At 47.5% G+C, this 60,948-nt stretch overlaps 2 protein-coding genes across 2 annotated transcripts; one reads left to right on the top strand and one right to left on the bottom strand.

The window, feature by feature from the left end:
* Positions 1-531: 531 nt before the first annotated feature.
* On the bottom strand, positions 532-9,033 carry MCM7 (minichromosome maintenance complex component 7). The gene is made up of 16 exons (XM_073654446.1): positions 8,880-9,033; positions 4,528-4,607; positions 4,274-4,438; positions 4,073-4,197; positions 3,632-3,812; positions 3,416-3,553; positions 3,146-3,295; positions 2,946-3,060; positions 2,727-2,858; positions 2,569-2,652; positions 2,271-2,482; positions 1,997-2,178; positions 1,839-1,922; positions 1,574-1,742; positions 1,051-1,160; positions 532-962 (listed from the first exon to the last, which is right to left on the bottom strand). Exons 1-16 carry the CDS (start codon positions 8,905-8,907, stop codon positions 755-757), a joined length of 2,163 nt encoding a protein of 720 aa, XP_073510547.1. The 5' UTR covers positions 8,908-9,033; the 3' UTR covers positions 532-754.
* Positions 8,504-55,477, top strand: AP4M1 (adaptor related protein complex 4 subunit mu 1). Its single transcript, XM_073654447.1, has 16 exons — positions 8,504-8,644; positions 10,770-10,842; positions 13,585-13,673; positions 13,788-13,894; positions 15,078-15,174; positions 24,087-24,197; positions 24,336-24,416; positions 24,495-24,557; positions 26,083-26,149; positions 26,223-26,276; positions 26,530-26,636; positions 51,496-51,587; positions 54,319-54,366; positions 54,632-54,682; positions 54,758-54,875; positions 54,979-55,477. The coding sequence occupies exons 2-16, from the start codon at positions 10,785-10,787 to the stop codon at positions 55,174-55,176; spliced, it is 1,341 nt and encodes a 446-aa protein (XP_073510548.1). The 5' UTR covers positions 8,504-8,644; positions 10,770-10,784; the 3' UTR covers positions 55,177-55,477.
* Positions 55,478-60,948: the final 5,471 nt, after the last annotated feature.

The raw sequence follows: 60,948 nt of genomic DNA, 5'->3' as shown, positions 1-60,948 counted from the left end.
GATTATTTCCAGAATCTGCTGCCAGAGCTGGGCAGATCTTTGACTTTTCTCTTCACCACATTAAAAAGGAAGAAAGGATATTGATTTGTTTGAGAAGAGGCATCTTTCCCTTGACTGAGCAACAGTTTGTTCGGTACTTGTCGATTCAAAAACAGAATATCTGTGTTAGTGGCCGGAACCGAGAATGAGAGGACTGGTTCTTTACAAAGGATGACACCCTAGGATATCTGATAATCTGGATAAATAGGTTGGTACACAGAGGAGGCATCCTTTCAATTAATATTTGTTCCCCCCCAAGTCGGACCAGTCCATTTTGTACGTGGCAAGTACTGAATAGTCTTACAATTAGGCTTAGAGCCGCAGATCTCGATGGAGACCCTCTCCTAGCCATGACCCGTGACACTGGAACTGTGGACCGCCATTTCCTTGTGTTAGTGTCCTTCCAGTAGACGACAAAAAAAAAAAAAAGTTGCATGATTCAGGGTGTTGGGCTCGTTACATTGTTTACTACAAAAGAGAATGAAAAGCCACTTTACTAGTAAAAGTCTTTATTGTACTTCCTGCGGAGACCTTGATTCCCATCAGATACGGCCTCCCCACTACAGAACAGAAATGGCGCCTACATGAGAAGCAATTCTGTAACATACAAAGCTCACTCACTCCTGGAAACGTGAGGGATAAAAACATGCACCAGATAATATACCAGTCAGTCGTGGACTCTCATTAAACACAGTCTGTTGTAGGCAGAGTCAGATCACACAAAGGTGATTTTGGTCCGGGCCTGGTTGACCAGCCAGACGTTCAGCTCCTCGTACTCCTCCAGAGCTGCCTCGATCTGTGCGGGGGTGAAGCCTTTAGATACGCAGCGCTGCTCGGCCTCGGAGAACTTGACACTACGCGACCCCTTCTCAGGAACCATCTCACGAATGGTGGCAAAGATGACATCAGCAGGTCTCTGGGTCCTGGAGAAGATACAGAGAACGGATTACTGACCGTAGCCACAAACCGGGCTCTGGCGTCTCATGGGACCAGAGGATCGCAGCCTCTTACCTTGCTGTCTGCCCCTTGTCTCCGAGCAGGGAATCTTTAGACATTTCCATTAACCTCATGGCTTCATTCACGTCCTCCTTCTCAACAACATCCTCCAGACGTAGGCGAGCCTATGGGGGTGGTGTAGGGAGGAAGGTCACGACCAGGAAATAAAGATCAATACATATGCCATAAACCAAAGCGACAGTGATAATTAAACTAAGAGTCTCCTTAAAGGGATGGCGTCGGGCCACTTGACATACCGGAGTGTTTCGCCAACACTGTCAGACCGAGACAAGTGCAATGCTCCCAGGATTCACCAGCAGTTGCTCCTGTCTCTGCCTGTCAACATCGGCCTGACTGGGGGAGCAGAACGGCAGTGTAGAGCAGTGTCACAGCGAGCGGCGGAAGTGCTGTCCCTACAGTAGGTCTGTACGCAGCTACCTGCACGAACAGCACTTTGGAGCTCAGTGGACAGAAGAAATGCTAGAAAAGAGGAAAAAAAAAATCCAAACAGCAAAATCCCCTGAGGAGACCCCCTTACCAGAGCAGTGGAGAGACGCAGGATGGAGAGCAGGGTCCGTGCGGAGGTGAACGTGGTGTCCTTGTTGGTCCGCGCCTCTTTCCTCATCTCGACGTAGGCTGCGGTCAGGTAGTCAGCAAGGGATTCTGGGATTGCAGGCTGCTTGCGTTTGCACATTGTAATATAACGTCTACGAGGGGGAAGAAAAAAATAAAAATAAATAAATGGAAAAGACAAGAATCCCGACAACAGGGTTGAGACGCAAGGACTTGGGTGCAGGACCAACCTCATTAACTTCATATCCAGGGCCTGGAACTGCGAGGGCGGCTGCTTGCTGTGCTGATGGACGTAGGTGATGTGCTGGGCGAGCCTGGTGGGAGATGGCAGAGGTGAGGGCACAGCAGGGGCATCGGGAGGCACAAGGAAGCTAAATGCGACTGATACCTGAGATCGTTGTCTCGGTCAGGCTTGTCCTGAATCAGCCAGAGCAGATCGAATCTGGACAGGAGGGCGGCCGGCAGCTGGATGTTCTGCTCCACCGTCTTCTTGGGGTTGTATCTTCCGTATGCCGGGTTGGCAGCAGCGAGGATCGAGCAGCGGGCGTTCAGGGTGGTCATTATACCCGCCTAGTAAATAAAACAATGTATGGGGTTACTGTAAGTCACATGATTTGGCGCAATGACTTCCTACACAATCTGGATTAGTTCACGTGTATTACTTTGGCGATGGAGATGGTTTGCTGCTCCATGACCTCATGAATGGCAGTGCGGTCAGTATCCATCATCTTGTCGAACTCGTCAATACAACAGACCCCCTGATCTGCCAGCACCAGGGCGCCCCCTTCCAAGGTCATCTCTCCGGTCACCGAATCCTTCATGACGGCAGCCGTGAGACCAACCCCCGACGAGCCTCTTCCTGTGGTGTACTGACCTAGGAGACGACAGGAGGAGCGGTCACAGGACATCCCACCAGCCAGGAGGACGGACTTACAACAACCCATCCAGAGCTGTACTCACTGCGAGGGGCCAGGCGGTCAATGTAGGACAGGAGCTGAGACTTGGCCACTCCAGGATCTCCCATCAGGCAGATGTTAATATTCCCTGCAGAAAGAGCAACAGTCAGTGAAATGCAAGACAACTCAGGACCACGACAAGGACACTAGGCAAACAGAGACCTCTAATCTTCATGCCACGGGGCGAGTGGTCCACGCCGCCCACCAGGAGCAGCAGCAGGGCCTTCTTCACATCCTCATGTCCATAGATTTCAGGGGCAATGGAGGCAGCAAGTTTCTCATAAAAGTCGTCCTCTAGAAATAAGCAGATCTGACGTCAGCAGAAGCTTCGGACGCTCTGCCCCAGTAGTAGCCGCGTAGACCAGTGACCTCCCACCTCACCCGTTATCTGCCGCAGCTCCTCCTCACTCAGCTCCTCCGTTCCCAGCTCGTCGTCCTCGGTCTTATTCATCTTCACCATCCGATGAGCCTCCAGGTAAGTCTCCGACAGCAGCCCCTGCAGGGAAAGGGAGAGGGGAGCATTAGAGGCTGGGTTCCCCAAACACACAGGAGGCAGAGCGATGGGCCACCAGCATCCGTACCTGGACTACTTGCCGGAAGCCAGTTCTCAGCATGGGCAGAAACACTCCGGTGATACCGACGTGGTCACCGGGCTGGACCAGCCGCGTGTTCTCCCCTCGGACGTAGACCGTCATGCAGCGAGGGATGTTACCGACGGGGACTTGGTCGCTCTAAAATAACAGAATGGATGAGACTGTTGTAATACAGGCACCTACCAGCATCCGTATCATGGTTGCAAGCCCTGAACCGAATATCTGCAACGCCGAGGCCTGGACGCCCTCCGCACTCACATGCTCCTGGATCTTCAGCTCCTGGAACTTGATGAACTTAGACCCCCTGGTCTGCAGGTAGAGCCGTCCGCCGGAGCGGTTGGTCTGGCACTCCTTACTCGGGCACATTATCAGGGGCATGAAGGTCGGCGACTGGATCTGTAATGGGAGGATAAGATGGTTACATGGTATAAAGGAGGAAGGGATGGAGACATCTCCATACAGATGACCACTTACAGGCTGGTAGGTCTCTGCCCCGCACTGGTCACAGGTGTAAGTGGCCACCACCATCATAGGTTTCACCTCGGTCACTCTGGTGACAATTCCTCGCACGGTCACCAGTTTTCCTATGGAGTCGGCCTTCACATCGCGGACCACTTGGGCTTTGGAAGTGGAGGGAGCCTTGAAGTACAACTCGCTGGAAGAGAAGTCAGAGTAAAGCCACCAGTGCCATCAAGACATTACCCGCATGAATTGTTCCATAGAGAGCTATGATCCAGTCTGCACTAAAGGAGGTGGTGGAGCTTTTGTGGCTGGGAGTTAGAGAATTTATTTTTTTACAAAAATTGGCTCCGTAAGGAAGGAGTTCAGCTCCTGTGACATCTAGGAACTCCTCCTGCTTTTCCCTATCAGACATCCAGGGACAGCAGAGAAGTTTCTCTCAGTTTCAGGACTTACAATCTGCGCATGAGATCTGCAGGATACTGGTTGTGGGCATCCCTGATCTCTGTGGGGTCCCGGCCCCTCTGTTCCATCATCAGACGGTGCTCGATGTAGACATCCAGAGAGTCCTTGTTCACCACCTGGAGGAGACAGATCCGGATGAGCGAGCGGTCCTGCCCCAGACACTGCTTGCTACTTGTAAGGAGCAGCACTCACCTCCTTCTCCTTGTACTGGGGCAGCAGCTCCTGCACCGCGTCTGCAAACAGGTTGGTGTATCTGCGGGTGTTCTCACAGATGGCATCCACCAGCTCGGGGTCTTCTTCTGCCAGGTCATCGAGGTCAATGTATAGACTCACTTGTTCTCTGTGGGCGATGTTAGCCTGAGGAAGGAGATAGGGTCATCAATGACAGCAGGCGAGAGCGACAGGGGAGCTGTATACCGAGCCGCACATGGGTCTATAGCACTCACCAACTGGGTGCCGTACTTAAAGTGCTTCTTCCCCAACTCATCGTCCTTGTAGAATTCCTGCAGGAAAGTCTTGAATTTTTCTGAAAAGAATCAGGACACAATTAGTAATGTATGTACACAGTGACTGCAGCTCTGGAGTATAATACAGGATGTAACTCAGGATCAGTAATATAATGTATGTACACTGACTGCAGCTCTGGAGTATAATACAGGATGTAACTCAGGATCAGTAATGTAATGTATGTACACAGTGACTGCACCAGCAGAATAGAGAGTGCAGCTCTGGAGTATAATACAGGATGTAACTCAGGATCAGTAATGTAATGTATGTACACAGTGACTGCACCAGCAGAATAGTGAGTGCAGCTCTGGGGTATAATACAGGATGTAACTCCGGATCAGTAATGTAATGTATGTACACAGTGACTACACCAGCAGAATAGTGAGTGCAGCTCTGGGGTATAATACAGGATGTAACTCAGGATCAGTAATGTATGTACACAGTGACTGCACCAGCAGAATAGTGAGTGCAGCTCTGGGTTATAATACAGGATGTAACTCCGGATCAGTAATGTAATGTATGTACACAGTGACTGCACCAGCAGAATAGAGAGTGCAGCTCTGGGGTATAATAAAGGAAGTGCAGTACTAAGCAAATGTTTGTCAGGTGTGAAAAATATGCTACATATCGTAGCATGATTTCAGAAAGCAAAGTGATTTGAGTTTACATCTATCAATAACAAAACGCAAAGGGAACAAGAGAGAAATTGTAATCCCATCAGTATCTGGTGACCACCCGTCACCTCCATCACTTGTACAGTTTATGAAGGATCTCGACAGTAGAGTGTTCCAAACATCTTGTAGCACTGACCCCAGATCTTCGGTGTATGAGGCTTGAGCGGATACTTCTGTCTTCATAAAACCCCAGACAGACTGGATGATGAGAGATCAGGGCTCTTTGGAGCTGGATCACCACATCCAGGACTCCTCATTATTAATGACATTGGCTGGATGTTTGGGGGTCATTGTCCTGATGCAGAATAAATGAGGAGCCAAACACCTCTCTGATTGGATCACATGATGGATAAGTATCTGCCTGTATTCCTCAGCACTGAGGACACTATTAATCCTGACCAGATCCACAACGGCATTTACCAGAATAGAGACCCAAATGCGCTCCATCGTTCCTGCTGACCCACCGTCTTCACATTGTGGCTAGTCTGTACAAATCACCTGCCGATGTTTTTCTGTCACTTATCCTTGTTTCTGTTTAGAACTTAGAAGAGGAGAAGTTTTCCATGAAAATCACCTCTGACCAGACAGTAGATGACTGTAGCTGGGTCCCTTTGGTCGCTGCCAGTTCTGGGCTGATGGCACTGCTGGACATTTTATTTTGCAGGGAAGTAAGCCTGATGTGTATCATCAGCTGCACTAAGTTTCCTTGGCCGAGCACTGCACCTACGGTCCTCAACGTCGCGCATTTTTTATTTTTTCAAAAGCTCGCATAGAACATCTTAAAACTTCAGTCTGTTTTGAAATCTTTACCCGGGAGATGAGGTACAACGACCTTGTGTCTTGCTGCTGGGCTCAGCTTTGCCATGGTGAGTAACTGGTGATATGTAACCATCTTCCACAACCTCACCTTTGCAGCAGAATTTGGCTGATCCTCACACAGTTGTAAGCCTACCACACAGCTGTTTGTGGTAATGATCATTTTCATACACAGCTTAAAATAGTTATCAATTGTTTAGTATAATTGGTCACTTGCACACCTGAAAAGCCTACTTTTTTTTTTTTTAAAAGAAAAAAAAAAAACAAAAAAAACAAACATCTCATTGCGCTAAAATGCAAAAAGGTTATTACATCGGACCCTAAAAGTGGAGTAAATTGCAGATATGTTCACCAATCCAGGCGTGATCTCATTTGCTGCTTTGATGGTATGAATTATGACATTAGTTAGCGCGGGTGGTTTATTACATATTTAATCCTACAAAATGCCAGACTTTGTACAAGTTTAACCTAGGAGAAAATAAAGGGTAGTCACCCCAAGTATTGATGGGATTTAGACTTTTGTCCACTCTTAGGCTGCGTGCCCACTATGCGTTTTTCAAGAGTTGAATTTCCGTAGCGAAAACGCTTAAAAAAAAAAAAAACGCTTGGTAATACGTTCCCCTATGATCCCCAATGATAATCCGCATGTGCTGTGCACATGCTGTGGAAATTTCTGCTGCAGATTATCATTGCGGAAAAATCCACAGCATGTCCATTAATTTTGCGGACACGCAGCGTAATTGCTGCCATTGAATCACAATATCCGCATGACTACATGTGCACACGCGGATATTAAGCGATTCAATGTGCGGATGGTACCCGGGTCTGGAGAAGAGGAGACTCATTCAGACCTGGGTACCATAGTACCTGGCCCCCGATGTCCTGTAAGACGAGTCCTGGCTTCCCGGCAGCTCGCGATGGTGTAAAAGGACCTTCCATGACGTCATTTAGTCATGTGCCAGGTCACGCCGACATCAGCAGTCACGTGACCTGTCACATGACTAAATGACATCATGGAAGGTCCTTTTACACCACCGCGAGCTGCCGGGAAGCCAGGACGCACCGTACAGGAGATCGGGGGCCATCAGAAGGTGAGTATAACGTTTTTTTTTTACAGTTTCTATTCTTTTTTTAAACTATTAACTTGGTAAAACTATAAATCCATGCCGGTTGCATGGATTTATATAGTGTGACCAAGTTGTCAAGCACTTTCCAAGTGATGCTCAAAATCGCCTGGAAAGCTCTTGATAACCCGCATGCAGAAAAGCACTTCACAAACACTTCTACCTGGCAGGAAAACCGCATGTACAACCCGCATGCGTTTTTTTCCTGCCAGGGAGATGAAGGAAAAATAAGCATCATTTCTGCATGGTGGGCACTTAGCCTTAAAAGGGGATTTGTTCAGTTCTTGAGCTTTTGCTCCCTTTCAAATAAACAAGTTTTTTATTCTTCCTCTGACATAACCGTACAAGGGCTCGTTTTTTGTAAGACATCCTGTACTTTTGAATGACCTTCACTTTATCATGTGATGTGCAAAACAGTGCTTTCCCACAATGGAGGTTTTACCATGTACACCACATGGTAAAACTGACCTGCCATTATGATTCTCCAGGACAGTATGCGTACGGCACTACCAAGCATGTATAGGGGGGGGGGGGATTTCTCTCAAGTGGTTGAAAAAAAAAAAAAAAAGTTTATTTTTTTTTGCTTATGTCACCATTTTACGAGACCTGTAGTGTCTCCCTCTTTCAGGATCTGGGTGAGGGCTTCTGACATTTGTATTGGTACAATTTTCAGACAGATGCTATGTTTGGATCGCCCATTACTGCAACAACCCAAAAAAAAAAAATACTTGACGCTGCAGTGCTGCAGCACTGGCCATGACTCTGGAGGCGCTTCGGGACAGGCGCATGTGAAACGCTGCTGTCAGTGATTGACAGCAGCATCTACTTCTAACAGTCGCAGGCGGATCGCGATTCCACCTGCAGCTGTTAGAGGCACATGACAGCTGATCAGATATCATGTGCGGGGAACGGTGCAGGCTCAGCACCAGAGCCAGCGATGGCAGGACCTATAGGGCCAAGGTGTTTATGGGGATCCATTAGGGGACTTGAAGCGGTTATCCGATTGCTTGTAGTGTACAGATCATTGCTTCAGCAGGAATCACCATCTATGAACGCTGACCACAGGAGAATCGTAATGACAGACATGGGGGTCTTCAGCAGACCCTTGGCAGTCATGACATCCCATCGCTCCCCACGATCGTGTTAGCAGGAGACCGATGGGCTCCCGGACACCAGCGCTCCCTCCTTGCATTTGTCCTTTGCCAGGAAAGGGTTAATTGACTATTCACACCCCCTACATCAGACGGCTGCACAGCGCTGTGTATGCAGTGAGTGCAGCTCTGGGAGCAGACTGCGGCGCTGTAACCACGCAAGTGGCCGCCATGTCTCCTCCTTAGGAGCGTCCTCTCCCGTCACATGACCCGGATACGGAAGCCCCGCGCACCAGCCGCCCTCATCTCCGTGCCCCGCAGGCCACCGACAGGACCAAGATTCCCGGACGGGTGAGTAGCAGGAGCCGCCGCCGCCGCCTCCACCGTACGCTCTGGATCAGGAGAGCGCCGCCTGCAGAGCAGACACAGACGCGCGCCCTCTGGTGGTGGAGGACTGTAACAGCAGGCGCGTGTATCATCAGCAGAAAGGAGATTCTACACCGAGCACAGCGCCGCTCCCTCGTCCTGATCCCGGCTACACCGCAGCTCCGGCCCGCGGTCACAAACTCATCCGCTCGCTCCTCACCTTTGTCGGCCTGGTAATCCCGCGGCATGATGTCGGTGCTGCTACGCTAGGCTCCGCTGTTGTGACTGACTCGCTCTCTTTTTCGCGGGCTTTCTTTTCGCGGGCTTTCTCTCCTAGCAGCGTCCTGATTGGCTGTAAGACTTAGCACCGCCCGCTTACCAACAAAGCGGCCTAGCGCTCAGCCAATGAACTCTGAGAAGTAAGCCTTGACAGGAGCGATATCGTCCCGCCTCCTTCAGATGAGTGACAGCGGGCTGCGCCAATGACGTTGCGAGCGACTCTGGGATAAAAGCAGGGACATGTTCCCGCGCTTTTGTGACTTTTTTTTTTTTTTTCATGAGGTGATGAGGCAGCTACTGCTGCTGTGTCGCCTTATATCGCGATTATATCGGCTGCTGGGCAATAGCAACACGATATTACACTCATTGTAACCGTTTAGTCACTTCTACAATAATCTAACAATGTATGTAAAAAAAAAAATTACCTCATAAAAATCGCGTCCCATTGTGTTTAGTGGCGGAGCGCCGTCTGGTTTGTGCGGCTGCATTATTTTTTCCCGGCACTATGAGTCTTTTTTTGTTGGGGACAAGTTGTGCTTTTCTGTCGTCACCGTTCACTTTCCCGTATAATATTCCAAAAAAATGGGGAAGAAAAAACAAATTCTGCCACTGATTTATTATTTTTTTTTTTCTGTATGACGGATCATTTTGAGGTAAAAAATAATCCGATTCTACAGATCGGTCTGATTATGGCGATGCCAAACGGGGAGTTTTTTTTTTTTTCCTTTCATATTTTACTAATTAAGAAAAATTAAAAAAAAATATTTTTTTCTTTAATGAAATTTGTATCTTCATTTTCCCAGATCTGTGTCATTTTTATTTTTCCATCCTGCGGCTAACAGATGTTTTTATTTCAACAGTTTTGGGGGTTAAATACAACATTTTGGTCGCTTTTTATTGCACAAAATTTTAAAAAAATGTTAATTTTGGCGATTTCATTAGTTTTTGTCTTGACTCTGGTTACCATATGGTTAAATAAAGTTACCGTATATTTCCAGAGATCTGACTTTTTACTGATGCGACGGCAACAAATATTTTTATATATATATTTATATATATATAAAAATATTTGTTGCCGTCGCATCAGTAAAAAGTCAGATCTATATTTATATATATTTTTATATTTATATATATATTTATATATATATATATATATATATCATTTTTTTTTTCTACAAGTATAGTTCCCAAATCAGTATCCTAATAAATCTATTTCTCCCTCGCCCTGCAATATATGTAATTTACATTAAATCTTCTTTCCACTATGGCAGCTATAAATATAGTCCCCAGTAAGTCTACTTCCCCCTCTGGCAGATGTCAAAGTATACTTCCCAGTCAGTGTCCTAGTAAATTCCAAATAATTCTATTTCTCCGTCATAAAGAAATAAATATGGTTCCTAGTAAGTCTCCTTCCTCTTCTGGCAGCAATAAATATAATCCCCAGTGAATAACCAGTCAGTCTACTTCCCCCTCTGGCAGATGTAAGTATAGTTCCCAGGTAGTGACCTAGTAAGTTCCAAGTAATTCTATTTCTTATACAGAAATAAATATACTTCCCTGCAATTTTACCCATTTAGGGAGGTAAGACAACCCCCCGTTAAGCTTCCATTCCAGTCTCCCTCCCCCTTCTGGCACTTGCAATTATAGTCCCCAGTTCCATTACTTCTTCTGCAGTTTGAAGTATAATCCCTAGTTGGTTTCTAGTCTCTTTGCCCCTCAATAAATATAGTCCCCAATATTGGCAGCATTTCTATGAAAGTGTTTTCCTTTGAAAAGGATGCGGTGTCCACCGAGCTTCTTCTCCTATAATTCTTAATTGTTTTTTTTTTAGGGTTCAGGTGGAATCATGATCTCCCAGCTCTTCATTCTTTCCTCCAAAGGCGACCTCCTCATCTACAAGGATTGTATCCTGTGTTCCTCGCAAATTAAAGGGGTTGTCCTATTCATTTCAGATAAAAGGGTCCAAATAAGTTATTATTCACCTATGTGTACACTGGGAGAGACCTGTCAATCAGAAGTATCGTGGTGGGGAGAAGTCGGGTCAGGAACCTGCCTCGGATTAGTCAGTCAAGACACCTAGTCCCCAGAAGGCCCTGTAAAGTATGTTTCCTCTGAGATGCTGTAGCTTTCAGAGTTTAACATATCTGGTATCAATCGTGCAGCCAGTGTCTTATTCATGCTGTTCCTGGTTCAGGCAGCACGAATCTGATCACGGGTTTCCTTTAAGTTCCTTGTCAATTTTATTTCCCCTCTGGAAGCTGTAAGTATAACCTCTAGTGATTTCCAAGTTAGTCTTCATTCCCTTCTGGGTGTAATAAATATAGTTCCCCCGTAAATTTTCAGTAAGACAATTAATAAGTATCGTTCTTAGTAATACTTAAATCAATGTCCTTCCCCTTCTAGCAGCAAGAAATGTAATTTCTATATACTTCTCAGTCAATCTACTTTCCCCACTGGTAGCTATCATTGTAGTATCCAGATCTATAATCGGTATGATTCCCAGTCAGGCAGCTATAAGTAAGCTCCCAGTCAGTCTACTTTCCCATAGGGCAGTTGCAAATATAGTTGCCAGGCAGTATCCTAGTAAATCTATTTCTTCCTCACGCAGCTATATGTATAGTTTCCAGTAAATCTCATTTCTACTTTGGCAGCTATAAATATAGTCCTCAATAAGTCTACTTCCCCCTCTGGCATATGTTAAAGTATAGATCCCTGTCAGTGTCCTAGTAAGTTTCAAATAATTCTACTCCCTCATAGAGAAATAAATATGGTTCACAGTAAGTCTCCTTCTGGCAGCAATACATATATTCCCAGTCAGTCTACTTCCCCCTCTACAGATGTAAGTATAGTTCTCAGGCAGTGATCTATTAAATCTATTTCTCCCTCCTGCAGCAATATACCGTATATAATTTCTAGTAAATCTTCTTTCCACTCTGGCATATATAACTATAATCTTAAGTCAGTCTACTTCCCCCTCTGGCAGATGTAAATCTAGTTCCCAGTCAGTATCCTAATAAATGTATTTCTCCTTCAAACAGTAATATATATGATTTCCAGTAAATCTCCTCTCCACTCTGGCAGCTATAACTATAGTCCCCAGCAGTCTACTTCCAATTCTGGTAGATGTAAATGTATACTTCCTAGTCAGTGTCCTAGTATGTTCCAAATCATGCTTATTAAGCCTTCTGTCAATGTCCTTCCCACTCTGGAAGCCAGAAATGCACTTCTCAGTCAGTCTACTTTCCCCACGGGTAGCTATAAGTGTAGTATACAGATCCAAAGTCTGTGTCCTTCCCAGTCTGGCAGCTATAAATATAGTTACCAGTAAGTTTCCAGTCAGTCTTCTTTCCCCAAGGGCAGTGGTAAATATAGTTCCCAGTCAGTATCCTAGTAAATCTGTTTCTCCCTTACGCAGCAATATATGTAATTTACGTTAAATCTTCTTTCCACTCTGACAGCTATAAATATAGTCCCCAGTAAGTCTACTTCCGCCTCTGGCAAATGTCAAAGTATACTTCCCAGTCAGTGTCCTAGTAAGTTCTAAATAATTTTATTTCTTCCTCATAGAGAAATAAATATGGTTCCCAGTAAGTCTCCTTACTCTTCTGGCAGCAATAAATATAATCCCCAGTAAATATCCAGTCAATCTACTTCCCTCTCTGGCAGACGTAAGTATAGTTCTCACAGTGTCCTGGTAAATCTATTGCTTCCTCACTCAGCAATATATCATATATAATTTCCAGTAAATCTCCATTCTATTCTGGCAACTATAACTATAGTCCCAAGTCAGTCTACTTCCCCCTCTGGCACATGTAAATATAGTTCCCAGGCAGTATCCTAGTAAATCTATTTTTACTTCATGCAGCAATATATATATATCATTTCCAGTAAATCTCTTTTGTACCCTGGCAGCTATAAATATAGTCCCTAGTAAGTCTACTTCCTCCTCTAATAGATGTAAATGTATAGTTCCCAGTCAGTGTCCTGCAAAGTTCCAAATAATTCTATTTCTCCCTTATATAGAAAGAAATGTGATTCCCACTAAATCTTTCTTCTTCGGGCAGCAATAAGTATAATCCTAGTAAATTCCCAGTCAGTCTACTTCCCCCTCTTGACAGTTGAAAGTGTAGTTCTCAGGCAATGTCCTGGTAAATCTATCCCTCTCTCACGAAGCAATATACCATATATAATTTCCAGTAAATCTCCTTTCCACCCTGGCAGCTATAAATATAGTCTTCAGTCAGTCTACTTCACCTTCTGGAAGCTGTCAGTATACTTCCCAGGCCTAGTAAGTTCCAAGTAATTCTACTTATCTCTCTCATATAAAAATATAGTTCCCAGTTAGGTAAAATTGTAATTTTACACATTTAGGGAGATAAGACAATCCCTTTAAGCTTCCATTTCAGTCTCCTTCCCCCTCATGCAGTTGCAAGTGTAGTCCCCAGCCCCCTTACCTCTCTAGCAGCTGTAAGCATAATCCCTAGTAAATTTTAGTCTCTTTGCCAGGTCATATAAGGAAATATGTGATAATTAGGGATGAGCTCATCTATTCGGACATTCCTGGCCCAGCAGCCACATCAGTAGCCTGTGGCTCAGCAGCTCAGATGTCTCCATTTTTCTTGTTATTTTCCTTACAGTCGTCTCAGATCACGGTCTCTCTACAAACTCTGCTGCCACTGACGGCCTGTACCTGAAGCTGTCGTCTCTTCCATCAGACCAAGCCCCTGTGGTCATGGTGAGAAGCCTTGTCCTCCATCTGCATCTGGGAACTATGGGTGAAAACTAATATGGCCGATGTTACCAGAGTTACTGTCCCTGTCACTTACCACCGTGTGGCGCTGTCTTCCAGGAACACGAGGGCGGTCACTTCCTCCATACCCGGCACCGGGGTCTGTATTTTGTCATCAGCATTCGCCCGGATGATTCTCCGTTCATGTATCTGGATCTTCTGAACCGGTGAGTGTCAGTGCAGGATCACACGGCGGCTTCTCGTATAAAAGAAATCCCCAAAAAATGGAGAATTCTGCAACTTTTAATTACGTGAATGAACCTTGGCTTGCTGTCAGTAAATAAGGATATTTCAACTTCATTTTTCAAGCTCTGCTTGCTTTTAGCAATTATAAACATAAAAAATTACCTTTACAGCCTGGAGGCCGAAAACCCATCGAAGCTGTGTGAGGCAAGAGAGGGCGGGATGGTTCTGCCACAATCAGAGACAACTAGAGATGGGTGGACTGATTCGTGAAACTCTGGTCCATGTCAGTAGTCTCTGGACGGGAGTCTCGCCAATCTCTTACCTTCTGGGATCCATGCACGGCTTTTGATTAGCCGGGGCAGGCGCGACGTCATCATTGCAGAGTGGCACGACGTCATCATAGCGGCATGGCGCGACATTGCGGCATGGCGCGACGTCATCATAGCGGCATGGCGCGATGTCATCTTAGCGGCATGGCGCGACATCAGCATTGCAGCATGACTTGACGTCATCATAGCGGCATGGCGCGACGTCATCATAGCGGCATGGCGCGACGTCAGCATTGCAGCATGGCTTGACGTCATCATAGTGGCATGGCGCGACGTCATCATAGCGGCGTGGCGCGACATCATTGCAGCGTGGCACAACGTCATCATAGTGGCATGGCGCGACGTCATCATTGCGGCATGGCGCGACGTCATCATAACGGCATGGCGCGACGTCATCATAGCGGCATGGCGCGACGTCATCATAGCGGCATGGCGCGACGTCATCATTGCGACATGGCGCGACGTCATCATAGCGGCATGGCGCGATGTCATCTTAGCGGCATGGCGCGACGTCAGCATTGCAGCATGGCTTGACGTCATCATAGTGGCATGGCGCGACGTCATCATAGCGGCATGGCGCGACGTCATCATAGAGGCATGGCGCGACGTCAGCATTGCAGCATGACTTGACGTCATCATAGCGGCATGGCGCGACGTCATCATAGCGGCGTGGCGCGACGTCATCATTGCAGCGTGGCACGATGTCATCATAGCGGCGTGGCGCGACGTCATCGTTGCAGCATGGCGCGACGTCATCATAGCGGCATGGCGCTCCCTTTTTTCACTGTCCTCATAAATACATTTGTGACTACATTTTACTGCACCCTTGTCCTAGACTGGCCGCCCTGATCCGTGACTACTGCGGAGACCTCAGCGAGGACGTGGTACGACTCAACTTTGCTCTGATCTATGAGTTGCTCGATGAAATCCTGGTAGGTGGTGGCCTGAGGCCTAGTACTATAATAACTATAACACTTTGTCTTCAAAGCAGCGTCACGTCTTCTCTGTACTTGTACTCGCTCACAATTTTTGAAGGCGCTCAACAGACGGTCTTGGAGAACTGACCCCAGATCTTCTATGGATCTTACTTGTGCAGATCCTTCTACACACACACACACACACACGGCTTTCGGGTGAAATTTATGGAAAACATAAAACGTTCATGCTGCAGTGATATTTTACCATGAAAGTAGAGCATTTAAGAAGAAGCAGCAATGGTGATTTCCTCATTTTAACCGGTTCAGGACCGCCCACTGTACATAAACGTCGGCGCTGCCCGGGCTCTGTGCAGCGCCGACGTTTAAAAACGGTGGGTGGTCCTGCTAGCGCTGCGGTACCGGTTCAGAGCGATAGCTCTAACATGTGGCATCATGGGGACCTGAATGGATCAGGTCCCCATGATGTTAACCTGTTCCTATCTTCTAGATGCCGCGATCCATAGCGATCGCGACATTTAAAAGATAGTAACAGCTGGTGGTCGGCGATCGGGACCCCCCACATACCTCAGGAGCGGCGGGGATCCCGGTGCTGTGACCTCTGACATCATTGAGACCTGATTGGCTCAGGTCTCGATGATGTCAGCGTCACACCAGCCAATCAGAGAGATCACCAGGGAAGTTTGTTTTAGCAGCAAACTTTCCCGGGCGATCTGCCTGATAAATACACTGTTTCTCCTCCGATCTCAGTGAGAGAGCAGAGGAGAAACAGTGTGACAAGAGCTGTGTCAGCCTTGCCACTGTGAAAGTAAAAAAAATAAAATAAAAAAGAAAGTAAGAGTTAGGGTTAGTGAGTCTGTCAGATCAGTCAGTCCTGTCAGATCAGTCCAGTCAGATCTGTCAGATCTATCAGTCAGTCAGTCCTGTCAGATCTATCAGTCAGTCAGTCCTGTCAGATCAGTCAGTCAGTCCTGTCAGATCAGTCAGTCATGTCAGATCTATCAGTCAGTCAGTCCTGTCAGATCAGTCCTGTCAGATCAGTCCAGTCAGTCAGTCCTGTCAGATCAGTCCAGTCAGTCAGTCCTGTCAGATCTGTCAGTCCTGTCAGATCAGTCCTGTCAGATCAGTCCAGTCAGTCAGTCCTGTCAGATCAGTCCTGTCAGATCAGTCCTGTCAGATCAGTCCAGTCAGTCAGTCCAGTCAGTCAGTCCTGTCAGTCAGTCAGTCCTGTCAGATCTGTCTGTCAGTCAGTCCTGTCAGATCAGTCAGTCAGTATTATTATTATTATTATGTCAGGTCAGTCAGTCCTGTCAGATCAGTCCCGTCTGTTCAGTCCGGTCCGTTCAGTCCAGTCAAAAAATCTAAAAATAAAATGGCCCGTCAGACTTATTCCGCAGAGGAGGTGTATGCCCTGCTGTGTTCTGACACTGATGACAGCGCAATCTCAGATGGAGATGTGGATTTTGAGGGCTTTAGTAGCGGCGACACTGAGAGCTCAGAAATGAGCAGTGATTCTGGTCCATCCTCAAGCCCAAGGACCAGTACAGCAATAGGGGCAAATAGCGCTACTGGAGAAACGTCTCCAAATCAGGGAACACTGCTCAGTACAAGCGCTGTCCCTGCTACTAGTGAATTGGTGCACGCCAGTGTACAAGGGGCTTTGCCACATGATCTAGCATTTCCCAGATGGGAGGCTTCGGATTCGGCTGCTCCATTCAGCCCTGATTTCAACGCCACTCCTGGTATAAATGTGGAGGTGGAAGATTTTGGACCAATTCATTTTTTTAATTTGTTTTTTTACAGACAGCTTGCTAGAGCATATTGTCGTGCAAACAAATTTATATGCATCCCAATTCATAAGCCAGAATCCCCGATCTTACTATGCTAGGGCAAATTTATGGACACCAACTAATGTCCCGGAAATAAAAAAAATTTTAGGACTTACATTTGCCATGGGGCTTGTTAAAAAACCGAGCATTCGATCCTACTGGTCCAACCACCCTGTTCAAGCCACCCCTATGTTTTCAGTCATTCTGCCTAGGACCCGTTATGAAATGCTCATGCGGTTTTGGCATTTTAACGACAATAGTCAATGCCTGCCCAGAAATGCCCCAGAACATGACAGGTTATATAAAATTAGACCCATCATTGAAAATTTGTCAGAAAAATTCTTAAGCCTCTACACCCCAACACAAAATATTTCTATAGATGAGTCCCTTGTAAAATTCAAAGGAAGACTGCACCTCAAGCAATTTATCCCATCTAAAAGGGCAAGGTTTGGAATAAAGATCTATAAAATGTGCGAAAGTTCAACCGGATACACATCCGCTTTCCGCATATATGAGGGGAAAGATAGCCAACTAAACCCACCAGGATGGCCTACTTATCTGGGGACATCTGCAAAAATTGTTTGGGAGCTGATAAGTCCATTTTTTCAAAAAGGCTACAATCTATATGTGGACAATTATTACACCAGCATACCCCTATTTAAAAGTCTGGTTGAACACAACATCGGGGCTTGTGGGACCATCCGTAAAAACCGTCAGGGGTTTCCACAACCATTGGTCAACCAAAAGTTCCAAAAGGGGCAGTCAGGGGCTGTACGCAACGGAGAGCTGCTTGCCCTGAAATATAGGGATAAGAGGGATATTTTTGTCCTCAGCTCGATCCACACAGATGCCACAAGGGCCACTGTAGAACTAGAATCCACCACTCCGAAGCAAAAACCTGTGTCAGTCATTGACTACAACAAACACATGGGGGGTGTGGACCTTGCAGACCAGGTTCTACAGCCATACCAGGTATCAAGAAAGTCCTATACCTGGTATAAAAAGTTGGTTATTTATTTGTTTCAGGTGGCCACATACAATTCTTTTGTGTTGTACAAAAAAGCAGGAAATTCAGATCCTTTTCTTGATTATCAAGAAAAGGTAATTGAAAATCTTGTCTTTCAAAGTGTTAGCCCCGCTCATCCATTAGAATCTGAGGATGTGAAAAGACTCACTGAGCGACATTTTATTGCACTTATTCCAGCAACGGAAACAAGAAGGAACCCCTAGAAAAGATGTCGTGTATGTACTAAGAGAGGAATGAGGCGTGATACCCGCTACTATTGCCCACAATGCCCATCATTGCCAGCCTTATGCGTCACTGACTGCTTTAAAATCTACCACACAGAACCACGTTTTTAAACTGTAAAAATGTATCCCAATTTGTCATTCAAACATTTGGTTCATTTAGTGAATGACATATTCGAGTAGAGCTCACTTAATTTCCAGGGGGGGTTCTCCAGAATCTAAACCTTCCATTGCGTGCTTGTTTCTGGAAATCATCCATCGAGTTAAAATGGTCACTAAACCCATAGATGAATTCCCAGAGGGGTGTCATTTCCAAAATGGGGTCACTTCAGGGGGGATTCTTTAGCTCTGGTACTCTGAAAAGTGCCAGAACAGCATAATCCCCCCTGAAGTGACCCCATTATGGAAATGACACCTCTGTGGGAATTCATCTATGGGTTTAGTGACCATTTACCTACTTATTTTCCCACCACTAGATTAATTTATACAGAGGAGTAGATTGTAAAATTCGGTCACTTGTTGTGGGTTTCCTCTGTTTAGGCACCTCAGGGGCTCTCCAAATGCAACATGGCGTCCGCTATCGATTCCAGTCAAATTTCCATTCCAAAAGTCAAATGGCGCTCCTTACCTTCCGAGCCATGCCGTGCGCCCAAACAGTGGCTTTGCACCACATATGGGGTATCAGCGTGCTCAGGAGAAATTGCACAACACATTTTGGGGTCCATTTTTTCTGGCTGCCCTTGTGAAAATTAAAAATTTGAGGCTAAAGTAGCAGTTTTGTGAAAAAAAGTTAAATGTTCATTGTTTTCTTCCACATTCCAAAAATTCCTGTGAAGCACCTGAAGGGTTAATAAACTTCTTGAATGTGGTTTTGAGCACCTTGAGGGGTGCAGTTTTTAGAATGGTATCATTTTTGGGTATTTTCTGTCATAAAGGCTCCTCAAAGTCACTTCAAATAAGATGTGGTCCCTAAAAAAATGTTTTTGTAAATTTTGTTGTAAAAATGAGAAATCGCTGGTCAACTTTTAACCCTTATAGCTTCCTAACAGAAAAAAATTTTGGTTCCAAAATTGTGCTGATGTGAAGTAGACATGTGGGAAATGTTATTCATTAACTATTTTGTGTGACATATCTCTCTGATTAAAGGGCATGAAAATTCAAAGTTTGAAAATTGCAAAATTTTCAAAATTTTCGCCAAATTTCCGATTTTTTCACAAATAAACGCAAGTGATATCGAAGAAATTTTACCACTATCATGAAGTACAATATGTCACAAAAAAACAATCTCAGAATCAGGGGGATCCGTTGAAGTGTTCCAGAGTAATTACCTCATAAAGTGACAGTGGTCAGAATTGAAAAAATTGGCCCGGTCTCGAAGGCAAAAACAGGCTCTGGCGCGAAGTGGTTAAACAATTTACTGAAACAAAAGCCAACAACAGTGGGGGGTATACCCCCCCCCCAAAAAAAAATGTCAATATCTCAATAACTTGTCATGAAGCCTGGAGCATCAATTACAGCTCGACAACAACGCCTCATGCTTTTCACAAGTGGAGTTCTTGTCTGCTGAGGCACGGCATCCCACTCTTCTTGATGGGCGGCCCTCAGGTCATTGAGGTTCTTGGGTACAGAGTTACGAGCCTCTACACAGCGACTCAGCTGATCCCATAGGTTTTCTATGGGATTCAGGTCTGGAGAAAGTGCAGGCCGCTCGATATGAGGTTCCTCAGTCTCCAGCAGCCGTTCCCTAATGAAGGCTCCTCAATGAGTTGCAGCATTGTCGTCCATGAAGATTAAATTAGGCCTGTGTTGTTCATGCCGAGGCAGAATCACTGGATTAATGGTTTTACTCAAGTAGTAGGGGTTTGTCACTGTAGTGTAGGGCAGTACTGTATTGACTAGACACACCTGTCTACACTGTAACACCACCACCAAAGTCTTGTCTGATGACAACAGTTGCTGATGCATAGGGCTCTCATTGACGTCTCCAACGTCGTTGGCGGCCATCATTTCTGCTCAGCGTGAATCGACTTTCATCAGTGACCGGCACTGAGGCCCACCGCTCCCTCTTCCAGGGTAGATGCTCCCTGGCCCATGCAAGACGATGACGCCTGTACCTGGTGGTGTGGTCAGGGACTATTGCGGGTCGGTCTAGCACTCAGACTACGCTGATGTAAATGGTTTTCGAATGGTCTGACGTGACACTTGGGTGCCTCTCGCCTCCCGTAAATGTGCCTGGAGCTGTGTGGCATTCATCATCTGGTTATGAAGGGCATTGTTCACAATGAAGAGGTCATCAGTGAGGAATGTGGCCAAAGGAGGTCCACATTCTCTGCCTTTCTGTGACTCTTCCAGTCCCACTGTAGTAACATGCTGATGACACTAAAGCTCAGTGACCACTTCCATCTGAGAACCTCCTGCTCGAAGCCTCGCAATGGCGATGTACTGGCGATCAATTGTTAGGTGTCGCCTTGGTCTCAAGATGTCAGAATGTGAATAGCCTGAGGAGGAGGACTGTTTAATACCAATTGTAATTGAACCCCGAAATTTATTGGCCGATTCATGGATCAAACACCTGTCGTGAATTTTTGCCATTAACCTCCTAGTTAGGGAACAGCAAGTTGTTCAAAATGTCTTGAAACATTGAACAGTTGGACGAGTGAATTCAGAAGTCTAGAGACATCACATTAAGTTCACCTGAAAAGGTTAGAGCCCATTGTAGGATCATCTTGAAATTTCACCCGAAGGCCAAATATCCCTAAGTTTTTGTGAGTAGTGTATATACAGTCATGGCCGAACGTGTTGGCATCCTTGAAATTGTTCCAGAAAATTAAGTATTTCTCCCAGAAAATCATTGTAATTACACATTTTGTTACACACATGTTTATTTCCTTTGTGTGTATTGAACAACACAAAAAAAAGAGAAAAAAAGGCAAACTGGACATAATTTATATGTGTGTGCTGTGCATAGGCAAATATACTCATATATATCTATACACACATTTATGTATACATATACACGCTGTACATACCCATGCATATATGTTATGCCCGACTTTGACGCATGGACCCACTGTGCCACGGACCGGACTTGCCCTGGAGGGGCATAACTAAGCAGCTACCTTGGTGTTCGCTGGAGCCTCTAGTGGTGAAGTCAGGCTTGTGCGGCAGGTAGCTGCCAGGTGCCACTTCAGGGCGGCGTCCGGCAGTAGCTGCTGACCCCACGGATCAGGTTTGCTGACAGACTAGGGCTACGTTCAGACACACCAGTCTGGGATCCTGGATCAGGGACTGGCTGCACACGGACTGGGGGACAATGTTCAGGCAATGGCCATACTGGGACCAGGGGACTTCAGATACAGAACCAGGGGACAATGTCCAGGCACTGGCCGCACCGGAACAAGGGATTTGGGTTCAGGATGATGGCTGCGCCGGTACCAGGGATTGGGATTCAGGACCCTGCCCGCGCCGGTACCAGAGATTGGGATTCAGGACCCTGCCCGCGCCAAGACCAGGGATTGGGATTCAGGATGCTGCCCGCGCCCGGACCAGGGATTGGGATTCAGGACGCTGCCCGCGCCTGGACCAGGGATTCGCGTTCAGGACCCTGGCCGCGCCGTGACCAGCGATTGGGGTTCAGGATGCTGCCCGCGCCCGGACAAGGGATTGGGGTTCAGGACGCTGGCCGCGCCGGGACCAGGGATTGGGGTTCAGGACCCTGACTGCGCCGGGACCAGGGATTGGGGTTCAGGACCCTTGCAGCAACAGGACCAGGGATTGGGGTTCAAGTCCCTGGCCGTGCCAGGACCAGGGATTCGGGTTCAGGATCCTGCCCGCGCCCGGACCAGAGATTGGGGTTCAGGACCATTGGCGGAGCCCGGACCAGGGGTTGGGGTTGAGGACCCTGGCTGTGCCGGGACCAGGGATTGGGGTTGAGGACCTTGGCTGCGCCGGGACCAGGGATTGGAGTTCAGGACCCTGGCTGCACCGGGACCAGGGATTGGGGTTCAGGACCCTGGCTGCGCCGGGACCAGGGATTGAGGACCCTAGCTGCGCTGGGACCAGGGATTGGGGTTGAGGATCCTGGCTGTGCCGGGACCAGGGATTGGGGTTCAGGACCCTGGCTGCGCTGGGACCAGGGATTGGGGTTCAGGACCCTGGCTGCGCCGGGACCAGGGATTGGGGTTCAGGACACTGGCTGCGCCGGGACCAAGGATTGGGGTTCAGGACCCTGGCCGCGCCGGGACCAGGGATTGGGGTTCAGGACCCTGGCCGCGCCGGGACCAGGGATTGGGGTTCAGGACCCTGGCCGCGCCGGGACCAGGGATTGGGGTTCAGGACCCTGGCCGCACCGGGACAAGGGATTGGCGTTCAGGACCCTGGCCGCGCCGGGCCAGGAATTGGGGTTCAGGACCCTGGCCGCGCCTGGACCAGGGATTGGGGTTCAGGACCCTGGCAGCGCCAGGACCAGGGATTCAGGTTCAGGATCCTGCTTGCGCTCGAACCAGGGATTGGGGTTCAGGACCCTGGCCAAGCCCGGACCAGGGATTGGGGTTCAGGACCCTGGCTGTGCCGGGACCAGGGATTGGAGTTCAGGACCCTGGCTGCACCGGGACCAGGGATTGAGGACCCTAGCTGCGCCGGGACCAGGGATTGGGGTTCAGGACCCTGGCTGCGCTGGGACCAGGGATTGGGGTTCAGGACCCTGGCTGCGCCGGGACCAGGGATTGGGGTTCAGGACACTGGCTGCGCCGGGACCAAGGATTGGGGTTCAGGACCCTGGCCGCGCCGGGACCAGGGATTGGGGTTCAGGACCCTGGCCGCGCCGGGACCAGGGATTGGGGTTCAGGACCCTGGCCGCGCCGGGACCAGGGATTGGGGTTCAGGACCCTGGCCGCACCGGGACAAGGGATTGGCGTTCAGGACCCTGGCCGCGCCGGGCCAGGAATTGGGGTTCAGGACCCTGGCCGCGCCTGGACCAGGGATTGGGGTTCAGGACCCTGGCAGCGCCAGGACCAGGGATTCAGGTTCAGGATCCTGCTTGCGCTCGAACCAGGGATTGGGGTTCAGGACCCTGGCCAAGCCCGGACCAGGGATTGGGGTTCAGGACCCTGGCTGTGCCGGGACCAGGGATTGGGGTTCAGGACCCTGGCTGCGCCGGGACCAGGGATTGGGGTTCAGGACCCTGGCCGCACCGGTACAAGGGATTTGGGTTCAGGACTCTGGCCGCACCGGTACAAGGGATTTGGGTTCAGGATTCTGGCCGCGCCGGGACCAGGGATTCAGGTTCAGGACTCTGGCCGCGCCGGGACCAGGGTTTTTGGGTTCAGGACCCTGGCTGCAACGGGACAATGGATTCAGGTTAAGGACAATGGCCGCATCAGGACCAGGGATTCGGGTTCAGGACAGTGGCCATGCCGGTACCAGGGATTGGGGTTCAGGACCCTGGCCACGCCGGGACCAGGTTTTGGGGTTCAGGACCCTGGCCGCACCTAGACCAGGGATTCTGGTTTATGATCTGGCCACACTGGGACAACACCACACAACCTAATGACTAAACTCGTTACAGGACGACTTCCAGCAATTGGCTGGGAGCCATCTTGTAGGTGTGATCATTATGTTAAATGTGCCGCTGCCCCTTTAAGAGCAAGGGAGCGCACGCCCTAGGCTCACTGTTGGGACTCTGAACAGGAAGGAAGCAGGGAGAACACCGGGGACCACGCCAAGGGCCGGTGTCCCTGCCTGGAGGGAGAAGGGGACACCATGCAGGGACGCCAGCCACTGCACTGCAATGTACGCTTACTTGCATATATACAATACCTTGCTCCTTCACAGGACTATGGATTCATCCAGACGACCTCCACAGACGTGCTGAAGAACTTCATCCAATCAGATCCAGTTGTCACCAAGCCGTTTAGTCTCCTGGACCTGAGCAGTGTGGGGCTGGTGAGAGCCATATATATATGTGATATATACCCCCCCTTCCTGTATGTATATACATGTCACCTGCAGCTATATACCATCATCCCTCACTAACCCACCCCGGTGTTTTTTTTTTTTTTTTTTTAATTCGATGATCTGCAGTTCGGAGCGGAGACTCAACAGAGCAAGGTCGCACCAAGTTCTGCCGCCAGTCGGCCGGTCCTGTCCGCTCGTCATCCACAAGTGAGCACTGTCTCTCAGCCTAATTTATGTGTGCAGAGAAGAGGGGCACAGATGTACTCTTTTACTTTCCCCTTCTAGGGTGATCCGAACGAGATCTTCCTGGATGTCATCGAACGCATGACCGTGGCCATCGGGGCTAATGTGAGTGACCATATAATGCCTGATTGTAGGAAAGATGGCTGACAGCCACTATGGCGGCTCCCCCTGAAACTGATAAATGGCTGATATGCGCTGCCAGCAGGATAACGCTCTTCATATAGTAGGTTGCATTTATACATTGAAAAACCAAAGACTAGCAAAATACCCAAGTGACTAGAAGTAAATGGGTAAATCGCACAGTGCAAAAATAATGATAAATAATAAAGGGTATTTAGTTAACATAATTTTGATCAAAATAATGTAAAAGCTATCCCGCCACGTCACGGCTAACCTTATGGGACAGTCCTAACTCTAATATTAAAACCTTACCATTTGTCAAGTGACATACATATTGATAAGGGCAGAGAGACTGACCCTCTAGTAGAAGCATAGACCTGAGGCAGAATGAGCCTTTCAGCTCAGACCAAGGGCGGCCACACCCTTATATGTACTAAAGCACACAGTCGTGGCAAAAAATTATGTGGTTTTACGGTAATTATGAATATTGCGACTGAAACAATGTCTTTTTTTTTTAGAAAACTAAAGTGTGTGGACACAGCCTACAAAATATCCAATTATTAACCCAAGCTTCTCCTCATCTCTGTTGTTTGCCCAAGGATAAGCTTCTGCAATCGAGCAGGTCTGGTCCCCGGATGCCAGATACACCCTGGTACCCTTGGGAGAAGACAGAAGTGGTTTATTATCACTCCTGTCTTCTCTTTTGCTGTCTACATAGCGCACAGTAAGCAGTATGCAGCAAATAGAAGCATCGGCACTGCCAATGCCTCTGTAGCACCTGGCAATCACATGATTGTTGGTTCTCTGGTGGCACAGAATAGCTGCTGGGTCCTAGCAGACCCAGATCTGCTTTGCCAGTGACTCCTGGGCACAGCAGGGGGGGGGGCTACTTTCCCTTGTAAACTGGGTTCTTATGAATGCCCCAGTTACAGTAGGAGGAAAAAAAATGAATAAAAGAAAAAAAAAATTTCTCCAAAAATCTTTTATGATCTTGAGGGACAAATTAAGTTAAAAATAAAAAACAGGTATAAAACATCTGCAATAATAATAAATAAATATAATAAATGCCCACAACCCAAAAAAAAGTTAGTTTTTTTTTCTTTTAATATAAAATGCATAAAAACACTTTATTACATATAATAAAATATCAAAAAACTTCATTCAACAGTTACTTCTGAACAGCAAAAAATAGATCTATATTTGTGACACAAAGAAAAATGACAAAGTCCTGAAAATGGCGCTAAAAAAAAAAAAATATTACAGTTCTCACCGCCTAAAACAAAGCCTCACGTGGCCATGTCATTGGAAAAAAAATATGACTTCTGATAAGAGAGGCAAAAAATGAAAAAAAATAAATAAATTAGCCGGTGACTTAAGGGGTTGACGGCTGATGATTACACAGGATCTGGACCACTGATGACTCGTCTACGAGAGTCGCTCCGAGCCCACAGTCACCTATTAGCGGTATATAACCCCAACGTCTTGTCATAACTTTCTCTATATTTCTCAGGGGTCATTGTTAAAAGCCGATGTTCAGGGGGAATTGCGACTAAAAAGCTTCTACCAAAACTGTCCAGGTTAGTAAGCAAAAGCCGCCAGCAGAAGCTTGAGTCAGATGGACCTCACCCCGGTGTCTTCTTTTCTTTTCAGAGCTGAGAATTGGACTTAGTGAAGAGTTCTGTGTCGGGAGCTCGGAGCTGAGAGGTCAGTAATGGGGCTTCTCCCCATCTCAATTACCTCCTTGTCCCCATGGACTTCCCTCATAAATACCACTTTTGTTTTGTATCTACATTTTTCAAGCTAAGTGTAGAAAACATGGAAAGCATCAATAAGCGGGCTGGTGTTTTATGACAGTTCTGAATGTCCCATCGGTCAGAACAGCAAGTTATCACCTATTACGGAATAGTGGAAAACCCCCTTTAAATGCATATTTGACTACTTACGTTGCCCCCTACAGGTTACGGCTCTGCAGTGCGGGTGGACAGCTGTCAGTTTCACGAGTCGGTAAAACTGGATGAGTTTGAGATCAGTCGGATCCTAAAAGTGCTCCCCCCACAGGGTGAGGTGAGAAACGCAGAGCGCCATTGTTCGGACTGATCAGTATTAGCTTAAAAGGATTTACCATCTTCAATTTTTCTTTTTTCAACATCATGTAATAATGATGAAATCAGCTGTACTTGCCTTTTTCCTGCTTCAGCGCCGGCTCCACCGCTGCCTCCAGTGTCATCCACATCGGCATCATCAGTGATTTGCTGTAGCACTCACGTGTGCTTTAGTCGTGATGTCACCACTACAGCAAGAGCGGTGGAGAGCTGGAGCCGGGCAGGCGAGTGAATACAGCCCATTTTCTCTATCGCTTCATTGGGGGACACCGGACCATGGGTGTATGCTGCTGTCGCTAGGAGGTTGACACTAGGCAAAAAAAGGAAAATAGCTCCTCCTCCGCAATATGCACCCACCTACAGGCACCAAGCTCACCAGTTTAAGCTTAGTGTCTGTAGGAGGTAGACCTGGATCTTCACAGATCCAACCTTGTTGTGTTTATTAATCCTTGTTTTTTCTCTTTCAGATACAGCTCTTCAGGCTAACAGGGAACACTGCGTCCCCTGTTAACCCACTAGCGACCGAGAAAGCAATGTGGCTACCCCCAGATCGCCCACTCTCGGACCCGCTGGGCAGGAGTTATCCCCTGTCACCTTAGGGTGTCTCAGGGTGATTTCGGTGGCCAGTCCTAGCCTGTTCCCCACCCCAGCCCCCTCCTCGGAGCGGCCTGGGAGGGAGACGGTGGTCCCTGCGGGTGACCTTCCCCCAGTTTTCTGGGGTTGACACTGTCTCCTGCACTGTCCAGGACCGGACAGTGCAAGAAGGAGGAAAAGCCAGGTTCCCCACCTATCCAGGAAGGCATCCTGAGATCATCCTCAGAAGGAGAAAGGAAGAGACGATTCCCGGACCTGCCTTCCTCCCCCCTCCCCCTCTCACCAAACATGGCGCTTAACAGCGCTTCCCTAGGCCACTTCCTCCTTCTTCATCATTATGCGTGGCAAATCTGCCGCGCCTTTCTCCGTCGGGGGGGGCGTGTCCGGTGGGCGGTCCCGCTCCGACGGCTATACGCCCCCTCTTATTTGACCAACCAGGGCTGAGGAGCATAGTGACGCTTCCGTCACGCCCTCGAGCCTTCCGCAAACCTATCAACGGGGGGCCTTTCAAGCCCGCCCCCCTTCCCATCCGCCTATCGGAGCCTCAACACGCTCCGTCATCAACGCAGCGTCCTCTGCTCCTCCCCCTACACTGACGCCATCACTCTGCCGCACGCAGCTCCCTACTCCGTCGGCACCTACTGTGACCCACTCCAGCCTCACCTTCGGAGCCTTTCAGGGGGACACGGGACCGCTTCTCTGCAGGATCGGGTAGGCTCTGTCCTGACACCGACCCCCACCCTTCCCTGCCCACAGCGCCCTCCTCTGTAGTATCACTGGTCAGGAATATATGCCCAAACCCAGGGAGCTCTCAGTCCATCCCTCTCACATTGTCACATACTACGCCTGTGCTCTTTGCGGTACTAAGTGGCCCGCGGGTCTCACTACGGCCTTCTGCTCGACTTGCAAACCTCCCGCCATGCTGGCACCCCAAGATCCCCCCCGCCGCTCAGGACGTGGTAACCCCCTCCCCTCCGGAGTGGGCTGTTGCTATGTCACAGTCTGTCTCTGACCTCACCAAGGTTTCTCAATCTCTGGTGCAGGTCTTAGAACGCTTGCCAGAACGTTTGCCTATGTTATCCACGGCCACCAGCGCTCCGAACGTCCCCACAGACGATTCGCAGGCACCCCTGCCCCCTCCTCACAGGAGCAGACTGACGGCACATTCTCAGAAACGGACTCACACAAGCTCATCCTCCAGCTCTCCAGACTCCAAGATGCTCCCTGCGTCTCACACCTCTTCCCCGGAGGTCTCCCCGGGATCTAACTCTGCTTCAGATTCAGACTGTGGTTCCGACAAAGACCAGTATTCCAAGATCCAGGACATGATAGACAGCCTTATAACGGCTGTCAATCAGACTCTGCATGTTACAGAAGACGAGAGACCTTCCCGGGACTATGCAGTCTCCTTCAAAAAGATTAAGCGTCCTGCACGCACTTTTTCTAACCATGCAGAATTTGACAGTGTTTTTCAAAAGCAGTGGGAGCATCCAGAAAAGCGCTTTACAGGAAAGAAACAGTTAAACGTCCTATACCCTTTTAACCATGACCTTGTCAGCAAATGGACGGAGTCCCCATCTGTGGACCCTCCCGTCTCTCGCCTTTCCGCCAAGACAGTACTGTCTCTTCCGGATGGTTCCTCCCTTAAGGATACCACGGATAGACGGGTTGAGGCCCTCACTAAGTCAGCCTTTGAGGCCGCGGGCACCTCCCTTTGCCCTTCCTTCGCCTCAACTTGGGTATCAAAGGCGGTGTCCGCATGGGCCAAACAGCTCAGACAGGGCATCCTAGCAGGGGCCTCCCCGGACGATCTGGCCGACTTAGCTGATCAGATCGGCCACGCTGGAAAATATCTACTTACAGCGTCCCTCGACTCCGCTGCATGCTCTGCCTGGGTTTCCAGTAATCTCGTTGCCTTGCGTAGAATTCTTTGGCTTAAAGCCTGGAACGCCGACCCGGCTTCCAAAAGATCTCTAACTAATCTTCCTTTTCAAGGTTCCAGGCTGTTTGGATCCAAGCTAGACCAGATAATCTCTGATGCTACTGGGGGTAAGAGCACCTCTCTCCCCCAGCCCAGACCCAAACGCCCTTTTCCTAGGAGACGCCCCCTTCATTTCCGGTCCTTTCGTCAGTTCGCTCAACCGAACCCCTCCTCTCAACAGGACCGTACTCCAGAACAGCGGGACAGTCGTAAGCCCTCCTTTAGGCCCACGCCTAACTGGCGCCCAAAGAGTCACTCCTCCAAGTCCTCTGGTTCACGATCACGATCCAACAGGTTTTCCTCAGCATGACGGGTCACTCCCACCTGGGACTTCTCCCAGGGTGGGCGGCCGTCTCCTTCTGTTCACAGATTCTTGGCTCCTGGCAATAGAAGATGCCTGGGTCAAAGAAATTGTGACTTCCGGCTACAAAATAGAGTTAGACTCCAGCCCACGATCACATTTTCTCAGGTCCCGCCCCCCACAACCATCTCTGCTTCGCAGTTTCCTTCAAGCCATCACCTCCCTTCTGCGCTCAGGAGTCATAGTCCCGGTTCCCTTTCAGGAAAGATTTTCTGGTTTTTACTCAAATCTCTTCGTCGTCCCAAAAAAGGACGGCTCGCTACGTCCGATTCTGGACCTCAAACAGCTAAACCGACATGTACACATCCGACAGTTCAGGATGGAGTCCCTCAGGTTGGTAATCGCCTCGATGGAGGCCGGGGAATATCTATGTTCAGTGGACATTCAGGATGCATACTTTCACATCCCAATCTGTGCGTCACATCAGTTCCCTCGCATTTCCTTCAGGAACGCGCATTACCAGTTCACTGCCCTCCCCTTCGGCCTCGCCACAGCCCCGAGGGTTTTCACGAAGGTGATGGCGACAGTTATGGCCATTCTTCGAACAAGGGGAATTGTAATCATCCCCTACCTCGACGACCTGTTAATCAAAGGCCCCACGTTCAGGGACTGTCTCCACAGTCTCCAGATCACTTTGAACACACTCTCCCGGTTAGGCTGGCTGATCAACACAGACAAATCCTCCCTGGTCCCATCCCAACGCTTAACCTTCCTAGGGATGCAGTTTGACACGACCCGTGCCCGGGTCCTCCTTCTGAGGGAAAAGATAAACTCTCTACGACAAGGAATCCACATCCTCTCCGACCCAAGTCCACACTCCCTTCGAGTATGCATGAGTGTCCTGGGAAAGATGGTAGCAGCCATGGAGACAGTTCCGATTGCCCAGTTCCATACCCTTCTTCCTTCAGACCCGGGAGATCATTCCTTCCGCTTCGCTGGCAGGTGGTCACGACCGATGCCAGTCTCATTGGTTGGGGGGCGGTTTTTCTACAACACATGGTCCAGGGCCGGTGGAGTCTCCACGAGGTCTCCCTTCCCATCAACATTCTGGTGATAAGGGCGATTTACCTGCCGTTGAGTCACTGGCAGAAGATCCTGGCAGGGTTCCCAGTCCGTGTACAATCGGACAATGCCACCGCCATGACATACATAAACCATCAGGGAGGAACGCGCAGCAAGCCCGTTTTAAAAGAGGTGGCAAGAGTGCTACTTTGGGCCGAGAAGACGGTCCCGACAATCTCAGCAGTCCACATTCCAGGGGTCGACAATTGGGCGGCCGACTTCCTCAGTCGGCAGGGCCTCGCCTCAGGAAAATGGTCTCTCCATCCCGAGGTGTTTCACCTAATCTGCTTACGGTAGGGCACGCCGGACGTCGACCTCATGGCGTCCCGGTTAAACCACAAGGTTCCGTCTTTTGTAGCTCGGTCCCGCGATCCCCTAGCAATCGATCAGGACGCGCTAGTCATATCATGGTCACAGTTCCAACTGCCCTAACTCTTTCCACCTCTACCTTTGATCCCTCGAGTCATCAAAAAGGTCAAGACAGAGGGAGTACCAGTTCTCCTAGTAGCCCCAGATTGGCCCAGACGTGTCTGGTACGCAGATCTGGTAAATCTGCTTGTCGACTCCCCCTGGAGACTACCAGACCGTCCGGACCTCCTCTCTCAGGGTCCTATTCTTCATCAGAGTTCACGTTCTCTGAATTTAATGGTATGGCCGTTGAGGCCGCGGTGTTGAAGACGGCGGGCTTTACTGACAATGTCATTCAGACCCTAATTAACGCCAGAAAACCCGCTACCTCGCGCATATACCACAGAACTTGGAGAGCCTTTTTTCGTCACTGTTAACAGGATCAGCTGACTCCTATGTCTTTTTCTTTGCCAGTCATTTTGGCTTTTCTTCAGTCTGGCCTAGAGGCGGGACTCTCTCTCAGCACTCTCAAGGGCCAAGTTTCGGCCTTGTCCATTCTATTCCAACGTAACTTAGCTAGCCGTCCTCAGGTCAGGACGTTTCTACAAGGGGTGGCCCACCTGGCGCCCCCCTATCGCCATCCAGTGAAACCATGGGACCTTAATATGGTCCTACGCATCCTACAACAGCCTCCGCTTGAACCCATTCAGGACATTCCAGCCTCTCTCCTTTCCTGGAAGGTGGCTTTTCTGGTGGCTGTTACCTCTATTAGAAGGGTCGCAGAACTCGCAGCCCTCTCTAGTCAGTCGCCTTTTCTGGTATTCCATCAAGACAAAGTAGTGCTCAGGCCGGTGCCTTCCTTTTTGCCAAAGGTGGTTTCCGCTTTTCACATTAATGAGGACATCGTTTTGCCTTCCTTTTGCCCTGCTCCAGTGCATCTACGGGAGAAGTCCCTGCACAAACTGGACCTGGTCAGAGCTCTACGTGTGTACCTTTCTAGAACGGCCTCCCTTCGGCGCTCGCATGCCCTTTTTGTCATCCCTGAGGGGCATCGCAAGGGTCTCCCTGCTTCCAAGTCAACCATCGCCTGTTGGATACGTTCGACCATCTTGGAGACACATCGCATCTCGGGCAAACCTCCCCCTCCTGGAGTAAGGGCTCACTCCACCAGGGCGGTGGGGGCCTCTTGGGCAGTCCGCCATCAGGCTTCGGCCTCTCAAATCTGTAAGGCCGCAACGTGGTCTTCTCTTCACACCTTTTCAAGGTTTTACAAGGTCCACACTTATCCTTCGGCTGATGCCAGTCTTGGACGGAAGGTCCTGCAGGCGGCAGTTGCCACAGTCTGACCTAGTCTGTGACTATCTTCTGTTCTCCCACCCAGGGGACTGCTTTGGGACGTCCCATGGTCCTGTGTCCCCCAATGAAGTGATAGAGAAAGAGGGATTTTTGGTACTCACCAAAAATTCTCTTTCTTGGAGCCTTCATTGGGGGACACAGCACCCTCCCTGTTTTTGGACATATGTCCAGTTGGCCCTGTTGGGCATCTCATTTAGTTTTCACGGTTGTGCCCCATTGGGCATTGCATAGTTGGTTACTTTATGCTTCTCCTACTGCTCTAGCCACTAACTGGTGAGATTGGTGCCTGTAGGTGGGTGCATACTGCGGAGGAGGAGCTATTTTCCTTTTTTTGCCTAGTGTCAACCTCCTAGCGACAGCAGCATACACCCATCGTCCTGTGTCCCCCAATGAAGGCTCCAAGAAAGAGATTTTACGGTGAGTACCAAAAATCCCTCTTTATTATTTGTATATAGCGCATGCCAAAAAAAATATTTAAAGAAGACCATGTTCACACCATGTGCTGAGTTTTTGCCACGATTTTATAAAACTGTTATAAAAAGGCAACAATTTTACAGCAATTTTGGAAAATTGCGGCAAAAAAAAGGAATTGTGTGAACATGGCCTTAGGTACGTTCGCACATTTTATTATTTTACATGAATTTTAACCACTTCACGCCAGAGCCTGTTTTTGCCTTCGTGACCTGGCCAATTTTTTCAATTCTGACCACTGTCACTTTATGAGGTAATTACTCTGGAACGCTTCAACGGTTCCCCCTGATTCTGAGATTGTTTTTTTGTGACATATTGTACTTCATGATAGTGGTAAAATTTCTTCGATATCACTTGCGTTTATTTGTGAAAAAATCGGAAATTTGGCGAAAATTTTGCAATTTTCAAACTTTGAATTTTCATGCCCTTTAATCAGAGAGATATATCACACAAAATAGTTAATGAATAACATTTCCCACATGTCTACTTCACATCAGCACAATTTTAGAACCAAAATTTTTTTGTTAGGAAGCTATAAGGGTTAAAAGTTGACCAGCGATTTCTCATTTTTTACAACAAAATTTACAAAAACATTTTTTTAGGGACCACATCTTATTTGAAATGACTTTGAGGAGCCTTTATGACAGAAAATACCCAAAAGTGATACCATTCTAAAAACTGCACCCCTCAAGGTGCTCAAAACCACATTCAAGAAGTTTATTAACCCTTCAGGTGCTTCACAGGAATTTTTGGAATGTGGAAGAAAACAATGAACATTTAACTTTTTTTCACAAAACTGCTACTTTAGCCTCAAATTTTTAATTTTCACAAGGGCAGCCAGAAAAAATGGACCCCAAAATGTGTTGTGTAATTTCTCCTGAGCACGCTGATACCCCATATGTGGTGCAAAGCCACTGTTTGGGCGCACGGCATGGCTCGGAAGGTAAGGAGCGCCATTTGACTTTTGGAATGGAAATTTGACTGGAATGGATAGCGGACGCCATGTTGCATTTGGAGAGCCCCTGAGGTGCCTAAACAGAGGAAACCCCCAACAAGTCACCCCATTTTGGAAACTAGACCCCTCAAGGAACTTATCTAGATGTGTGGTGAGCACCTTGAACCCCCAGGGGCTTCACACAATTTTATAATGTTGAAGGGTGAAAATAAAAAAACACATTTTTATCACAAAACTGCTACTTTAGCCTCAAATTTTTAATTTTCACAAGGGCAGCCAGAAAAAAATGGACCCCAAAATGTGTTGTGCAATTTCTTCTGAGCACGCTGATACCCCATATGTGGTGCAAAGCCACTGTTTGGGCGCACGGCATGGCTCGGAAGGTAAGGAGCGCCATTTGACTTTTGGAATGGAAATTTGACTGGAATGGATAGCGGACGCCATGTTGCATTTGGAGAGCCCCTGAGGTGCCTAAACAGAGGAAACCCCCAACAAGTCACCCCATTTTGGAAACTAGACCCCTCAAGGAACTTATCTAGATGTGTGGTGAGCACCTTGAACCCCCAGGGGCTTCACACAATTTTATAATGTTGAAGGGTGAAAATAAAAAAACACATTTTTATCACAAAACTGCTACTTTAGCCTCAAATTTTTAATTTTCACAAGGGCAGCCAGAAAAAATGGACCCCAAAATGTGTTGTGCAATTTCTCCTGAGCACGCTGATACCCCATATGTGGTGCAAAGCCACTGTTTGGGCGCACGGCATGGCTCGGAAGGTAAGGAGCGCCATTTGACTTTTGGAATGGAAATTTGACTGGAATGGATAGCGGACGCCATGTTGCATTTGGAGAGCCCCTGAGGTGCCTAAACAGAGGAAACCCCCAACAAGTCACCCCATTTTGGAAACTAGACCCCTCAAGGAACTTATCTAGATGTGTGGTGAGCACCTTGAACCCCCAGGGGCTTCACACAATTTTATAATGTTGAAGGGTGAAAATAAAAAAACACATTTTTAACACAAAACTGCTACTTTAGCCTCAAATTTTTAATTTTCACAAGGGCAGCCAGAAAAAATGGACCCCAAAATGTGTTGTGCAATTTCTCCTGAGCACGCTGATACCCCATATGTGGTGCAAAGCCACTGTTTGGGCGCACGGCATGGCTCGGAAGGTAAGGAGCGCCATTTGACTTTTGGAATGGAAATTTGACTGGAATGGATAGCGGACGCCATGTTGCATTTGGAGAGCCCCTGAGGTGCCTAAACAGAGGAAACCCACAACAAGTGACCGAATTTTACAATCTACTCCTCTGTATAAATTAATCTAGTGGTGGGAAAATAAGTAGGTAAATGGTCACTAAACCCATAGATGAATTCCCACAGAGGTGTCATTTCCATAATGGGGTCACTTCAGGGGGGATTATGCTGTTCTGGCACTTTTCAGAGTACCAGAGCTAAAGAATCCCCCCTGAAGTGACCCCATTTTGGAAATGACACCCCTCTGGGAATTCATCTATGGGTTTAGTGACCATTTTAACTCGATGGATGATTTCCAGAAACAAGCACGCAATGGAAGGTTTAGATTCTGGAGAACCCCCCCTGGAAATTAAGTGAGCTCTACTCGAATATGTCATTCACTAAATGAACCAAATGTTTGAATGACAAATTGGGATACATTTTTACAGTTTAAAAACGTGGTTCTGTGTGGTAGATTTTAAAGCAGTCAGTGACGCATAAGGCTGGCAATGATGGGCATTGTGGGCAATAGTAGCGGGTATCACGCCTCATTCCTCTCTTAGTACATACACGACATCTTTTCTGGGGGTTCCTTCTTGTTTCCGTTGCTGGAATAAGTGCAATAAAATGTCGCTCAGTGAGTCTTTTCACATCCTCAGATTCTAATGGATGAGCGGGGCTAACACTTTGAAAGACAAGATTTTCAATTACCTTTTCTTGATAATCAAGAAAAGGATCTGAATTTCCTGCTTTTTTGTACAACACAAAAGAATTGTATGTGGCCACCTGAAACAAATAGATAACCAACTTTTTATACCAGGTATAGGACTTTCTTGATACCTGGTATGGCTGTAGAACCTGGTCTGCAAGGTCCACACCCCCCATGTGTTTGTTGTAGTCAATGACTGACACAGGTTTTTGCTTCGGAGTGGTGGATCCTAGTTCTACAGTGGCCCTTGTGGCATCTGTGTGGATCGAGCTGAGGACAAAAATATCCCTCTTATCCCTATATTTCAGGGCAAGCAGCTCTCCGTTGCGTACAGCCCCTGACTGCCCCTTTTGGTTGACCAATGGTTGTGGAAACCCCTGACGGTTTTTACGGATGGTCCCACACGCCCCGATGTTGTGTTCAACCAGACTTTTAAATAGGGGTATGCTGGTGTAATAATTGTCCACATATAGATTGTAGCCTTTTTGAAAAAATGGACTTATCAGCTCCCAAACAATTTTTGCAGATGTCCCCAGATAAGTAGGCCATCCTGGTGGGTTTAGTTGGCTATCTTTCCCCTCATATATGCGGAAAGCGGATGTGTATCCGGTTGAACTTTCGCACATTTTATAGATCTTTATTCCAAACCTTGCCCTTTTAGATGGGATAAATTGCTTGAGGTGCAGTCTTCCTTTGAATTTTACAAGGGACTCATCTATAGAAATATTTTGTGTTGGGGTGTAGAGGCTTAAGAATTTTTCTGACAAATTTTCAATGATGGGTCTAATTTTATATAACCTGTCATGTTCTGGGGCATTTCTGGGCAGGCATTGACTATTGTCGTTAAAATGCCAAAACCGCATGAGCATTTCATAATGGGTCCTAGGCAGAATGACTGAAAACATAGGGGTGGCTTGAACAGGGTGGTTGGACCAGTAGGATCGAATGCTCGGTTTTTTAACAAGCCCCATGGCAAATGTAAGTCCTAAAAATTTTTTTATTTCCGGGACATTAGTTGGTGTCCATAAATTTGCCCTAGCATAGTAAGATCGGGGATTCTGGCTTATGAATTGGGATGCATATAAATTTGTTTGCACGACAATATGCTCTAGCAAGCTGTCTGTAAAAAAACAAATTAAAAAAATGAATTGGTCCAAAATCTTCCACCTCCACATTTATACCAGGAGTGGCGTTGAAATCAGGGCTGAATGGAGCAGCCGAATCCGAAGCCTCCCATCTGGGAAATGCTAGATCATGTGGCAAAGCCCCTTGTACACTGGCGTGCGCCAATTCACTAGTAGCAGGGACAGCGCTTGTACTGGGCAGTGTTCCCTGATTTGGAGACGTTTCTCCAGTAGCGCTATTTGCCCCTATTGCTGTACTGGTCCTTGGGCTTGAGCATGGACCAGAATCACTGCTCATTTCTGAGCTCTCAGTGTCGCCGCTACTAAAGCCCTCAAAATCCACATCTCCATCTGAGATTGCGCTGTCATCAGTGTCAGAACACAGCAGGGCATACACCTCCTCTGCGGTATAAGTCTGACGGGCCATTTTATTTTTAGATTTTTTGACTGGACTGAACGGACCGGACTGAACGGACGGGACTGATCTGACAGGACTGACTGACCTGACAGGACTGACTGATCTGACAGGACTGACTGATCTGACAGGACTGACTGACTGAAAGATCTGACAGGACTGACTGACTGGACTGATCTGACAGGACTGACTGACTGATCTGACAGGACTGACTGACAGATCTGACAGGACTGACTGACTGACAGGACTGACTGACAGGACTGACTGACAGGACTGACTGATCTGACAGGACTGACTGATCTGACAGGACTGACTGACTGATAGATCTGACAGGACTGACTGACTGATCTGAGAGGACTGACTGACTGATAGATCTGACAGGACTGACTGACTGACAGATCTGACAGGACTGATCTGACAGGACTGACTGATCTGACAGACTCACTAACCCTAACTCTTACTTTCTTTTTTATTTTATTTTTTTTACTTTCATAGTGGCAAGGCTGACACAGCTCTTGTCACACTGTTTCTCCTCTGCTCTCTCACTGAGATCGGAGGAGAAACAGTGTATTTATCAGGCAGATCGCCCGGGAAAGTTTGTTGCTAAAACAAACTTCCCTGGTGATCTCTCTGATTGGCTGGTGTGACGCTGACATCATCGAGACCTGAGCCAATCATGTCTCAATGATGTCAGAGGTCACAGCACCGGGATCCCCGCCGCTCCTGAGGTATGTGGGGGGTCCCGATCGCCGACCACCAGCTGTTACTATCTTTTAAATGCCGCGATCGCTATGGATCGCGGCATCTAGAAGATAGGAACAGGTTAACATCATGGGGACCTGATCCATTCAGGTCCCCATGATGCCACATGTCAGAGCTATCGCTCTGAACCGGTACCGCAGCGCTAGCAGGACCCTGGGGGTCCTGAGCGCTGCGGGACCACCCACCGTTTTTAAACGTCGGCGCTGCACAGAGCCCGGGCAGCGCCGACGTTTATGTACAGTGGGCGGTCCTGAACCGGTTAAAGCAGATTATGCTCCAAAATCCTCATGAAAAACAGCTTCAATTACTCTTTGACTAAGCTTCCAATTTTTCCCACATGGAAATAAAAGTAACATGTACAGTGGTGGCCAAAAGTATTGGCACCCCTGCAATTCTGTCAGATAATACTCAGTTTCTTCCTGAAAATGATTGCAATCACAAATTCTTTGGTATTATTATCTTCATTTAATTTGTCTTCAATGAAAAAACACAAGAAGAATTGTCCTAAAGCCAAATTGGATACAATTCCACACCAAACCTAAAAAAGGGGGTGGACAAAAGTATTGGCACCCTTTGAAAAATCATGTGATGCTTCTCTAATTCGTGTAATTAATAGCACCTGTAACTTACCTGTGGCACCTAACAGGTGTTGGCAATAACTAACACACTTGCAGCCAGTTAACATGGATTAAAGTTGACTCAACCTCTGTCCTGTGTCCTTGTGTGTACCACATTGAGCATGGAGAAAAGAAAGAAGACCAAAGAACAGTCTGAGGACTTGAGAAACCAAATTGTGAGGAAGCATGAGCAATCTCAAGGCTACAAGTCCATCTCCAAAGACCTGAATGTTCCTGTGTCTTCCGTGCGCAGTGTCATCAAGAAGTGTAAAGCCCATGGCACTATGGCTAACCTCCCTAGATGTGGACGGAAAAGAAAAATTGACGAGAGATTTCAACGCAAGATTGTGCGGATGGTGGATAAAGAACCTCGACTAACATCCAAACAAGTTCAAGCTGCCCTGCAGTCCGAGGGTACAACAGTGTCAACCCGTACTATCCATCGGCGTCTGAATGAAAAGGGACTGTATGGTAGGATACCCAGGAAGACCCCACTTCTTACCCCGAGACATAAAAAAGCCAGGCTGGAGTTTGCAAAAACTTACCTGAGAAAGCCTAAAACGTTTTGGAAGAATGTTCTCTGGTCAGATGAGACAAAAGTAGAGCTTTTTGGCAAAAAGCATCAACATAGAGTGTACAGGAAAAAAAAAAAGAGGCATTCAAAGAAAAGAACACTGTCCCTACAGTGAAACATGGCGGAGGTTCCCTGATGTTTTGGGGTTGCTTTGCTGCCTCTGGCACTGGACTGCTTGACCGTGTGCATGGCATTATGAAGTCTGAAGACTACCAACAAATTTTGCAGCATAATGTAGGGCCCAGTGTGAGAAAGCTGGGTCTCCCTCAAAGGTCATGGGTCTTCCAGCTGGACAATGACCCAAAACACACTTCCAAAAGCACTATAAAATGGTTTGAGAGAAAGCACTGGAGACTTCTAAGGTGGCCAGCAATGAGTCCAGACCTGAATCCCATAGAACACCTGTGGAGAGATCTCAAAATGACAGTTTGGAGAAGGCATCCTTCAAATATCAGGGACCTGGAGCAGTTTACCAAAGAATGGTCTACAATTCCAGCAGAGCATTGTAAGAAACTCATTGATGGTAACCAGAAGCGGTTGTTCGCAGTTATTTTGGCTAAAGGTTGTGCAACCAAGTATTAGGCTGAGGGTGTAAATATTGTTGTCTGGCCCATTTTTGGAGTTTTGTGTGAAATGATCAATGATTTGATTTTTGCTTCATTCTCTTTTGTGTTTTTTCCTTGCAAGCAAATTAAATGAAGATAATACCAAAGAATTTGTGATTGCAATCATTTTCAGGAAGAAACTGAGTATTATCTGATAGAATCGCAGGGGTGACAATAGTTTTGGCCACTACTGTATGTTAGTTATTGAGTTAAAAAGTGTGAAACAACTGAAAATGTCTTATATTCTAGGTTTTTCAAAGTAGCCACCTTTTGCTTTGATGACTGCTTTGCACACTCTTGGCATTCTCTTGATGAGCTTTAAGAGGTAGTCACCGGAAATGGTCTTCCAACAATCTTGAAGGAGTTCCCAGAGATGCTTAGCACTTGTTGGCCCTTTTGCCTTCACTCTGCGGTCCAGCTCACCCCAAACAATCTCGATTGGGTTCAGGTCTGGTGACTGTGGAGGCCAGGTCATCTGGCGTAGCACCCCATCACTCTCCTTCTTGGTCAAATAGTCCTTTCACAGCCTGGAGGTGTGTTTGGGGTCATTGTCCTGTTGAAAAATAAATGATGGTCCAATTAAACGCAAACTTGATGGAATAGCATCCGCTGCAAAATGCTGTGGTAGCCATGCTGGTTCAGTATGCCTTCAATTTTGAATAAATCCCCAACAGTGTCACCAGCAAAGCACCCCCACACCATCACACCTCCTCCTCCATGCTTCACGGTGGGAACCAGGCATGTAGAATCCATCCGTACACAGACACGGTGGTTGGAACCAAAGATCTCAAATTTGGACTCATCAGACCAAAGCACAGATTTCCACTGGTCTAATGTCCATTCCTTGTGTTCTTTAACCCAAACAAGTCCCTTCTGCTTGTTGCCTGTCCTTAGCAGTGGTTTCCTAGCAGCTATTTTACCATGAAGGCCTGCTGCACAAAGTCTCCTCTTAACAGTTGTTGAAGAGATGTGTCTGCTGCTAGAACTCTGTGTGGCATTGACCTGGTCTCTAATCTGAGCTGCTGTTAACCTGCGATTTCTGAGACTGGTGAATCGGATAAACTTATCCTCAGAAGCAGAGGTGACTCTTGGTCTTCCTTTCCTGGGGCGGTCCTCATGTGACCCAGTTTCTTTGTAGCGCTTGATGGTTTTTGCAACTGCACTTGGGGACACTTTCAAAGGTTTCCCAATTTTTCACACTGACTGACCTTCATTTCTTAAAGTAATGATGGCCACTCGTTTTTCTTTACTTAGCTGCTTTTTTTCTTGCCATGTGACAGACGTGACAGTCTGGAGACGCCGTGGAGCGCGATCTGCTGCCTGCAACATCCTTCAGCATGACCGGTTTGGCAGTGGGTCAGTAATGGTGTGGGGTGGCATTTCTTTGGAGGGCCACACAGCCCTCCATGTGCTCGCCAGAGGTAGCCTGACTGCCATTAGGTACCGAGATGAGATCCTCAGAACCCTTGTGAGACCATATGCTGGTGCGGTTGTCCCTGGGTTCCTCCTAATGCAGGACAATGCCAGACCTCATGTGGCTGGAGTGTCCGCAGTTCCTGCAAGATGAAGGCATTGAAGCTATGGACTGGCCCGTCCGTTCCCCAGACCTGAATCCAATTGAGCACATCTGGGACATTATGTCTCGCTCCATCCACCAACGTCACGTTGCACCACAGATTGTCCAGGAGTTGGCAGATGCTTTAGTCCAGGTCTGGCAGGAGATCCCACAAGAGACCATTCGTAACCTCATCAGGAGCATGCCCAGGCGTTGTAGGGAGGTCATACAGGCACGTGGAGGCCACACACAATACTCAGCCTCATCAGGAGCATGCCCAGGCGTTGTAGGGAGGTCATACAGGTACGTGGAGGCCACACACAATACTGAGCCTCATTTTGACTTGTTTTAAGGACATTATATCAAAGTTGGATCAGCCTGTAGTGTGTTTTTCCACGTTAATTTTGGGGGTGACTCCAAATCCAGGCCTCCATTGGTTAATAAATTTGATTTCCATTGATGATTTGTGTGTGATTTTGTTGTCAGCACATTCAACTTTGTACAGAACAAAGTATTCAATGAGAATATTTCATTCATTCAGAACTAGGATGTGTTATGAGTGTTCCCTTTATTTTTTTGAGCAGTGTATATCAATGTCCATATAACGCACCGCTTTTACCTTTTGCCGGGTCTAACGGTTTCCATCAGATTTGTTCTGCCACAGCTGTGGCTTTACAGCTTCCCAAATGGGGGTCTCCAGCCCTCGTACCTTCCAAGGCTACTGGCATCTCTTACACACAAGGATCCAGCCTCTGCCTTTCAGGACTCTTGCCTTCCAAAGCTACTGGGATCCCCCCCACACACAGGGATCCAGCCTCTGCCTTTCAGGCTTCACCAGGCCCCTCTAAGCCTCTCCAGGCTAACTGTATCCCACACACAGGGAACAGGCTAAAATGCCTTTTTCACACTGTTTCAAAAGCACCAAGATTCATATATCCTCCAGTGCACACAGGACCTGTGCTGATGTCACAGTCATGTGATCAGTCCTTCTGTGTGCACAGGACCTGTGCTGATGTCACAGTCATGTGATCAGTCACTTGAGGGAGAGATACATGGTCAGCCAGAACACACCCTGGACCATTACAGTAATGCCGCAAGCCGCTGCATTATATATCCCCCCCCCTCTGTTCAAACTTGTGGGGTTGAACACATAATATACACAATCACATTATAACCCACAGTTCACACAGAGACCATGTACTTGACAATTGCGCTGCTCAGCCCCTGGAACATTAGTCATCGACATTAGCCCATTCCTTAGGGACCTACCATCTGTCATTGTCACTGACTTCGTCAAGTCACATTTCCGGGTCATAACCTTGTCAGACCTCCCCTGCTCCCAGCGGTCAATACAGCAGTGTGACTCACATGCCCTTGTATCTGAGATCCGGTTCGACTCCGTACTGTCCCGTACTCTATTGGGTCGTTTGTATGGGCCTCTCAGACCTGAGTTACTGGAGGTCTCACTACCTCTAAATCCACACCCACTATCCTCAGGACATCTTGAAAGGTCTCTAACTTCTACTGTAGCCGTCCTGTTATTTAGGGGGCCCTTTCTCTGTCTGGTCTCACAATTCCTAGACGGCTGCCACCTTCTGCTGCTCAGGCGATGCTGCCTTTCCATTTGCAGTCTGGCGAGATTCAACTGTTCTACCTCTCACAGGTAGGTCACACGGTACTCCATTAGCATGCATATACAGTACAGACCAAAAGTTTGGACACACCTCATTTAAAGATTTTTCTGTATTTTCATGACTTTGAAAATTGTACATTCACACTGAAGGCATCAAAACTATGAATTAACACATGTGGAATTATATACTTAACAAAAAAGTGTGAAACAACTGAAAATATGTCTTATATTCTCGGTTCTTCAAAGTAGCTACCTTTTGCTTTCATGACTGCTTTGCACACTCTTGGCATTCTCTTGATGAGCTTCAAGAGGTAGTCAACGGAAATGGTCTTCCAACAATCTTGAAGGAGTTCCCAGAGATGCTTAGCACTTGTTGGCCCTTTTGCCTTCACTCTGCGGTCCAGCTCACTCCAAACCATCTCGATTGGGTTCAGGTCTGGTGACTGTGGAGGCCAGGTCATCTGGCGTAGCACCCCATCACTCCCCTTCTTGGTCAAATAGCCCTTACACAGCCTGGAGGTGTGTTTGGGGTCATTGTCCTGTTGAAAAATAAATGATGGTCCAACTAAACGCAAACCGGATGGAATAGCATGCCGCTGCAAGATGCTGTGGTAGCCATGCTGGTTCAGTATGCCTTCAATTTTGAATAAATCCCCAACAGTGTCACCACCAAAGCAACCCCACACCATCACACCTCCTCCTCCATGCTTCAGGGTGGGAACCAGGTATGTAGAGTCCATCCCTTCACCTTTTCTGCGTCGCACAAAGACACGGTGGTTGGAACCAAAGATCTCAAATTTGGACTCATCAGACCAAAGCACAGATTTTCACTGGTCTAATATCCATTCCTTGTGTTCTTTAACCCAAACAAGTCTCTTCTGCTTGTTGCCTGTCCTTAGCAGTGGTTTCCTAGCAGCTATTTTACCATGAAGGCCTGCTGCACAAAGTCTCCTCTTAACAGTTGTTGTAGAGATGTGTCTGCTGCTAGAACTCTGTGTGGCATTGACCTGGTCTCTAATCTGAGCTGCTGTTAACCTGCGATTTCTAAGGCTGGTGACTCGGATAAACTTATCCTCAGAAGCAGAGGTGACTCTTGGTCTTCCTTTCCTGGGGCGGTCCTCATGTGAGCCAGTTTCTTTGTAGCGCTTGATGGTTTTTGCAACTGCACTTGGGGACACATTCAAAGTTTGCCCAATTTTTCGGACTGACTTACCTTCATTTTTTAAAGTAATGATGGCCACTCGTTTTTCTTTACTTAGAATTTGTATTATGGCAAGAAAAAAGCAGCTAACAGTCTATTCAGTAGGACTATCAGCTGTGTATCCACCTGACTTCTGCACAACACAACTGATGGTCCCAACCCCATTTATAAGGCAAGAAATCCCACTTATTAAACCTGACAGGGCACACCTGTGAAGTGAAAACCATTTCCGGTGACTACCTGTTGAAGCTCATCAAGAGAATGCCAAGAGTGTGCAAAGCAGTCATCAAAGCAAAAGGTGGCTACTTTAAAGAACCTAGAATATAGGACATATTTTCAGTTGTTTCACACTTTTTTGTTAAGTATATAATTTCACATGTGTTAATTCATAGTTTTGATGCCTTCAGTGCGAATGTACAATTTTCAAAGTCATGAAAATACAGAAAAATCTTTAAATGAGAAGGTGTGTCCAAACTTTTGGTCTGTACTGTATATGCAAGACTTTCTTCCGTTCCTACAGCGGAGAATGACACCATGCCGTCTTCATCTGGTATCCAGTCCTGACGATCACATGGACTGCTTACTTTCATCACACCAGACTTCTTTACCATCATTTGCATGGTTCGGCCATTTCTCCCAATGAGCTTTCTTACCAGAGTCTGAGGCATCCGGATGACCTCTTCACGCAGACTTTGAGCTTTTCTCATAAGCTTCAATTGTCTAATGGCTTGTTCCGTTTTCAACCGGACAAACCGCTTTGTGCGAATACATCGCCAGTGCATGTCACTTAGGATAGCCACCGTCTTCACTGTGACTTCGGTTGTGGACAGGACCACCAGCTGTTTAGCTTCTGAGGTCGAGTACACCTTACAGGCTCCCACGGCCTTCTTAAACTCTTCTTGCACGGACTCACTGGTGCATTCTTCTCTCAAATCCTCGGGTACATCTATGAGGCACTTGTACCGAGAGGTTTCTGTCTCACCAGTGATCTCTGTAACGGGTCTGGGAGGTGGAACCTCTGAGCAACTATACAAAGGGGCAATCCTTGTAAGGAAGCGGGTGGCTCCCAGGGCAGGCAGTCACGGCTAGTGACGGGGACAGTCTCTGGGTAAGAGGGCAGGAGGTCACGGCAAGTGACGGGGACAGTCTCTGGGTAAGAGGGCAGGAGGTCACGGCAAGTGACGGGGACAGTCTCTGGGTAAGAGGGCAGGAGGTCACGGCAAGTGACGGGGACAGTCTCTTGCCAGGCGGGTGGTCACAGCAAGTGACGGCTGAGCCTCCAGGTAGGCTAGCAGGCAGGTAGCAGGTGGACGCTCCCAGGTGAGCGGGCGAGAGTCTCTGGACAGGCAGGTGGTCACAGCAAGTGACGGCTGAGCCTCCAGGTAGGCTAGCAGGCAGGTAGCAGGTGGACGCTCCCAGGTGAGCGGGCGAGAGTCTCTGGACAGGCAGGTGGTCACAGCAAGTGACGGCTGAGCCTCCAGGTAGGCTAGCAGGCAGGTAGCAGGTGGACGCTCCCAGGTGAGCGAGCGAGAGTCTCTGGACAGGCAGGTGGTCACAGCAAGTGACAGCTGAGCCTCCAGGTAGGCTAGCAGGCAGGTAGCAGGTAGGCGCTCCAAGGTGAGTGGGTAAGAGTCTCTGGACAGGCAGGTGGTCACAGCATGTGACGGCAGAGCCTCCAGGTAGGCTAGCAGGCAGGTAGCATGTGAGCGCTCCCAGGTGAGCGGGTAAGAGTCTCTGGACAGGCAGGTGGTCACAGCACGTGACGGCAGAGCCTCCAGGTAGGCTAGCAGGCAGGTAGCAGGTGAGCGCTCCCAGGTGAGAGGGCAGACAGGTCCATAGACAGACTGGCAGGGCTGGTAGGCAGACTGTCGGACCGCAGGAATGTCAGCAGAAAGACACGTATCAGGCAGGTATCAATAGGAAACTGGCATGTAACTGGCAGGTATCTGGTAACGGGACCTGAGGGCTGAAGCAGAGTGATAGGCTATGCAACAACATTGCTCGGGCACCTCCATTTTGGAGGAGGTGCCTTATATATGGAGAGGTCCTCCGGCCATTGGCCGGGGACTCCTTAGGACGGCGCGCGCGGCCCCTTTAAGAGAGGGGGAGCGCGCGCCCTAAGCACAGTGGCCAGGAAGGAGCGCACGCTGCCAGCAGAGCTGGAGGAAGACGCCGGGCACGGAGCGGAGAGGTGAGGGGAACAGCGTCCCTGCCTATCAGGAGGCAGGGACGCCGACGCTACAATCTCCAAATGATCATCTGGCTCAGGTTTCACGGACAACTGACTTTCAGCTTCTTCACCCTGTATGCTTCCCCTGAGCTGACTCACCGCTACAAATTCAAGAATTTTCGTCTTGACCACTTCCATTTCATACTTTTCTTCTGTTAACACTCTCTTAGCTCTCCTCAGGTCCCCCTTCTCATGGCATAAAGGAGTAAGTGCAACTTGTTTGCCCTTTTCCTTCTCCAAGGAGGCCTCGTTCACTGAGTGATGCTTTGCCAGGCGACCTTTGAGCTCGAAAACTTCTTCCTCTAGCTCAGCTACTCGCCTCTCAGCAGCCCATCTCTGAAGCTCTTCCCGCTTCAACTGCTCCTTTAACAGTAGAGTTCTCTCAGACCTCTCTGTCTCCAATGCGCCCACTCGGCTCTCAACAGGCAGTCTCTCAAGCTTCTCTTGCTTCAAATGGGCTTGTAGCGTCTCCTTGATCTCGGCTCTTACATCCACCGAATCATCCGAGCTCGCATAATTCGAGGAGGTATTTACTTCATACCTCCCATCTCCAGTGGCCAACTCCTGGCCCTGGTCTGTGGCTTCTCCGATAGACTCCTCCATCTTTTTCCGCTCAGCTTCCATCTTGCTGATTCTTTCCTTAAGGCCCGCCTCTGCCCTCTGGAGATTATCACAGAACGTCTGCAGCTCCTTCACCTGAGCTTCCAGACATAGGGTCTTTCTGCGGAGATCATCATTTTCATCACGGGTGTCCTGCAGAGTGGTCTCAACCACTTGGCGCATGTGGTCTGCATCCGCCTTATCATCCTCTAGTTTTTCCTTAACCTTGAGGAGAACTTCATAGTCTCTCAATTTGTTGCAGTTCCCCACTGAGTTCACCATACTCCCTCTTGGATTCACACAGCTCTTTCTTCACTTGGTACAGCTCTAACTGTACCAGGGTGAAAAGATCTTTCACCTCGCACAACTCATCTTCACACTCCGCTTTGTCAATCTCCAATTGAAAAACCTCCTCCTTGGTTTTGCGGCGATCCTCCTTAATTTCCTGGAACATTTCCTTCCATTGGTTAACTTCCTCGCTGCTTCCCTCCAGTTCTCGCTGTAAGTTCCTCACAACCTGGTATATTTTCTGCCGTTCAGACTCCAGGCTCCACTGGTCTAAGGACATGTTGTCCAGGTTTTCCCATAGTTGCTGCACGTCACTCTGACACTGCTGCCTGATAGGCTCCAGCTCTTGGTCATGACTGGCCACCTCCTCTTTCAGGGCTGTCAGATCCTGATCCTTCTGTCTCAGTACTGTACCAGAGTTTGCTACTGGCGTCACCTCCTCTTCTGCCTCTAAAGGAGGATCCACACTTGGAACAAAGGCACACAGTATTACATTTTCTTTATTTTCACTTTCAGCAAAGACTACAGGAGCAACCTCTTTGTGGCCCTTGCGCCGTCGACGAAGAGAGGGGGACTTTCTTCCCTCGTCTAGCCCCTCCTGACTGAATTCTCTTTCTACTTTCGTAGTGTTACCGTCTGCTACAGGGTCTGTGTCACTCCCCATGGTGTTGTGGACTAACAGGTCACCTCCCACTTTGACGTCAACCCCTTCTACTGGAGCTACCCCGTTATCAACGGTCAAATTGTCATTTTTAGGCGGTACCAACCCACAACCAGTAACACCTTTTGGTTTTCTATACTCCATGCTCTTTTGAAAATCCGCCCCCTTTTGGACAGCCATACCTAAAGGGGGTACTTTAACAAAAAAATAACGCAAGTCTTAGGACTCAGTTCACAACATCTCTTACCACCTCCCCGGGCACTCTGGGACAATACTGGCGCCCCCGGAGAGTTCACAGAATGGTCCACTGCCGCCATTCTATACGGTGCCAAAAGCTCCTGCCGTTCCTGCGCCATGTCCTGTAGACGTTTCTCAAATACCTGTTCCGATTTTAACCGGCACTTAAATCGCTCAATAGCTTCAATGTCATTTGCTGCTCTGTTCACAGCCATCGCGGTACGCTGTTCACACTAGACACTCACACCGCTCTCCCTGGAAAATTTTCGTGGCCCCGCCGAGTTACAGCCAGATGCTTTAATCTTCGTGACCCCGTCGTTACCCCTAGCAACCAGGCTGCCGTTGCACCTAGCAACCAGGCTGCAGTTGCCCCTAGCAACCAGACTGCAGTTGCTCGCATTCTCCAACCACATGTAAGGCAGCGCTAGTCATCATGCTGGGGGACACTTGCTTCACTGGGTCAATTAAAGCACACATGCGACGTTTTCCAGTAACATGAAATCCAGCAGTTTATTACACTTCACAACTGCTTATAACATAGTCCGTCTCAGTGGCTCACCGGCATGTTTACACACATAACATCCAAGAACCTTGCAAGTGGCAGACAAGCCCACTTGGCTCCAGTTACAGCCTTCAGCAAAGTAACTATATCAATGTCCATATAACCCACCGCTTTTACCTTTTGCCGGGTCTAACGGTTTCCATCAGATTTGTTCTGCCACAGCTGTGGCTTTACGGCTTCCCAGATGGGGGTCTCCAGTCCTCGTACTTACTGGCATCTCTTACACACACAGTGATCCAGCCTCTGCCTTTCAGGCTTCACCGGGCCTCTCTAGGCCTCACTAAGCCTCTCCAGGCTAATGGTGTCCCACACGCAGGGAACAGGCCTCACGCCTTTTTCACACTGTTTCAAAAGCACCAAGATTTATATATCCTCCAGTGCACACAGGAACTGTGCTGATGTCACAGTCATGTAATCAGTCCTTCTGTGTGCACAGGACCTGTGCTGATGTCACAGTCATGTGATCAGTCACCTGAGGGAGAGGTACATGGTCAGCCAGAACACACCCTGGACCATTACAGTAATGCCGCAAGCCGCTGCATTACAATATATATATATATATATATATATATATATATATATATATATATATATATATATATATACACATACAGTACAGACCAAAAGTTTGGACACACCTTCTCATTTAAAGATTTTTCTGTATTTTCATGACTATGAAAATTGTACATTCACACTGAAGGCATCAAAACTATGAATTAACACATGTGGAATTATATACTTAACAAAAAAGTGTGAAACAACTGAAAATTTGTCTTATATTCTTGGTTCTTCAAAGTAGCCACCTTTTGCTTTGATGACTGCTTTGCACACTCTTGGCATTCTCTTGATGAGCTTCAAGAGATAGTCACCGGAAATGGCCTTCCAACAATCTTGAAGGAGTTCCCAGAGATGCTTAGCACTTGTTGGCCCTTTTGCCTTCACTCTGCGGTCCAGCTCACCCCAAACCATCTCGATTGGGTTCAGGTCTGGTGACTGTGGAGGCCAGGTCATCTGGCGTAGCACCCCATCACTGTCCTTCTTGGTCAAATAGCCCTTACACAGCCTGGAGGTGTGTTTGGGGTCATTGTCCTGTTGAAAAATAAATGATGGTCCAACTAAACGCAAACCGGATGGAATAGCATGCCGCTGCAAGATGCTGCGGTAGCCATGCTGGTTCAGTATGCCTTCAATTTTGAATAAATCCCCAACAGTGTCACCAGCAAAGCACCCCCACACCATCACACCTCCTCCTCCATGCTTCACGGTGGGAACCAGGCATGTAGAGTCCATCCCTTCACCTTTTCTGCGTCGCACAAAGACACGGTGGTTGGAACCAAAGATCTCAAATTTGGACTCATCAGAGCAAAGCACAGATTTCCACTGGTCTAATGTCCATTCCTTGTGTTCTTTAGCACAAACAAGTCTCTTCTGCTTGTTGTCTGTCCTTAGCAGTGGTTTCCTAGCAGCTATTTTACCATGAAGGCCTGATGCACAAAGTCTCCTCTTAACAGTTGTTGTAGAGATGTGTCTGCTGCTAGAACTCTGTGTGGCATTGACCTGGTCTCTAATCTGAGCTGCTGTTAACCTGCGATTTCTGAGGCTGGTGACTCGGATAAACTTATCCTCAGAAGCAGAGGTGACACTTGGTCTTCCTTTCCTGGGGCGGTCCTCATGTGAGCCAGTTTCTTTGTAGCGCTTGATGGTTTTTGCAACTGCACTTGGTGACACATTCAAAGTTTGCCCAATTTTTCGGACTGACTGACCTTCATTTCTTAAAGTAATGATGGCCACTCGTTTTTCTTTACTTAGAATTTGTATTATGGCAAGAAAAAAGCAGCTAACAGTCTATTCAGTAGGACTATCAGCTGTGTATCCACCTGACTTCTGCACAACACAACTGATGGTCCCAACCCCATTTATAAGGCAAGAAATCCCACTTATTAAACCTGACAGGGCACACCTGTGAAGTGAAAACCATTTCCGGTGACTACCTCTTGAAGCTCATCAAGAGAATGCCAAGAGTGTGCAAAGCAGTCATCAAAGCAAAAGGTGGCTACTTTGAAGAACCTAGAATATAAGACATATTTTCAGTTGTTTCACACTTTTTTGTTAAGTATATAATTCCACATGTGGTAATTCATAGTTTTGATGCCTTCAGTGTGAATGTACAATTTTCATAGTCATGAAAATGCATAAAAATCTTTAAATGAGAAGGTGCGTCCAAACTTTTGGTCTGTACTGTATATATGTATATCTGGGTCATAGGCGTCTGCATATAATAATGGAAAAATAATAAAGCTATCCCCACTCATGATAGATATGCACCGCCAAAGCTTGCAGGAGTTACATTATGGGTTGTGGCTGGCATTTCAGGTCGGCTCCGGAGTGAAAGTAGCTCGTTTCCGGAGTGAATGTAGCTAGTCTCCGATGTGAATGTAACTCGGCCCTGGTGTGAATGTAGCTCATGTCCGATGTGAATGTAGCTCATCTCCGGTGTGAATGTAACTCGGCCCCGGTGTGAATGTAGCTCGGCCCCGGAATGAATGAAGCTAGGCTCTGATGTGAATGTAGCTGACCTCCAGTATCACACTTATCCTGTAGACAGGAGTCATGATGTTTTTTGCTTTTCCTAATGCTGAATATCCTACTAAGTGTTCACAGCCCCCCCTGGTATTTTGTCTTCAGCTGACAGTGATGCAGTACCAGATATCTGACAGCCTGTGCACCAGCCTGCCCTTCCACCTGTTCCCCAGCATGGAGAGAGACCCTGGCAGCAGGTAAGGAAAATATACCTTTATGACCAATATTCATTTTTTTTCCTCCTATAACTTTTTTCCCGTTGACATCGCCGTACAAAGGCTTGAATTTTGCAGCACGACCTGTACATTTGAATTACCCCACTCACTGTACACTATCATATAACATACTGAATAACGGGGGAAAAAAATTCCTGGCAACATAATTCTCCAGGTCAGTATGGCGATACCGAAGGCGTACGTTTTTTCTACCATTTTCTTAGATCCTTTTTTTTTTTTGTGTGAGGGTTTGGATTTTTGTGTAGTGAGTTGTAGATTTTAGTGATATTAACTTGGGGTAGATACGACGTTTAGATCGCTTTTTATTTCACTTTTTGGGGGAGCAAAAAGAAGGCAATTCTGGTGTTTAGCTTTTTATTATTTGTTCATGGCGTGAATTTATTCTGAAGGTTGATAGAGGGCACTTTGGCTGATGATATGTATATATATATAAACACTGCTGTCAACCACTTACATGTTGCTGTCAATACCAAACTTTCATGACTTTTTTTCTTTCCCTTCTTCTAGTCTCTCTAGGGGTCTTGTGCTATATACTGCATTACTTCAGTACTGCAATATACCGTGAAAATCACAATCGCAGGGTGGTCTTTATGGGAGTACAAATATGGCAGCCGCAGGGGCCTTCAGCAGGTCTCTGGATAACAAACCATTGGCACCCAAAAAACAAGTTGCATTGGGGGGGGGGGGGAATGGGCATGTCCGAACAGATACCCCACCAAGATTGCGCTACCTAAATGCATCTGTCAAAGATTAGCAGCATGTACAGTTGTGCTCAAAAGTTTACATACCCCGGCAGAATTTTTCCTTTCTTGGCCTTGTTTCAGAGAATATGAATGATAACAAAACAACTTTTTCTCCACTCATGGCTATTGGTTGGGTGAAGCCATTTATTGTCAAACTACTGTGTTTTCTCTTTTTAAATCTTAATGACAACCAAAAACATCCAAATGACCCGGATCATAAGGTCACATACCCCAATTCTTATACTGTGTATTGCCCCCTCTAACATCAATGACAGCTTGAAGTATTTTGTGGTAGTTGTGGATGAGGTTCTGTATTTCCTCAGATGGTAAAGCCGCCCATTCTTCTTTGTAAAAAGCCTCCAGTTCCTGTAAATTCCTGAGCTGTCTAGCAGGAACTGCGCGCTTGAGATCTCCCCAGAGTGGCTCAATGATATTGAGGTCAGGAGACCGAGATGGCCACTCCAGAACCTTCAGTTTGTTCTGCTGTAGCCAATGACAGGTCGACTTGACCTTGTGTTTTGGATCGTTGTCATGTTGGAACGTCCAAGTACGTCCCATGCGCAGCTTCCGGGCTGATGAGTGCAAATATGCCTCTAGTATTTGCTGATAACGTGCTGCATTCATCTTTTCTTCAACTTTTACCAGGTTTCCTGTGCCTTTGTAGCTCACAAATCCCCAAAACATCAGCGATCCACCTCCGTGCTTTACTGTAGGAATGGTGTTTATTTCATCATAGGCCTTGTTGACCTCTCTCCAAATGTAACGTTTATGGTTGTGGCCAAAAAGTTCAATTTTGGTCTCATCACTCCAAATTACCTTGTTCCAGAAGTTTTGAGGCTTGTCTGTGCTGTTTGGCGTATTATAGGCAAGATACTTTGTGGCATTTACGCAGTAATGACTTTCTTCTGGCGACTCGACCATGCAGCCCATTTTTCTTCAAGTGCTTCTTTATTGTGCATCTTGAAACTGCCACACCGCTAGTTTTCAGAGAGTCCTGAATTTCAGCTGATGTTATTTGTGGGTTTTTCTTTGCATCCCGAACAATTTTCCTGGCAGTTGTGGCCGATATTTTTGTTGGTCTACCTGACTGTGGTTTGGTTTTTACAGAGCCCCTGATTTTCCATTTGTTAATCACAGTTTGAACGCTGCTGAATGGCATTATCAATTCCTTGGATATTTTTTTGTATCCCTTTCTTGTGTTATACAGTTCAACTACTTTTTACCGTAGATCCGTTGATAATTCTTTTGCTTTCCCCATGACTTACAATCAAGAAACGTCAGTGGCTGGATGAAAGATGCAAGAATCTGTCTGGATCCCAGACACTCACTCAGCTTTTATGCACACACACTGATTACAAGCAAACAGGTCACAGGTGAAGATGTTACCTTTAGTAGCCATTCAAACCTATTTGTGTCAAATTCTGTGCATGTTATCAGGCCAAAATCACCAGGGTATGTGAACTTTTGATCAGGGTCATTTGGATGTTTTTGGTTGTCATTAAGATTTAAAAAGAGAAAACACAGTAGTTTGACAATAAATGGCTTCACCCAACCAATAACCATCAGTGGAGAAAAAGTTTTTTTGTTATCATTCACATTCTCTAAAACAAGGCCAAGAAATGAAAAATTCTCCCGGGGTATGTGAACTTTTGAGCAGAACTGTATGTAAGTGGTTGACAGCAGTGATTATTTTTATCTATGTATATGACACAGCCATCACCTGCTTTGTATAGACCCTCGACATCAGGGTCTATTAATTTATAGCGCTGGTGCATGACCTGAAAACATCCCGGGTGAAGTTTGTGGCATGTAGTCCACGGCCCGTTCCCCACGCAGGGCAAACACATACTATATCATAAAAGCTGCAATAAAAGTGTCACCCCATGCTCTCCGTAGCTTTCCTATTGTATAGTGATCGTCTGCAGTGACCACTTGGCTTTTTCTTATAGCCGCCTGCGGATCTACGTGAAACTGCGCTGTGACTTAAGCCCAAAAAGGTGAGCGGATAAACAAGAGATCCCATATGGCTTGGATTATTGGGGTGAGTGATGTTGGGGATTGTTTTACCTGCAGATTGGACTGGTATACAGTACCAGACATGTGGCTAGAATGGAGAAGGCTGTGTGACAAGACTCCTTGCAGCGGGTGTAACGTCAGCCATACTTGTTGTCACCCCGTTCTCCATGATACTGCATATCTGGATACTGTGTATTTGATGTGGGAAACTAATGATCTCCCCGTATATTTGTCTCCTCCGTGCAGCCAGGCCATCAATGTTTGTGTCCAGATTCCTGTACCAAAGGGAAGCAGCAGGTGGGTTTATCACATAGCTGATAATGTTGGGGGTTATAGATGCCGGTGTGACCCTCTAAACTCGTTGTTTGCCAGCGTTTCTCAGGACCTGAGCAGCCCGGATCAGAGTGCAGATCTGACGCTGAACGCCCAGTCACTGTCCTGGAATATTCCCCGGGTCCGGGGAGGAAGCCAGCTGTCTGCACTCTTCAAGGTAAAGCGTGGACAATAACTAAGAAGCTGAAAACAGTAAATCCCCAATGATCAGAAAAGCCCTTTAGTATCTTTTAGGATTTCTCACTCTCTTCCTTCCACAGGTGGACGTCTCTGGATGCCCCTCTCTTCCCTCCGCCTTGGATCTTCCGCCTCTTAACCTTTCCTTTGAGGTCCCGTCCCTCACGTGCTCCGGGCTACAGATCAGATTTCTCCGATTACACAGTGAACGTCCGGCAGCGATCCACACGTGGGTCAGATATCTCACCCAGAGCGACTCGTACAGCATCCGGCTCGGCTAGCGGCGGTCAGCGAACGCTTATTTATATCCTAATATATATGATGTATAGACTGTGAACCCAGGGGACGCTGAGGGAGAAGACATCAGAGGTCAGAAAGTGGGAGGAGGCGCTCGGAGAGACACATCGCTGCTCAGATTTCATCATTTGCACTAAAATATTGGATTATGTTTTGAACTGTGACTTCCCCAAAGTTGTTATACTGCTCCAGTACCACGTACATACACCACGAGCAGCGGCAATAGCCCTGGTGTGGGTGATTTATCTGACATTTGTATGGATTAAATATCTACAGAAAAGATCAAGTTACATCCTGTATTATACTCCAGAGCTGCACTCACTATTCTGCTGGAGCAGTCACTGTGTACATACATTACATTACTGATCCTGAGTTATATCCTGTATTATACTCCAGAGCTGCACTCACTATTCTGCTGGTGCAGTCACTGTGTACATACATTACATTACTGATCCTGAGTTACATCCTGTATTATTGTCCAGAGCTGCACTCACTATTCTGCTGGTGCAGTCACTGTGTACATACATTACATTACTGATCCTGTACTGATCCTGAGTTACATCCTGTATTATACTCCAGAGCTGCACTCACTATTCTGCTGGTGCAGTCACTGTGTACATACATTACATTACTGATCCTGAGCTACATCCTGTATTATACTTCAGAGCTGCACTCACTATTCTGCTGGTGCAGTCACTGTGTACATACATTACATTACTGATCCTGTACTGATCCTGAGTTACATCCTGTATTATACTCCAGAGCTGCGCTCACTATTCTGCTGGTGCAGTCACTGTGTACATACATTACATTACTGATCCTGAGCTACATCCTGTATTATACTTCAGAGCTGCACTAACTATTCTGCTGGTGCAGTCACTGTGTACATACATTACTGATCCTGAGTTACATCCTGTATTATACTCCAGAGCTGCACTCACTATTCTGCTGGTGCAGTCACTGTGTACATACATTACATTACTGATCCTGAGTTACATCCTGTATTATACTCCAGAGCTGCACTCACTATTCTGCTGGTGCAGTCACTGTGTACATACATTACATTACTGATCCTGAGTTACATCCTGTATTATACTTCAGAGCTGCACTAACTATTCTGCTGGTGCAGTCACTGTGTACATACATTACATTACTGATCCTGAGTTACATCCTGTATTATACTTCAGAGCTGCTCTCACTATTCTGCTGGTGCAGTCACTGTGTACATACATTACATTACTGATCCTGAGTTACATCCTGTATTATACCCCAGAGCTGCACTCACTATTCTGCTGGTGCAGTCACTGTGTACATACATTACATTACTGATCCTGAGTTACATCCTGTATTATACTCCAGAGCTGCACTCACTATTCTGCTGGTGCAGTCACTGTGTACATACATTACTGATCCTGAGTTACATCCTGTATTATACTCCAGAGCTGCACTCACTATTCTGCTGGTGCAGTCACTGTGTACATACATTACATTACTGATCCTGAGTTACATCCTGTATTATACTCCAGAGCTGCACTCTCTATTCTGCTGGTGCAGTCACTGTGTACATACATTACATTACTGATCCTGAGTTACATCCTGTATTATACTCCAGAGCTGCACTCACTATTCTGCTGGTGCAGTCACTGTGTACATACATTACATTACTGATCCTGAGTTACATCCTGTATTATACTCCAGAGCTGCACTCACTATTCTGCTGGTGCAGTCACTGTGTACATACATTACATTACTGATCCTGAGCTACATCCTGTATTATACTTCAGAGCTGCACTAACTATTCTGCTGGTGCAGTCACTGTGTACATACATTACTGATCCTGAGTTACATCCTGTATTATACTCCAGAGCTGCACTCACTATTCTGCTGGTGCAGTCACTGTGTACATACATTACATTACTGATCCTGAGTTACATCCTGTATTATACTTCAGAGCTGCACTAACTATTCTGCTGGTGCAGTCACTGTGTACATACATTACATTACTGATCCTGAGTTACATCCTGTATTATACTTCAGAGCTGCTCTCACTATTCTGCTGGTGCAGTCACTGTGTACATACATTACATTACTGATCCTGAGTTACATCCTGTATTATACCCCAGAGCTGCACTCACTATTCTGCTGGTGCAGTCACTGTGTACATACATTACTGATCCTGAGTTACATCCTGTATTATACTCCAGAGCTGCACTCACTATTCTGCTGGTGCAGTCACTGTGTACATACATTACTGATCCTGAGTTACATCCTGTATTATACTCCAGAGCTGCACTCACTATTCTGCTGGTGCAGTCACTGTGTACATACATTACATTACTGATCCTGAGTTACATCCTGTATTATACTCCAGAGCTGCACTCACTATTCTGCTGGTACAGTCACTGTGTACATACATTACTGATCCTGAGTTACCTCCTGTATTATACTCCAGAGCTGCACTCACTATTCTGCTGGTGGAGTCACTGTGTACATACATTACATTACTGATCCTGTGTTACATCCTGTATTATACTCCAGAGCTGCACTCACTATTCTGCTGGTGCAGTCAGTGTGTACATACATTACATTACTGAACCTGTACTGATCCTGAGTTACATCCTGTATTATACTCCAGAGCTGCACTCACTATTCTGCTGGTGGAGTCACTGTGTACATACATTACATTACTGATCCTGTGTTACATCCTGTATTATACTCCAGAGCTGCACTCACTATTCTGCTGGTGCAGTCACTGTGTACATACATTACCGGTAAATTACCTTCAGAACCACGGTAGCGTAAGCCGGGAGATGTCCATGCGGTGTGCGTAGATCCTTCACTTGCCCTCCTGTCTCCCATTCCTGGAAGAAAGGCTGAAACCACCCCCCTACAGGAGAATACCCACGGAGGAGCCCTCTCTTTCCAGAGGTTTGCAATATTGATCTTAATGACGGTATTCACAAGGAATACCACAGGGTTGACCATACCCAACCCTCCTAGTCTCCTCGTACGGTAAGTAACCTCCCTCTTGACCAGGTTCAGTCTATTCCCCCATAACAGTTGGAAGAACAAACTGTAGACCCGAGTCCAGAGAGGCTCCGGCAAGATGCACACACTGCCCAGATAGATCAGCAAAGGGAGCAGGTAAGTTTTGATCAGGTTTACCCTTTCCCTTAGGGTCAAAGATCAACCCTTCCATTGGTTCACCTTCTGAGTGGCGATCTCTAGCCTGCTGTCCCAATTTTGTTTGGGGTAATCCCCCTGGCCAAATTCGATGCCAAAACTTTTGCAGAGACTTTGGGTCCTGGAAGGGTGTCCGGGAGATCAAAACCAGGATCTCCTCCTCACAGCCAGAGACTCTCACACTTATCCCGGTTGATCTTGGACCCGGATGCCTCCGAGTAGCGATTTACCTCTGACATCAGCCATTCTGCCTCCCCATCAGAGGAAACAAAAACGGTGACGTCATCGGCATACGCCACCACTCTCAGAGTGGCTTCCGGTGCTGCCCGGTCCATCCCGATCCCAGCCAACGGTCCACGCTCCACCCTCCTAAGAAGCGGGTCAATCGCAAACACGTACAGCAGCGGGCTCAAGGGACAACCCTGGCGAACACCACACCCAACCTCAAAAGAGCTGCCAATCCAACCGTTCACAAGCGGGAAACTCTCTGCCCCAGCGTACAAGGTCTTAAGCCAATCAACAAACCCCCCCGGCAGGCCATACCTCAGAAGGACAGACCAGAGGTACTCATGGTTAACCCGATCAAACACTTTTGCCTGGTCCAATGACAGCATGTACCCCTTCCAGTGGCCAGCCCTACCCTGCTCCACCGCCTCTCGGACACAGAGTACAGCACTAATTGCACTGCGGCCCGGAACAGAGCAATGCTGGGCTCCCAAAAGGAGTCGGGGCACAAATTTCACCAGCCAATTAAACAGCACCTTTGCCAAAACCTTCCTCTCTGCATTGAGAAGCGCTATGGGACGCCAATTCTCAATGCAAGATGGGTCCTTACCCTTTGACAAGATGATCAGGGCAGACCTCCTCATTGACTTTGGCAGAGTGCCCGAGGAAAGACACTCATTGAATACCTCAGTCAAGAGGGGAACCAAGGCGTCCTTAAAGGTCTTATAGAATTCAGATGTTAAGCCATCTGGACCGGGAGATTTCTTTAGGGCAAGCCCTTCAATCGCCAACTTAACTTCCTCTTCCCTGATCAGCTCTGTCAAAACGCCAAGAGAGGGGTCTACCCCTGGTTCGGGGACGGCTTCTGCCAGAAAAGCCGACATCTCATCCCAATCCAGATCCCTCTTCCCCAAGAGGTGCGAGTAGAAGGATCTGACGACCTCCAGGATCCCTGATCTGGATCTTTTCAGGGAACCCACAGAGTCAACCAGTCCTGTAACAACTTTACTATTCACTGACATCTTGCAGCTTCTGTAAGGGTCGGGCGAGCGGTACTCCCTCTCAAAAACCAAAGATGCGTGTCTATCATACTGACACCTCATTAGCAAAGATTTCACTCTGGAGATCTCCTCGCGGGTACCTCCAGTTGAGACAAGATGCTCGAGGTTCCTCCTCAGTCCCTGATACAGGCGGTACCTGTCCAGGCTCCTGAGGCTCGAGAGCTGGCGGAAGAATCTTGCCACCCTTTTATTGAACATCTCCCACCACTCTGACTTACTACTACAAAGATCCAGTAAGGGTACCTGGCTCTGAAGAAAATCCTCAAAGGACTGTCTTATCTCCGCTTCTTCCAAGAATTGAGTCTCCAAAAGCCTCTTCCCATCCGGGGGGTCTCTGTAACATTCAGGGAAAACAAAATCATACAATGATTGGAGAACTCCACCTCGACAACAGATACTGCTGAAGAGACGGCTTCCTCCTTTAAATAAAACCTGTCTATCCTGGACCTACAGTTACCTCTGTGATAGGTGAATCCCTCGTGGCCTGCGGTGTGCCGGATGTGGACATCCACCAGGCGAGCCTCACTAGCTATACTATTAAGGGAGACGCTATCATAAGTCAGCTTGTCTCTGGAACCTCCTCTATCCCGGGGCCTCGTGACAGTGTTAAAGTCCCATCCAAAAACGACCTGCCGACTTGTAAAAAGGTAGGGCTTGATCCTCATAAAGAGACACTTCCGGTCCCACTTAGATTGGGGACCATAGATGTTAATGAGTCGAAGCTCCTGTCCCTTCATGAGGACATCTAATATCAGGCACCTCCCCATTTCTAACTCAATAACCCGTCGGCATTCTACCGGTGCGGTAAAAAGGACCGCCACTCCGCTATATGGCTCGGCCGCAAGAGACCAATAGGAGGGCCCGAGTCTCCACTCCCTCTTGGCTATAAACACCTCTGCCATATTTGGCAGCCTGGTCTCTTGCAAAAAGAAAATGTCAGCTTTAACCCGGCTGAGAAAATCAAAGGCCGCAAATCTAGCCATATTTGACTTAATGCTGGCGACATTAATGGATGTCAATGTCAACGGAGTGGGTACCGCCATCATTGGTGATTGAGTTAGATGGCTTTCTTCTTCCCACTACCCTTATCCTCTGCCTCAGAGGACGAATCCTTCCCCTTCTTCAATGATACAGACGTGTCCATTCCCACATTTTTCCTTCTTTTTTCGTCCTCATCTCCGGACTCTGTGCCAGTCCCTCCCCCCAAGGACCTTGCATCCCCAGGAGAAGGAGACTCGGCACCCCCTGTAAGCTCCGCCGAAGCCGGAACCTCACCCTCAGCCTCCT

The sequence above is a fragment of the Phyllobates terribilis genome, unplaced genomic scaffold, assembly GCF_046119375.1.
Source record: "Phyllobates terribilis strain yellow unplaced genomic scaffold, ASM4611937v1 Scaffold_11__3_contigs__length_659146591, whole genome shotgun sequence".
NCBI lineage: Eukaryota > Metazoa > Chordata > Amphibia > Anura > Dendrobatidae > Phyllobates > Phyllobates terribilis.
The sequence above is the reverse complement of the archived record's forward strand: the minus strand, read 5'-3'. Positions and strand labels throughout refer to the sequence as shown.

What these genes read in the sequence shown, in the direction of transcription:
- AP4M1 (XM_073654447.1), top strand. Translation starts at nt 10,785, where the DNA reads ATGATCTCCCAGCTCTTCATTCTTTCCTCCAAAGGCGACCTCCTCATC. An exon ending in ACCAAGCCCCTGTGGTCATG is followed by an intron (nt 13,674 to 13,787) that starts GTGAGAAGCCTT and finishes GCTGTCTTCCAG; the next exon opens with GAACACGAGGGCGGTCACTT. An exon ending in GAGAGAGACCCTGGCAGCAG is followed by an intron (nt 51,588 to 54,318) that starts GTAAGGAAAATA and finishes TTTTTCTTATAG; the next exon opens with CCGCCTGCGGATCTACGTGA.
- MCM7 (XM_073654446.1), bottom strand. Translation starts at nt 8,907, where the DNA reads ATGCCGCGGGATTACCAGGCCGACAAAG. An exon ending in CCGTGGCATGAAGATTAGAG is followed by an intron (nt 2,653 to 2,726) that starts GTCTCTGTTTGC and finishes CTCTTTCTGCAG; the next exon opens with GGAATATTAACATCTGCCTG. An exon ending in GACCGAGACAACGATCTCAG is followed by an intron (nt 1,923 to 1,996) that starts GTATCAGTCGCA and finishes ATCTCCCACCAG; the next exon opens with GCTCGCCCAGCACATCACCT.